We start from the raw sequence: 69,018 nt of genomic DNA, 5'->3' as shown, positions 1-69,018 counted from the left end.
CTCCAGTTTCTGGCAGCAGGCACTGGTCCGGGGAATCATCCTCAACTTCCTGGAGGAGAAACTGCTTCACTGCAGCAGAAGCCTGGCCTACAAAATCACTGTGGCCCAGCACAGAGGAGGGACCAGAGCCCCTCGCTCCCTGTCCCTCCAGGTCCAGTCCAGGAAGAACAGTCCAGTCGTCAAGGTGGACTTGCTCCTGGCTTTCAATGCTCTGGGTAAAGACAGCCATGGGGCGGGTCCAGAGAAACTAGGGGGGCCCCTTTACCATAGTGGCCTCCAAGGAGCTCTGGGGAAATGAAATCCAGTGAGGCGAGCGTGGAGGTTGCTCTTTTACAGGGAGATGAGACTAGAGCAATACCCCGAAGATTAAATCCTCCCATAAATGCATGGGCTGCCGAGTCCCACTGTGGCCCGAGGAAAGGGGACTTCTCCCAAATAATGGATTCCCACCCAACCCAAGAAGGCGATTCTTCTTTGAACTTCTGGGAAACGCCAGCTCAAACAAGTTCTTCAAGGTCTTTGGAGTCGGACATAACTGGATTGGAATCATCTTTAAGGCAGGGCTCTTGCCAGGCACAGTGGCATGCACCTGTCCCATGTCCCAGCTACGTGGGAGGTTGAAGCAAGGGGATCACTTGATTCCAAGAGTTTGAGGCTGTAGTGTACCACGACCATGCCTGTGAATAGCCACTGCACTCCAGCCTGGGCAACATAGTGAGACCCTGTCTCTAATCAAAGGCGAGAAAGGCCCTTAATGACTTCAAACGTGTGCTCTAAGACTTACTAGTTGCACGACCTTGGTCAAACTATTTAACCCCGCCAAGACTGAGCCTACCAACTTGTTGAATGGGACAATAATATTAAATTTGAGTGACCCATAGGCAACTGACAATATTTGAGCTCGTTTGACCCACAAAAATGGCAATTCCCTGTGGTTCCACTTACGTGTACCTGCTTCATGTAGCTGTGCTGATTCCATGAGCTTAGCCCAGTGCCTGACACACGGCGAGTCTTTGGTCAATGTGAGTTTTCCAAAATCGATGTGACTTTTTTTTTTTTTTTTAAGACAGAGTCTCACTCTGTTGCCCGGGCTAGAGTGCTGTGGCATCAGCCTTGCTCACAACAACCTCAAACTTTTGGGCTCAAGCAATCTTTCTGCCTCAGCCTCCTGAGAAGCCGGGACTACAGGCATGCGCCACCATGCCCAGCTAATTTTTTCTATATATTTTTAGTTGGCCAATTAATTTCTTTCTATTTTTAGTAGAGAAGGGGTCTCGCTCTTGCTCAGGCTGGTTTCGAACTCCTGATCTTGAGCGATCCTCCCGCCTCGGCCTCCCAGAGTGCTAGGATTACAGGTGTGAGCCACCACACCTGGCCTCCATGTGACTTTTGAGTGTACTACCAAACCATCTAGGCCTCTGCTTATTTAGCTGTAAAATGGGGGAAACGGTGCTACAGTGAGGATTGCATGGGATAATGTATGCATATTCTATGCTCAGCAGTTCTTTTCCCATATTCCCACCTGAAAGGGTACATCTTCCTAACCAGGTATTTTTCTCTTCCCAGGATCCTTTTGCCCGGACTCTAAACCAGCACCAGAAATCTATGAAAATCTAATCACCAGCGCCGGCCACCCCGGGGAGTTCTCATCAAGTTTCACAGAGCTGCAGAGGCACTTTGTGAAAAGCTGTCCTGCCAAGCTGAAGAGCCTCCTGCAGCTGGTAAAGCACTGGTTCCTGCAGGTGAGCGCGGGTGCCGGGCTAGTAGGCGCAGGGACGTGGGACCGGGGACAGTGGGTGCATCCCATCATTTTATTTTATTTTATTTTATTTTATTTTATTTTATTTTATTTTATTTTATTTTATTTTTTGAGACAGAGTCTCACTTTGTTGCCCAGGATAGAGTGAGTGCCATGGCGTCAGCCTAGCTCACAGCAACCTCAAACTCCTGGTCTCAAGCAATCCTCCTGCCTCAGCCTCCCGAGTAGCTGGGACTACAGGCATGTGCCACCATGCCCGGCTAATTTTTTCTATATATATTAGTTGGCCAATTAATTTCTTTCTATTTATAGTAGAGATGGGGTCTCGCTCTTGCTCAGGCTGGTCTCGAACTCCTGACCTTGAGCGATCCGCCCACCTCGGCCTCCCAGAGTGCTAGGATTACAGGCATGAGCCACCGTGCCCGGCCCATCATTTTATTTTAAGAGGGAAAAAAAATGGAAACAACCTGGTTGTCTAAGGATAGTAGGCAGGTAATGTAGCGTAGGTGAAATAGCATAACTGCAAGCTGTTTATAAACTATAGAACACCGGCCAATGTTAGGGATGGCCATTATTGTCGGTGGTGGTGTTGTAATTGCTCCGTTATTTTCTGAAGCGCAGTGTCCCACTAGGAGCCTCCTGGCTCCAATGACACAATCCTCAAGGGCAATGAAACGGTTCCTGATGAGCAGAAGCATAATTTTCAGCAGGCTTCAGGCCTCAGGCTTTTCCGATGATAATAAAAACAACACTAATAGTAATAAAGCTACCATTTATTGAGTGTTAATTATGTCCCACGATCTATGCTAAGCACTTCTGCCTATTTTTCCTCATCCAGTCTTTCCAACAACTCTATTAATGCATGTGTTATTCATTATCCCCATTTCTGAGATAAGAAAACTGAGACTCAAAAGCTAAAGCGGAGGCCGGGCGTGGTGGCTCACGCCTGTAATCCTAGCACTCTGGGAGGCCCAGGCGGGTGGATTGCTCAAGGTCAGGAGTTCGAAACCAGCCTGAGCAAGAGCAAGACCCCGTCTCTACTATAAATAGAAAGAAATTAATTGGCCAACTAATATATATATATATATAGAAAAAATTAGCCGTGCATGGTGGCGCATGCCTGTAGTCCCAGCTACTCGGGAGGCTGAGGCAGGAGGATGGCTTGAGCCCAGGAGTTTGAGGTTGCTGTGAGTTAGGCTGACGCCACGGCACTCACTCTAGCCTGGGCAACAAAGCAAGACTCTGTCTCAAAAAAAAAAAAAAAAAAAAAAGCTAAAGCGGAGCTGAGATCTGAACACAAAAGTGTCTGACGTCAGAACGTGTGCTCTTAACCAACAATGCGAAGTATTTTTCATAATAATAATAAATTGTTTATTCTGATTAGCTGAATATTACAATGGACTCATTATTAAAAAAAAAAAAATTAAAGCCAGTTGTGGTGGCTCATGCCTGCCTGTAATTCCAGCACTTTGGAAGGCTGAGGCAAGAGGATTGCTTGGGGCCAGGAGTTTGAGACCAGCCTGGGCAGCACAGGGAGCCCCCATCTCTACAAAAAATTTTTTAAAAACTAGTCAGGTGTGATGGTGTAAGCCTGTAGTCCCAGCTACTTGGGAGGCTGAGGCAGTAGGATCGCTTGAGCCCAGGAGTTTGGGGTTGCAGTGAGCTACGATTGGGCTGTTGCACTCTAGCCTGGGCAATAGAGTGAAACCCCATCTCAAACAAAAAAAAATTTAAACAATGCAAAAAGGTATAAGAAAGATGGTAAAATTTACATGAAATCCCTGAGACAATACCAATAACACTATTTTTTCATACCTCTCTTTACATTTATATTCATATAGCTCACACACAGAGCTTACATAAATAGAATCATGTCATGCATTGTGATTTTGTAGTCTACCCTTAAAAAATAAATTTGCTTATTGACCTTTGGACTTGAACTTTTGGAAATTATCTATTAATGTAATTTATGCATTTTCTCGTTGAGTTGTTTGTTTTTTTCAATTGTGAGACCTCTTGGTAAATTGTAAATATTTACTATTATTTCTCATATTTTTTTTTTTTTTTTTTTTTTTGAGACAGAGTCTCGCTTTGTTGCCCAGGCTAGAGTGAGTGCCGTGGCGTCAGCCTCGCTCACAGCAACCTCAAACTCCTGGGCACGAGTGATCCTTCTGCCTCAGCCTCCCGAGTAGCTGGGACTACAGGCATGCGCCACCATGCCCGGCTAATTTTTTATATATATATCAGTTGGCCAATTAATTTCTTTCTATTTTATAGTAGAGACGGGGTCTCGCTCTTGCTCAGGCTGGTTTTGAACTCCTGACCTTGAGCAATCCGCCCGCCTCGGCCTCCCAAGAGCTAGGATTACAGGCGTGAGCCACAGCGCCCGGCCTATTTCTCATATTTTTTGCAGACATTTTTACCAATATATCATACATCTATTGACGTTAATTATACTATCTTTGACAACATAATGATTTCTAATGTTTACAAAGAGGAATATGTCTGACTTTCTTTATAGGTTGTAAATTTCCTATCTGACCTGCTATATATATTATATAGATAGATAGTCTCTTAATTTTTTTCTAATGTGTTTACTAAATACTTTAATTCCATTTGTAATCTATTTTGGTATGTGGTATGACATTGTGATCACCTTTATTTACTTTATTTTCTTCCAAATGGCAAACAGGCTGTGCCACCATCATTCACTGAATTATGCATCCTTTTCCCACTAAACCGAAACACCACCTTTATCATTTATGAAGTTCTCCTTTCCACTGGGAACTAATTCTGGGCTATTGGTTCTGTTAATAAATGTTTTATACCGCTTATTCCTATGCCAAAAGCATAGTGTTTTGGTGACAACTGTTTTATACAATATATCTGAGAAGACAAATATCAACCTGTCTGTTTTTCTTTTTTCTCATTTTGTTGGCTGTCCTGGGCATGTATTCTTCTATATGAACCTTAAGATAATTTTATCCCATTAAAAAACATCACTGGGATTCTAACTGAGATTGCAATAAATTTCTAAACTAATATTGGAGGAAGTGAACATTGCACATTATCACTCTTTCTCCTTAATCTTTCAATTTGTCCTGATTTCGTTTTATATTTTCAATGTGCAGATGTGTTTTCGTTTTCTTCAGTTATTTCCTAGATTCGCTATATTATATTGCCCCCTCCATTCCAACTGAATGACATGGATTGATGATGCTCAGAAGGTTCCTCTTTTTTGAAATCTTGATGACCTTAGGATATAAGTCCATCTAGACCCCAGGCCATTTCATGGCTTGTGCTACGTAATGCAGCGGAGTGACCTGGAGAGTCCCAGGGTATCAGGCATCAATCTCAGTTTCTCTCTCTACCCTCCCCCCCTCCTTTCTCTAGTGCTTGAAACCTAAATATCCAAGAGTGGCATTACCTCCCAAATATGCCCTGGAGCTGCTGACCATCTATGCCTGGGAAATGGGTACAAACAAAAGTGAGAACTTTGAGATGGATGAAGGCTTTGTGGCTGTGATGGAACTCCTCACAGATTATCAAGACATCTGCATATACTGGACCAAGTACTATGATTTCCAAAATGACGTTGTCAGAAACTTTATCAAACAAAAGTTGAAGGAATGCAGGTGCGTGTGTTGGTTGCATTATCTTCAGCTTTAAGGAACAGAAAACCCAGCTCAAACAGCTTAAAATATTAAGGGAATTGATTGTAACTTTTGTAACTAAAAAAGTCCAAGGATAAAAGCAGCTACAGGTATGGTGAGATCCAGACGTCTGCTATGTCATCAGGGTCCCAGTCTGTGAATTGCTTAGCTCTGCCCTACTCAGGGTTTTATTTATTTATTTATTTATTTATTTATTTATTTATTTATTTATTTTTTATTTTTTCTTCATATGAATATATTCATATATAGACATCTGACCTACTCAGGGTTTTACCATAGGATTCAGGCTAATTCCTTCATGGCTGCATCAGTTCTAGGCTCCTCATCGGGACACATACTACAAAATGGAGCATTCCAAGCAAAATCTCTGCAATTCGCTCTGATCGTGCCTGCTTAGGTTACATCTCTTGTTATATAGCCGAGTTTTACAGGGCCTCGGGACAGAGAGACAGAGTTATCAAGGCTGTAATTATCAAAAGGAGTTTTACTGTCTAGCTCGAGCTAGGGTCTGAGTCCCCAGAGTGCCAGCGCAGTGGCCTCTTTTTTGGGCCCCCTTTGTGTGCTAGTGAGCCTTTTATATCCAAGCTGTTTACATACTGATCATGCATCTGCCCCCACAGTGATTTTTATTTTATCCTGCCCCTGATAGGCTCTAACCTGTTTTGGGTCTTAGCTGAGAGACTCTGGTTTTTGCCTTTTTTTTGTTTGTTTGTTTTTGTTTTTTGGTTTTGTTTTTTTTTTTTTGCATCTTATAATGTACTTATAATGCCTTGTGGTTAGCAAACAAGCAGCAAACAGAAGCTGGAAGGTGTCTATTGTTTTTATAGCCCAGTATCTTACACTCTGATCATGAACAAGAGCTCCATCTTGCAGGGAGGCCTCTCTACACAGAGACATGCACAGTCCCATAGGCTTGAGGGCCAGAGACCAGAGTCCTGAGTGTGACAGAGATCCACTCCCCTTCTCTCTCCAGGCCCATCATCCTGGACCCAGCTGACCCCACCAACAACCTGGGAAGGCAAAAGAGATGGGACCTGGTGGCCCAAGAGGCCGCTTACTGCCTGCGGCAGGCTTGCTGCAGGACTGTGGACCCCCACCAGGGCTGGGACGTGCAGGTATGAGCTCCTCCCCCCACCCACAGTACTGACTCAGTGCTGACCTCCTTTTAACATGAATCCCCCCAACTCTTGCCACCGCATCCATAGGTCCCTGGGACCAGAAACCCCTTCCACGTAGACATCCCAGCCCACCAGATGTGCAGTTCTTCCCCTTCTGCTGTAAATGTCTGGGCCTCAGTTCTTTCACCTGTAAAATAGGTAGGCAATTTTTGCCCTGCTCTGCAGCCATTTGAGGGATGTGGTAAAGCACATACTCACATACACATGAATTTTCCCACACAGATCACGGTTGCAAGGTCTGAGCACTAAGTGGGCACACAGGGACCAGGACTCTGCTTATGAGAACTCCCTGAAAGATCTAATTTCCCCAACCTGCTGCTCGTGGAGGAATCTTGTCACCAATCCTGCATTTCATATCCTGCATGGAAAGTCAGAGTCTGGCCTCAAAGGCTACCCTGGAGTAATTGAAGAAAGGCAGATAACTAAGACATCAGAGGGACCTACCACCTGGCCATGTCCCATTGGCTGGGAACATCCAGTGGATCACAAGGGTCCTGGGAAGGCAAAAAAAAAAAAAGCAAATCTAACTATTTAAAAGGATACACAATTAAAGTAAGTGTCCCTCCTATTCTGGGCCCCAGTCTCTCAGTTCAACCCCCTCCCAGACATCTGCTTGTTAATCACTCCTGTCCCCTCCTGTGGATATGCTGTACACACAAAAGCACGTGCTTGTATCTGAATATACACCCTGGGGGCTTTTTGCATTTTTATTTCATTCACTCAAATTATTATTCAATGAGTTATTCGATTACTAAATTAAATGATCTTAAAGACAATTCCATATCCACACATATAGACTTAATCAGCATAACCATATATATGAAGTCCAAATCAGGACACTTGTGAGCAGAAAACGGGGTGGTGTGAATTATGCCAGGACAAGGGACATGCACCAGGACTGCCCTGGACAAACTGGAACATAAAATCACCCTAGATCCCATCAATCTTCTCAACAGTATATGACAATTCAGTGAGAATGAAAGTACTTTAGTTTGTACAACCAGGATGCTTTCAGACTTTTGCCATTACAACGAACATCCTTAGACATAGAGCTGGAGCTTGAAATACATTACATCATCGGGCCTCCCAACAGCACTGTGATGCAGCTCTGGGCTAAGTGCAATGTCATCACCAGCTGACAGGCAAGGACTCTGAATAGGTCTATGCAGGAGGAGGAGTATTTGGAGAACTGTCGCCAGTTGTCACTCCGGTTGGGGTGAGTCAGAGGACAGTTTGACCCGATGATTCTATAAGCCTAGGGTGACCAAGTAGCCTCCTTTCCCTGGGGCAGTCCTGGTTTATGCCTGTCATCTCATGTATTGGTTTTGGAAGTATCTCAGTAGGCGATACATTATAGCAGCAGCAGCCAGAAGCAAGGCTTTGGGGACAACAGAGAGGACCACCCAGATAGATAACCTCGTCTGCTCCTCCCTCCCTTCCAGCGAGCAAGGGACGTCCTGGTGACAGTGAAACAGACAGGGGAGGAGGCCTGGACGCTGTCGGTGAACCCCTACAGCCCCATCTGGAAGATGAAGACAGAGATCAGGAGGAAGTGTGACTTCAGCGGGCAGCAGCGACTGTCTTTCCAGGAGCCGGGAGGGGAGCGACAGCTTCTCAGCAGTCAGCGGACCCTGGCGGATTATGGGATCTTCTCAAAAGTGAGCATCCGGGTGCTGAAGACCACCCCTCCTGAGATCCAGGTCTTCGTGAAGGACTCCAGCGGCTGGAGCAAGCCTTTCGCCATCCACCCCGACGACTCCATCGGTGACTTGAAAGAGAAGATCGAGGAGGCCGGAGGACCTCACGTGGAGGATCAGATACTGAAGTTCCAGGGTCGGAAACTGTGGGATCGCCGCAGCCTGGCAGACCTGCAGATCGAGGACTGTGACACCATCATGCTCATTAAGAGGAGCTGAGATTACGGGGACCGTGACAGGACAAGCAACCTGTATTGGGTGCCTGTGGTCAGGTTGCCCATGACGGTCCTATGGTCCTGTTCCCCGCCCCTGCCCCTCTCTGCCCAGACAACTGTGCTCTTTCTGAAGCATAAATGTGAACATACCCTCTCCCTTGCTTAAAGGCCTCTGATGGCTCCCCATTGCCCACAGAATAGAGTTCAAGTTCCTTTGCTTGGCATTCGGGATCTTTGACTGTCTAGCCCTTGTTCATCCCTCCGTCCGTTCCCTCCATGTTTTCATCTTTCAGTGCTCAACTTCCCAAGTCATTGACTCTCAAAGCATGGATGTCAGACAAGCAGAGTCAGCATTCCCTGGGAACTTCTTAGATAGGAAAATTCTCAGCAACATTCCCAGACTTAACCTGAGTCACATTCTCAGGTGGTGGGACCCAGACATTTATGTCTTACCAAGCCTCCCAGTAACTTCTGATGCATATTGAAAATCATATTAACATTCTGATGCACATTGAAGTTTAAGAACCACTGCTCTAAGCCTCATACAGCTGACCAAGTCACCTTCTGTCCCTACTCTCTCCCTACACCCACATCAGGCTTCTGTGCAACACCTGGGACCCTCACTGTGTTCCTTCGCTGGGTCATTTACCTCCCCAGCCTCATGAGACTTGACAAAAACTATGCCTTATTCTTTGTCCCTATGGTCCAGAATGGCAGCTGCCTGGTGCAAAAGCTTGGCACTTGCCTGTTAAATAAAGGAATGAGCCAATGAATGGCTTTGAATTCTTCACTCTTATCTTCACGAAGGTCTCAGTCCAATGCCATCTCGGAGTCCATGTTGTTTGGGGCGCCTCCGAGCCTATGTCTCATTCTCTGAAAATGCCCACTCTCGCCTGCATAAGCTCCGTGCTGGCGGAGGAGACCTGGTCCCCACACTCGTAGCAATGCCTTCACCCCTCCGTTCAAATGTTGTTAGACCCAAGGTAGCCAAGAACTGGTAGAATGGGTTTCAGGGCAGGGCGACAAGAGTGGACACTCACTCTAGAAGGCTATTGTAGTCATCCCAGGAGAAGCGATGACAGTTTGGGCTGGAGGTGGGAGTGGAGATGGGGAGAGTAGATGGATTCAAGGCCCAGAAGCCTTGATGGTGGATGGAATGTGGGATGAGAGGGAAAGTGTGACCTCAAACCTGTCTCCCAGTTGTTACCTTTAGGGGGTTGTTGATCAGGAGAGGGTTTTAGGAGCTGCTGGGATACTAGAAGTGTTCTGTTAATCTTGATCTGGACGGTGGTTACAGGGGTATATGCAAATGCAAACATTTAACCTGGCCATACATCCAGATGTCTCAGGTCGGACTCCCAGGGAAGCAGATTCTGAGATGGAGATCACGTCTTGGGAGCGTCATAGCAGCGTTAGTGTACAGGAACTATTATCAACCCTATTTTACAGGTGGGGAAACTGAGACACAGATGGTTTAAATAGCTTGTACATTCATACAGCTAAGTTTGGATTTGAACCCAGCACTCTGGCTCCAAAGTTTGTGCTCTGATCACTTTGCTGTTGTTAACTCAGCAAGGATGGAGGACTCTGTGCTATTCACCACTATCGCCCAGTGCTTGGCATAGGGGCTAACACATAATATGTGCTCAGTAAATATGTGCTGAATGAATGGACAATTCTAATAGGGATTAGGTGGAGTCTTGTACGAGGCCTGAAACAACCTAACACGTGTAATTCCTCACCCAGTGCCTGGCACGTAATAAGCGCTCAATAGCCAAATCAAGATTGCAGATGAGAAACACTACCAGACAGAGTGTCTTTAAAGAAAAGACAGATTCTAGCAGAAATTAGAAGAAAGAAGCAAGAAGACGAGCATACATCAGATGAGGGTCGGAAGGAGGGGTACCTGAGACCACGGGAGACTCCATGGGCGGGGGTTGTGGAGGAGAACTGGAAGCAGAGACCTCCAGAACAGCCGGAGACCAGTGGCAAGGGTAGGTAGAGCGATTAACTCTCCCCTCCCTTGCATCTCGGACTGCTGGTGGGCGCCCCAGCGGGTGGAGAGACCTGCGGACACCAGCCCAGAGATGGCCACCACCAGTGAGCAGTAAGCCTGTAGCGGACACGGCACCAGGCTCCCAACTCCCGCAGGGCACCTCCCTGTGCACAGACCCGAGCTTCTCGGCAGGCGCCATATTGCCTCCTTCTCCCCTCCCCCGACCCTATCCGCGCTGCCGAGACAGACAATACAGCCACCAGCTGGAGGCACCTCTGGGGAACGGGACCTTCCCTTTTGGGGCCCTACAGCTGACTGAGGGGAACTCAGACACCCCTCCTTGGCAGCCTTTCCTGGAAGCAGAAACCAGAACTTTGACCCCTGCTAACAGCATTGGTGTTGCCTGAGGGCAGGCTTACCCAACCCAGCTCCGCCCAGACTCACTCCCAGACCAGCCCTCACTGAGAGGGAGAAAAGGACACACCTGGAAGTCCCAGGGCCCCACCCACCACCTGAGGCACTAGAGTGCCTCTCTAGAGGAACAAGAGCTGGTTACAGGTCACAAAAACAACAACATAGCCTGTTCCTCCAAGCAAGCGCCACCTACTGACAAGGAGGACACCCTGCACACCCTTTTCACGGCACCTATTGACTCACTATACAGGGTGTGGTCAAATCTCACCCACAGACACCACCTACCGGCTCAGAAACTAAACAAGGCGTGTGAATACCCAAACGAAAACCTAAAGGAAAGAAGCAACAACTGATCGACATGGGAAGAAATCAGCGAAGGAACTCCGGAAATATGAAGAACCAAACAGAAAACACACCCCCAAAGAGGAGCACCAGCCCCTTAGAAACGGACACCAGCCAAAATCAGGCAACCAAAATGACAGAAGAGGAATTCTGAATGTGGATCATAAGAAAATTCAATGACTTGCAAGAACAACTCAATAACCAACACAAAGAAACCACAAAAAACCTCCAGGACCTGGAACAAAAATTCACTAAAGAAATCGATTCAATGAAGAAAAGTTTAACTGAACTCCTGGAAATGAAGAATCAATTTAGGGAACTACAAAATTCAGTGGAAAGTCTCAAGAACAGGGTAGATCAAACAGAAGAAAGAATCTCAGAGATTGAAGATAACACCTTCCAATTAAATAAATCAGTCACAGAGATAGAGCAGAGAAACAAGAGAAAAGAGCAAATCCTACAAGAGATGTGGGATTATGTGAAGAAACCTAATGTGAGGGTCATAGGGTTGCCAGAAGGGAAGAAGACAACACTCAAGGGTTGGACAAGCTATTTGAAGATATAATAGAGGAAAATTTCCCAGGCCTCGCTAAAAATCTCGATATACAAGTTCAAGAAGCTCAGAGGACCCCTGCGAGATTCAATGCAAAGAGGAAGACGTCACAACATGCAGTCATCAGACTAACCAAAATATCAACTAAAGAGGCCCTTCTAAGAGCTGTAAGATGAAAGAAGCAAGTAACATACAAGGGAAAGCCAATTCGAATAACACCAGACTTCTCTACTGAGACTTTACAAGCAAGGAGAGACTAGGGCCCCATTCTCACTCTTCTGAAACAGAACAATGCCCAGCCTAGAATCTTATTCCCTGCAAAACTAAGTTTTGTATATGAAGGAGAAATCAAGACATTCTCAGATAAGCAAAGACTGAGGGAATTCACCAAGACAAGACCAGCCCTTCAAGAAGTACTCAAAACAATCTTACCCACGGATCAGCACAATAAACACTCACGAATGTAAATCTACTCAAAGCTAAAGATTAACACCCAGACACTACAATGGCTCAAGAGAGAAAACAAAGCAACAAAGTTCAACCCAACATAATGAACAGAAATCTGCCCCACCTATCAGTTATCTCAATAAATGTGAATGGCTTGAACTCTCCACTCAAGAGACAGGCTGAGCCGGGCGTGGTGGCTCACGCCTGTAATCCTAGCACTTTGGGAGGCCGAGGCGGGCGGATTGCTCAAGGTCAGGAGTTCAAAACCACCCTGAGCGAGACCCTGTCTCTACCAAAAATAGAAATAAATTAATTGACCAACTAAAAATATATATACAAAAAATTAGCCGGGCATGGTGGCGCATGCCTGTAGTCCCAACTACTCGGGAGGCTGAGGCAGTAGGATCACTGAGCCCCGGAGATTGAGGTTGCTGTGAGCCAGGCTGACGCCACGGCACTCACTCTAGCCTGGGCAACAAAGTGAGACTCTGTCTCAAAAAAAAAAAAAAAAAAAGAGACAGGCTGGCCGAATGGATATAAAACCACAAGCCAAGTGTCTGCTGCCTTCAGGAAACACATCTAACCTGCAAGGATCCAATTAGACTAAAGGTAAAGGGGTGGAGAACGATATTTCAAGCAAACGGAAGCCAAAAAAAAAGCTGGCGTGGCGGTGCTGATTACAGATAACTTAGTTTTTAAATCAACAAAAGTAATGAAAGACAAAGAAGGTCACTATATAATGGTGAAGGGTACAGTTCAACAAGAAGACATAACAATTCTAAATATATATGCACCCAACCTTGGTGCACACAGATTCATAAATCAAACTCTACTTGATCTAAACAAATGGATAAACAATAACACCATAATAGTTGGAGACTTTAACACCCCATTCACAGAACAGGACAGATCCTCCAAACAGAAAATCAACAAAGAAACAATGGACTTAAACAGAAGAGAGAGGAACACTCCTGCACTGCTGGTGGGACTGCAAACTAGTTCAACCTCTGTGGAAAGCAATATGGAGATACCTCAAAGTGATACAAATAGATCTACCATTTGATCCAGCAATTCCACTACTGGGCATCTATCGAAAAGATCAAAAGTCACTTTATGAAAAAGACACCTGCACTCAAATGTTGATAGCAGCACAATCCACAATTGCAAAGCTGTGGAAACAACCCAAGTGCCCATCAATTCATGAGTGGATTAATAAAATGTGGTATATGTATACCATGGAGTACTACTCAGCTTTAAGAAACAATGGTGATATAGCACCTCTTGTATACTCCTGGATAGAGCTGGAACCCATTCTACTAAGTGAAGTATCTCAATAATGGAAAAACCAGCACCACATGTACTCACCAGCAAATTGGTATTAATGGATCAACACCTAAGTGGACATATAGGAGTAACATTTATCGGGTGTTGGGAGGGTGGGGGAGCAGGAGGGGATGGGGATATACAACCACAACGAGTAAGATGTGCAATGTTTGGGGGATGGACACACTTGAAGCTCTGACTTGAGGGGGGAGGGGGGTGTGGGCAATATAAGTAACCGTAACACTTGTACCCCCATAATACATTAAAATAAAAAGAAAATTAAAAAAAATAAGTGCTCAATAAATGTAGCAGCTACCAGATGTTACTAGCCCCTCCCCTGTCCTCTCCAAGTTCTCCTTTCATATCCTAGGGTCGGGACAGAGGGAATTCTAAAGAGCTGAATTCTTTCTGGCCCTGGCAGTTCCCTCACACCTATTCCTATGCTGGGGCCAAAATGACAGAAACAGAGAATGGACTTTATGGGAGGGATTGGATTCCCTGCCCCACCCCCAACATCCTTTCTCCCTGTCTTCCCTAAGAATGGAATTTTCAGCACATTGCCAAAGGCTGAAACTACATTTCCCAGCCTCCCTGGCAGCTGGTTGTGACCATGTGATTAAGTTCTGACCAATGGAGTTCATTGGCATTTAAGCATAAATTTGCATATTCATCCCCTACTAGCTCCGATTCTCTTTAGGTTCCAGAATCCCCAGGAGCTATTTCCCTCCAGCTTTATAGGCAGGAAAGAAGGACAAAATGTTTTGGATAGGCTTAAGACCGGATGCAGCTTTCTTCCATGGTGCCGTAGATAACACAAGGAGAAAATGTCTAAGATCCACAAGTCCAACTAGGCTGTGTTGCCTGAACACAAGGAGGTGATGATGATCAGGGAAGGGACTCCCTAGTTCGTCTACCTTTAAACAGGGGGGTGTTCACACCTTGGTGGACTCCTGGGGGCCCATAGGAATCAGGTTGATATTAGGTAGCACAAGCCCAGTTTCACTGAAGGAGACCAGGAGGAACCCAATGAATTCAATCCAGCTCCAAGAAGAGATTCAGGGAAGGAACCCTTGATTTTCAAGGAGGAAGGATATTGAACTGCTGGCTCTTCCATTCCCCCTACACTATGGGCTTACTTCCCATATAAGTGTTGATGAGTTAATACCAATTTGACAGTGAGTACATGTGGTGCTTGCTTTTCCATTCTTGTGATACTTCACTTAGTAGAATGGGCTCCAGCTCTATCCAGGATAACACAGGAGGTACTAGATCACCATGGTTTTTTTGTGGCTGAGTAGTACTTGATGGTATACATATGCCACACTTTATTAATCCACTCATGTATTGATGGGCACTTGGGTTGTTTCCACATTTTTGCAATTGTGAATTGTGCTGCTATAAACATTTGAGTGCATGTGTCTTTTTTATAGAATGTCTTCTTTTCCTTTGGGTAGATGCCCAGTAATTGGATTCCTGGATCAAATGATAGTTCTACCTGTAGCTCTTTGAGGTATCTCCATATTGCTTTCCACAGAGGTTGCACTAGTTTGCAGTCCCACCAGCAGTGTGTGAGTTTTCCTATCTGTCTGCATCCACACCAACATTCATTGTTTTGGGACTTTGATCCAGGCCATTCTCACTGGAGATAAGTGATATCTCATTGTGGTTTTGATTTGCATTCCCCTGATGATTAGAGAAGTTGTGCATTTTTTCATATGTTTCTTGGCCATAATAAATGGGACCTGATCAAATTAAAAAGCTTCTGAACAGCCAAGGAATCTATCATGAGAGCAAACAGACAACCTACAGAATGAAAGAAAATATTCTCATGTTATACATCCAATAAAGGGCTGATAACTAGAATCTACATAGAACTCAGGAAAATCAGCAAGAAAAAAATCAAACAACCCTATCGAAAAGTGGGCAAAGGACATGAACAGAAACTTTTCAAAAGAATATAGACTAATGGCCAAGAAACATATGAACAAAATGATCCTGTTAAAATGAAAGACAGACCATGCTATTCCTCTCCAGAACTTCCCATTTCATTCACAGTAAAGTCAAAGTCTTAACAGTCATCTTCAACATCCCATCCCTTTCCCTCCCCTTTACTATTCAAACTTCATTTCTTTCCTCTCCCCTGCTTCTATCATTCCACTCCAGGTACGCTGATGTTCCTCAAACCTGCCAAGCACACAACTACTACAGGACCTTTGCACTTGCTATTCCTTCTGCCATGAACGATCTTCTCCCCCCCCCACCCCACCCCCCGTTAGACACGTGGCTCACTCTTCATCTCTATGTCTTTGCTCAAAGGTCTCCTTTTCAGGTGGGTCATCTCTAGCTATGTCATATAAGACTGAACACCTGAACACACACACACACACACACACACACACACACACACACACACACACACACGGGACATCTTAACCTTTTTCTTGCATAATTTTCCTGCTTAGCACTTACCACCGCCTCAATTACTATAATTGTCCTCATTTATCCTGTTTATTGTCTGTCTCCACTACCAGAAGGTAAGCACTGAGCAAGCAGGGATTTCTGTCTGTTCACCAAAACATCCCCAGCACGTGTCTGGCAGAGTAGGTGCTCAATAAGTATTTGTGAAATGGAGGAATGAATGAATGAACGGCACTCCAAGATTCAACTCCTGGCCGGGCGTGGTGGCTCACACCTGTAATCCTAGCACTCTGGGAGGCCGAGGCAGGTGGATCGCTCAAGGTCAGGAGTTCGAAACCAGCCTGAGCAAAAGTGAGACCCCGTCTCTACTAAAAATAGAAAGAAATTAATTGGCCAACTGAAAATACATACAAAAAACATGAGCCGGGCATGGTGGCGCATGCCTGTAATCCTAGCACTCTGGGAGGCCGAGGCAGGTGGATCGCTCAAGGTCAGGAGTTCGAAACCAGCCTGAGCAAGAGCGAGACCTCCGTCTCTACTAAAAATAGAAACGAATTAATTGGCCAACTAAAAATATATAAAAAAAATTAGCCAGACGTGGTGGTGCATGCCTGTAGTCCCAGCTACTCGGGAGGCTGAGGCAGGAAGATCGCTTAAGCCCAGAAGTTTGAGGCTGCTGTGAGCTAGGCTGATGCTCTGGCACTCTAGCCCGGGCAACAGAGTGAGACTCTGTCTCAAAAAAAAAAAAAAAAAAAAAAGATTCAACTCCTGCCCACCTGTCCAGGTACACCTCTCCCCTCTCCCCTCTCCCCTCCTCACCTTCCAGGTTTACAGCATACCTCAGTCCCTGGCAGCACTAGCCTTTACCTGTGCTGTGCCCACTCCCTCCTCTAAGCAGGTGTCTGCTGGCACCAAGTGAAATGCTTCCACCCGGCTTCCAGTTTTCTGTGCCTGTTTTTCTACTGAGCACACATCACACCTGGCTCTCAGAGTCTCCTTTTTTTTTGAGACAGAGAGTCTCACTCTGTTGCCCGGGCTAGAGTGCCGTGGCGTCAGCCTAGCTCACAGCAACCTCCAACTTCTGGGCTCAAGCAATCCTCCTGCCTCAGCCTCCCGAACAGCTGGGACTACAGGCATGTGCCACCATGCCCGGCTAATTTTTATATATATGTGTGTGTGTGTTATATATATATATATATATATATATATATATATATATATATATATATATATATATATTTTTTAGTTGTCCAGCTAATTTCTTTCTATATTTTTTATTAGAGACGGGGTCTCACTCTTGCTCAGGCTGGTCTCCAACTCCTGAGCTCAAAGGATCCTCCCGCCTCGGCCTCCCAGACTGCTAGGATTACGGGCGTGAGCCGCTGCGCCCGGCCTAGAGTCTCCTTTTCTCCCCCACTGTTCTGGGAGCCCCTTGGGACAGGAACCTTGTCTTGCTTTGTCTCCCTTGCACAATGTCCAAGCACCCAGCAGGCCCTCAGTAAATGTTTAGCGAGTGAATCATACTTGTTGAACCCACTTTGCGAGTAGTGGATGCGGGGGCTCGGAGGGGTAGGGTCTGTCAGAGGGCAGGCTGGAATTCAAGGTCTGCTCCGTCCCTTCCCAGAGTTCTCCTCCTCACCCTCACTGCAAGCAAGTCCCTTCTCTTTCTGAGCCTCAGTTTCCCTACATGAGTTGGGATGACTCACACCATCCAACTCTAGCATACTGGGCGAGTTGCCCTCTCTAGGGTCAAACACGAGGCCATTTCAGTTTCCAAACGTCATGAAAGGGAAACTCTAAGAATTGAGAATCGAAACCAATAGCAAAAAGGTTGGCGAGATGCCAGGCGTGTTAAGGTGGCTCCGGACAGTCCAGCCTCAGCCCAGTGTCCGTCTGCGCCCCTGTCCCAGCAAGGGGTCCCCAAGAAGGGGAACCCCAGGTCAGCACAGTCACACCTGGTATCCTCTCCACTCTGGTCCTTTAACCTCCAGGGTGCTGGAGGACCGCCGAGGAGGAGCCCCCTTAAATAGGGGGTGTGTCCCGGGAGCTGGGTGGCTGCATGGCCATATATCTGTGGCAGTGGATGCTCTCCTGCCAGAGATGGCAGTGATGCAGGAGCTGTTTGACACGCCAGCCTCCAGGCTCAACTCCTTCGTGACTCAGTGGCTGCAGCCGTGCCGGGAGTGGAAGGAAGAGGTGCAGGAGGCAGTGAGGACCGTGGAGCAGTTCCTGAGGCAGGAGCACTTCCAGGGGGAGCACGGGCTGGACCAGGAGGTGCGGGTGCTCAAGGTGGTCAAGGTGAGCCTGGGTCCCTCCACCACCCCGGCCAGGGCAGGGCAAAACCCAGCGTTGCGTCCATGTCCCTGAGGATGCTGGGGACCAGGGGGGCTCATTACCCCTAGCGTGTGATGCTGACATCTCAGGACACCACGCGCCACCCCACCTAGCTCTCCACACCCCTCCGCACCACACCTTGAGCAGAACAAATCGAATAACAGCTCACATTTTGGGGCGCACTAACCTAATCCCTTAGCATGTAACATCTCTAATTCTTGCACCCCGTAAGGCAGGTACTGTTCTTTTCCCAGTCTACAGATGAGCAAAACGGAGACTCAGAGGGTTAAGATTTATATCAGACAAATGTAATGCAGGGACTTTGACTGGATCTCGGTAGAATAAACCACCTGTAAAATACAGTTTGGGGGCTACTGGGGAAATTTTAATATGACCTGGGTTTTAGATAATATATAAGGGAATCGTTGTTGATTTTTGTTAGGTAGAATAGTAATTTTGTGGTTATGGGAGAGAATGTTCTTCTTGTATGGACACAAACTCTAAAGTATTTAGGGACAAAGTTCCTTGGAGTCTGTAATTTACTTTCAAGTGGTTTAGATGAAGCAAATGTGCCCAGCAATTTAGACTTGTTGAATCTTCCTGGTTGGGTATATGCGTGTAATAGTGTCCATCATATTGTCTTTCTATTTTTCTATATGTTTAAAATGTTTGATAATAAAAAGAGGCTCAGAGAGGTGAGGTGACTGGCCCAAGGTCACACAGCTAGTGCTGGATCTGCGATTTGAACCTCACTCCACAGCCAGGGATCCAAGCTCCCCCTCTGAGATTTTTCTCCAAGCCCTTCCTGCCACCTCCTGTGCTAGACAGGATGGGAACTCACAAGGGTCAGAGCTAGAGAGTCCCTGGAGAATCAGACAGTCTCAGCCAACCCCTCTCTTAAATATTAAGAAAACTGGGGCACAGAGAGGGTGAGAGACGTTCCAAGGTCACACAGCAAGTTGGTAGCAAAGGCAAGACTAGAATTAGGACTCCTGACTCCCAGCCTAGTGCTCTATTTGTCTCTAGGGGCAACCAAGTCAGGAAGGAAAGCTCGGAAAGCCCCAGGCTCCCATCTCTTCTTCGCACCTAACCCCAGCATCTAGAGCCCCAGGCTGCATGATTTAGAAATGAGAAACCACAAACTTTGACATCAGTCTCCTGACTTCTCCCCTCACGAGCTCTGTGGCTCAAACCCTCAGTCTTCTCGTCTGTGGTTGGGGACAGATCACTGTCACCATCGTCATTTCTCCCTCGCCAAGCGAATGGGGTCCAACAGGCTACGTGACTGGTGCACGGTAAATGCTCAAACCCCAGAAGCATCCTTGCAATTCCTGCCCAAGCTTGATTCTGGGCCTGGGGCACCAGTCCGACGCAGGCAGACCCTCCCAGACCACCCTCCCCAGACCAAGCCTGAAAACAAAGTGGACATCATGGGGGTGTCTAAAAAGAGGAGAATGCTGCAAACAGAATGAGTTTTAATGGCAGGAAATGGTATTTACCCAAGCCTCCAAGCCTCCCTGGCGGCTGTAGTCACCTCTCCCCTGAAACCACTAATTGACTAACGAGGAATGATACTGACCCCCCTTCCTCCTCCCTCCCTGCTGGAAATCTAACAAGCTGAGCTAGCCGCCATCAGTGAGTGCTTGTCTTCAAATGCATTGGGCATATGTAGGTTCAAACTAAAGCAAGTCGGGCAGCCTGTTCTGGATTGTTCTTTCCTCTCTGCCTGGATCCGCCCCCTGGGAAAGGCAGAAAAGGCAGTCTAGACGCAGCCTCCATGGGGAATGTGCCCTTCATCCACACACACGGTGCCACTCCCGCCCCCCTCAGTGGGCTGGACGTGCGGGGTCTGAACGCTGGTAGGGAAGAGGATAGGAAAGGAAGGAAGAATGTCGGGGGGCTCCCCCTTCCTGGGAGCAGAGCCTGGCTCACAGCCTGGGGTCACGGGGTAGAAAGAGGCATAAGAACTGCCCACTATTTACATTCTGACTCTTCCTCAACTCTGGGACCCTGGCGAGCTGATTAACCCCTGACAGCCTCAGTTTTCTCATCTGTATATGGGGGATGATTGTCCCAGCACCCACTTCAATCGGTGGCTGTGAGGATTGGAGAGGATAATATGCATAAAGGGGCTTCCAGGGGTGGCAGACACTGGGAGTGCTCAACTTCTGATGGCTGGATTATAATTTATGTGCAGTGACTCCGCCCACCGGAAAAGGCCACCTAAGGTCTGATGCCTGCCCAGCGAGTGCACCTCCGGACACGGAGTGAGTTGTGGGGCTCGCTGTGTACCAGAGGCAGCAGGCATGGAGAGCAAGTCTAGGATCTCAGAACATCAAAAGGTCCCCTTCAGATCAGACCCATCCAGGCTCAGGCTCCTTCTGTTACAGATGGGGACGCTGGCACCCAGGCAGCAGAAGGGACTGCCTAAGTCAACAACATCAAGAGGAGGAAGAGAAATATATCGCCAAGTTTCCACGTGCCAGCTACCTCGCCAAACTCTTGGCATGTGTCGTTTTGTCTGACCCTCCCAGGAATCCGCTGACTCACGTCCCATCCTTACTTTTCATTTTACAGGACTTAGGGCTCAGCTAAGAAATGATTACTCAGGCCGGGCGTGGTGGCTCACGCCTGTAATCCTAACACTCTGGGAGGCCGAGGCAGGAAGGATTACTTGAGGTCAGGAGTTCGAAACCAGCCTGAGCAAGAGCAAGACCCACATCTCTACTAAAAATAGAAAGAAATTAATTGGACAACTAAAAATATATAGAAAAAATGAGCCGGGCATGGTGGCGCATGCCTGTAGTCCCAGCTACTCCGGAGGCTGAGGCAGGAGGATCGCTTGAGCCCAGGAGTTGGAGATTGCTGTGAGCTAGGCTGATGCCACGGCACTCTAGCCCGGGCAACAGAGTGAGACTCTGTCTAAAAAAAAAAAAGGAAAGAAAGAAAAGAAATGATGACTCAGCGAAAGAACAGGGCAAAGGGTCAAGATCAAAGTCAGGCTCCCCCATTCCACAGCCCATGGCTCTTGTCCACCGGGCAAACCTACTCCCTGCTTTCTAATGTCATGAAATTATTCAGACACCCGGGAGGCCTTAAACAGCCCCACGGAGCAGGCGTGACTGCCGCTGTGGCGGTGGCATGACGCCCTGCGTGAGCAGCCTGCCCGGTGGCAGTGCCATGTGGCAGACAGGAAGGAAGCCTGGGTTTAGAGTCGGGTTGCAAACGGTGGGACCACAGGCGAGTGACTCATCCTCTTGACGTCTCGGTTTTCTCACCTGTAAAATGGGGGTGTTATGTGATCCACCCATCTCTCGGGGTGGGTGAGCATTCAACGGGAGAATGCGTGGGAAGTGCCTGGGGGGGGTGCGCGGCTGGTGGCCCCAGGGTGACGAGGCTCTGCGTTCCGCAGGTGGGCTCCTTTGGGAACGGCACGACTCTCAGAGGCAGCCGGGAAGTGGAGCTGGTGGCGTTCCTGAGCTGTTTTCGTAGCTTCCAGGAGGAGGCCAAGCACCACAGAGACGTTCTGAGGCTACTATGGAAAAAAGTGTGTCGTTCCCAGGACCTGCTGGCCCTTGGGCTCACGGATCTAAGTGTGGTCCAGGGAGTCCCCGATGCCCTCGTCTTCACCATCTATACCAAGTGGACCATGGAGCCCATCACCGTCACCGTCTGGCCTGCCTACCGAGCCCTGGGTAAGGGGAAGGGACACACCCAATTCACATACCTGCCTTCCCCTGGAGATCTGGCACTCACCTGCACCCACCTGCATTCATGCATTCATTCTACCCATGTGCTGTGCTGAGGGCTGGGCTGGGGCAGTGCACAGGACTAATTCAACTCTGGCCATCGTGCCACTCAACTTGGAAAACTGAAATTTGTCAAGGAATCACGCAGATAAACACACCATTGCAAATGGCAGTAAGTACTCAGAGCAAAACAGTAGGGTCCCCCGGGTAACCACAGATGGGGTGCTCGGGAAGTGATTCAGTGCAGAGAACATTCAGAAGGAGACAAGTCCCAGTGAGGTGAAGGAGCTACGACTGTCACCACAAGTGCTTCTATTATGTGGCACTCACTGTGGACGGCGGGGGGTGAGGGGTGTCCATCACTATTTGGGTTTTCCTAGAAGACTCTGGGACGAGGATGCGAGGACAAACAGTTTACCTGGGAGGTGATCCCAGGAAACAAGAGTAGGGACGCAGGGAATGGAGACGGGGAAGGGAAGAATTCAGTGTGAGCCAGTCGGCACCCTGAGCAACCGGGCTTCGCGCCCCTGGAGAACTCCACGCGACAATATAGAGCACATGTCAACCTCACCCCAAGTGGGATGCCGGAGTGCTTAGTCTCCACCTTCCCAGCAGTCACTGGCTGCGGGCTGCTTCCTGGGGCATTTGTTGTTAGTCTTCGGGGAGAGTCCTAGGTGTTTGAAGTAAATCGTGTCTGCTGCAAGCCCAGACGACATAGGTTCCATCTCAGGTGCCAGCTGCTAAGAACTGCAGTGGCTGCGTGGAGTTCCTCTACGGGGAAGGCGTCTGGGGTGGGATCTGATCTTACTTAGCAAGAAAGAGAGAGCTGAGATGCTTGAGTGATGCCCACCATGCAACTGGTTCTCCCCTGTGAGCTTGGAGGGGTTCCAATAAATTACCCAGAAAGAGATCCAAAGCAGACATTGAGGAGAACCGTGGCCGTTGGGGACATCCAAGGAGGACAACAGTCCTGGAGTGGCCGGAGGCGTGGAAAGCCCAATGTCGGTTCTCCAGAGCAAGAATGTCACAGAACGGACAGACAAACAGATGTGAGGTCTCTGGTGTCCCTGGAGGGACAACTCCAGTGCATAAGCAGGCTGTCCCCCAAAGATCACTTATCCCCGCACCCTGCTTCCTCAATCCCCGATCTCTCTCGTTGCTTCCTCTCTCCTCAGGGCCGTCTGACGTCAGCTCTCAGCCACCCCCTGAGGTCTATGTGAGTCTGATCGAGGCCTGCGGTGACCCTGGAAATTTCTTCCCATCCTTCAGTGAGCTGCAGAAAAACTTCGTGAAATATAAGCCCACGAAACTGAAGAGCCTCCTGCGCCTGGTTAAACATTGGTACCAGGAGGTGAGCCGGCTGCTGAGACGGGGGCAGGAGGGAGGGACGGAGGAAGGTGGAGATGAAAAGCGGAGGCCAAGTTTACCATCGTAGGAAACTTGCTTCGTGGGGAAACAGAGGCAGAGGCAGAGTGAGAGAGAGAGAATGCTGGTCTTTTGAACTGTAAAGTGAAACAATCACCAAAGAAAATGGGAAAAGAGAAGACAGAGAGGAGAAAGAAAGAGAGAAGAAAGGAGAAAAATAGGTGACCTAGAGCATTTCAATAAACAGTGTTCCAATTACAGGCTAGCACCGGCTGATGTCAATTTCTGCACTGGCACTGTGCGGTTAATCGGGCAAGTTAAGGACTAACAGGAGGAAAGATTCATTTCATTCCACCCTAGGAGTGGAAAAGAGGGCGTAGTGCAGTGTAAACAGCCCATGAGGTGCATTTCTCAGGCAATACTTTATTCTGTTGGGGAAATAAGGTTTTCCCCTGGGGATAATCTCAGTGAAACCTCCAACTGCAAAACAAAAATCAGAGACAAAAATCATTTACTAAATAAAACTTACAGAGAAGTTACAAGGGAATAGGACTGCAGAAAGACTTTAATCTAATTAAAAAAATATATAGGGGGGAGGGAGGGAATGGGCATTTATTGAAACTTTAAAATCTGTACCCCATAATATGCCGAAATAAAGAAAAAAATATATAACAGGGATTTAAAGAAAAAACAATTACCCAGATGACTAGATTTATGGACAATCTCTGTTCTTGGTGGACAGACAGCAACTTCCCCACATGCTTATCTTATCTAAAAAGGTAAGGGATAAGGTTGTTTTTGTTTGAGTCAATGACTTATAGGAAAGGCTTGAGGTTTCATTTATTTGGGGGACTAGAATTAGACAAGATAACCCTGTTTTTGTTTGTTTGTTTGTTTTAAGGTGAAAAGGTTGTAGTTTTCTGACTGTCGGATGTGATATAAATATGTATTTTTTAATGGCCACAGGACAAGATATCCAGTCTGCTTCCACAAACTAAACAGCTAGATTTTTGAAAGAAATTTTCACTTTCTAGGTGAATATTAGAAAGATTCTTAAGACAGGAAGTGTATCAGTTAAGATCACTTAAAAGAGGCCGGGCGAGGTGGCTCACACCTGTAATCCTAGCACTCTGGGAGGCCCAGGCAGGCGGATTGCTGGAGGTCAGGAGTTCGAAACCAGCCTGAGCAAGAGCGAGACCCGTCTCTACTATAAATAGAAAGAAATTAATTGGCCAACTAATATACATAGAAAAAATTAGCCGGGCATGGTGGCGCATGCCTGTAGTCCCAGCTACTCAGGAGGCTGAGGCAGCAGGATTGCTTGAGCCCAGGAGTTTGAGGTTGCTCTGAGCTAGGCTGACGCCACGGCACTCACTCTAGCCTGGGCAACAAAGTGAGACTCTGTCTCAAAAAAAAAAAAATTACTTGAAATATTACTTTCTTTTATAAGTAACAGAAAAGCACAAAAACCAACTCAAACTAGCTTAAACAATAAAAAGAACTATCAGCTCATGTATGAAAATCTGTAACAGTGGGGAGGGAGCTTCAGGCACTGTTTAGTGAGGGTTCTAACTCCATTTCTTGATAATTCCCTGGGAGAGAGCTTGTTGGTACTCAGGCTCCTTTCCCTCATGGTGGCAAAATGACCACAGATGTTCCTGCCCTCACATCCACACATGAGAGGACTTCTCTTCTTTCAAACACTGAACAATAGAACTAGGCTTTACTCTAATTAAGCCAACTTAGATCACATGCCTTATCTTGAACCAATACTTGCAAGGGGGATAAGTTTATATTGATGGGCCTGTACCAGTTAGAGCCCACCCTGGAGCTTAGGATGGGATCAACCAATCCAAACATCATGTCTCCTATACAACAAAGAAGGAAAGAATGTCTGCTAGAGAGGCAGTCCCAATCTTCACTACAGAATTTCATTCATTACCATTCCCCCCCCCCTTAACTAAGAAGCCCTTTCTTTAAAAGAAACCTTTCTCAGAAGCTCAATAGATTAAACTGGGGCTGCTTAGGCTGGAATGATGGTGGCAGAGCCCAGTGTGATCGCTGCTTGGGCCACCTCTGCCTAACCACACTCAGGAGTTACGTCTGTCAAACACATAGTGAAGCCCAGTGGACTAACCCAGCCCCTTAACTCTAAAATGGGGAAACCTGCCGGGCGCGGTGGCTCACGCCTGTAATCCTAGCACTCTGGGAGGCCGAGGCGGGCGGATTGCTCGAGGTCAGGAGTTCGAAACCAGCCTGAGCAAGAGCGAGACCCCGTCTCTACTATAAATAGAAAGAAATTAATTGGCCAACTAATATATATATATAGAAAAATTAGCCGGGCATGGTGGCGCATGCCTGTAGTCCCAGCTACTTGGGAGGCTGAACTACTTGGGATTGCTTGAGCCCAGGAGTTTGAGGTTGCTGTGAGCTCGGCTGACGCCACGGCACTCACTCTAGCCTGGACAACAAAGCGAGACTCTGTCTCAAAAAAAAAAAATTAATAAATAAAATAAAATAGGGAAACCAAGGCCCAGAGAGGGAGAGTGGCATGGCCAGTGTCACACAGCCAGTAGGCGGCACGGCTGAGACCAGAACTTGGATTTCCCAGTTTCTGGTCCAACGCCATCCTTACCCTGAGTCTTGGAGTCTCCTTTTCCCTTCTCGTCTCTCTCAACAGTACGTGAAAGCCAGGTGCCCCAGGGCCAACCTTCCCCCTGTCTACGCCCTCGAGCTCCTGACGATCTATGCCTGGGAGATGGGGACGCAGAAGGATGAGAAGTTCCAGCTGGACGAGGGCCTCGTCACTGTGATGGAACTGCTCCAGGAGCACGAGCTCCTCTGCATCCACTGGACCACGTACTACACGCTCCAGAGCCCGGTCATCAGGAACTTTCTCAGAAAACAGTTCCAAAAAGACAGGTACTGGACCACTGCTCACCCACAGAGGAGGGAGCGACACGTGGCATAGAGGGTCACAGGCTGGCTGTATCAGGTCGTGAGGCCGCCACAGTGTCATACCGACAGGGGGCGACCTGCCAAGGCTCCCTGTCTCTGTAAGCCTTTTCCTACTTCCCCGAACCACCCCTCCACCCCACCTGCGCCCTCTTGCTCCCAGAAGACCATTTCAGAGCTTTGCAGAGATAGCGTGGGAAGATGGAAACCATCTCAGGGACCCAAGCTTCCATCCCAGCTCTGGCATTTCCTCACCGCCGTGAGCCTCGATTCTTCCTCTGTGAGACAGGAATGAACTGGTACCCGCAATGCAGGGCTGTTTTTTTTTTTTTTTTTTTTGGCACCACACTGTTTTATTTCAATCTGCAAACAACATAAAGAGGTGATGACTTCTGATGCCAAACCAGGCAAGTAACAGTAAAGGAACACAAAAAATATTAACAACGAAATCATTAAAGAAACAAATATTTCACATTTCACATCAGTGCTTTGGCAGTATTGGCAAGCATTTCTGGCCAACCGCTTACAACAGCAGGCATCTGGAGAACCCCTTAGCTCTTAGCAAAAGGACAACCACATTTTCTCCCTAAAAGCTAACATTCTAAGTCACTCCACACCACACTGTTCTACCCAGCAGACTTTTGTAAACCTGATCATAAGACGTAACTAGGTATTGTGCGTGCTTACAATGAAAACTAACTCAAAACAAAACAGAGAGTGGCAGACAAGTAAACAAAGTTTCCAGTAAGGCATCAGGAGATCACTGCTGGCTGGGCCCTTCATTTTACCAGCCCTTCATTTTACCATGTATCTCATGGATCCACAGAACTTAGCATACAGTAGGTGCCACATAAATGCTCGCTGCTCTGGCACACGCTGAGCACAGCCTCCACCTGATCCCTCAGGAGTTGGTGGACAAACACCCCGGCTCCCTCGCCCCTCTGGTGGAAGGACCCTGGGCCCCATCCACACTGCTTCCCGGAGATCCCCTCCGGCTGACCACGGTGGTCACGACCTTGACACTCACCCCTTATTGGCTGCCACCTGTCCCCTGTCCTGCTGTCCCACTCCCTCATTAGTGCCTCCCGGAATCTGCTTCCAAATAAAGCAAATCCTCACCTGGGGATCTGTCCCTGGGAGCCAGCCTGGACGTTACGTTAGAAGCTCTAGGCCAGTGCAATGTCACAAGGATGTTTACTGTTCCGTTATGTGATCATTGGGTCTTTTTTTTTTTTTTTTTTTGCAAGAGAGAAAAGACAGGTCTCCGTATGAAAAAAGGATTTATTATCACGATGCCCAAAACATTGAAGTTGGGAAATCATCGGCGCCTGAGACTCCCTCTCTCTCTGTTACTCTCTGTCATGGCCCACGAGCCCTTCTCTCTCCACACCTGTCCTGCCCCTCTGCCTCCCGGGGGATGAGAGACCTCCATCAGTCCCGTGTCCAAACCCCAGAGGAAACCAGTTTGATCACTGGGCACAAGTCCTGTTCATTGGGTCACCTGGTAGGTCACCTGCCTGCCAACAGAATAGAATGGGCCACTTTGGGCCAGGTAACCCCCACCCCATGGGACAGGCTGGCGCTGTCGCCTGACTCTTTCATGGCGGACTATTCCAGGGAGTAGGAGAAGTTGGGAGGAGCAAGCCTGGAGCCTGGTGTGGCCTGTTCACTCCAGTAGCCTGTATCATGTTCTATCACATAATAACGTCGCAGCTCCCTCCCAAGCCACAAGCTCCTGGAGTGCAAAAGCGGGGTCTCAATCGTGGGCTTGGCATCCAACACATGCGGTCATCCCAAGTGGCCCAAGCAGGTCATGCCACCCCCTTCCAGCCAATATCTTTTAAAATATTCATTCAACGTTTATCTAGAGGAGAGACACTTAGAGGCAGCCCAAACTCTTCTCCATTGTGGGTAAGAACTCCATTTACTGGCTGTGAGAACCTAGAGGGGTCTGTGCCTCAGTTTGCTCATCTGTTAAATGGGGATGATAACAGCAACAACAACAATAATAATAATAGTCCCGGCCAGGCAAGGTGGCCCACGCCTGTAATCCCAACACTTTGGGAGGACGAGGGCGGGAGGATCGCTTGAGCCCAGGAGTTTGAGACCAACCTGAGCAAGAGCGAGACTCCGTCTCTTAAAAAAATAGAAAAATTAGCCAGGTGCTGTGGCATGAGCCTGTAGTCCCAGCTACTCAAGAGGGTGAGACAAGAGGCTTGCTTGAGCCCAGGGGTTGGGGGCTGAGCTAGGCTGACACTACTGCACTCTAGCCAGGGCAACAGAGGAAGACCCTGTCTTAAAAAAAAAAAAAAAATATATATATATATATATATATATATATATATATATATATATATATATAATAGTCCCTACCTTATAGAATTGCTTAAGGATTAAAATCGATTAATTCACGAAGGGTTTGGCCCAGTGCTTCAATAAATGTCAGTAGTCGGTGGGTGGCGGGGTCTCACCACTATCCAAAGCAATTCTGCAGCTCTAAGCCCAAACTCATAGCCTGCTGGGAACTTAAAAGGCCCCCCGCCTGAGTGGGCATGTGTTATAGCTCCAGTTGCCTCTTAGGCCTCCTTCTCCCCAACCCCCCAAATTCCTTGCAAACACCTCTCGTGCTCTCTCTGAGACAAATTCTTGGAACTCTGATCGTCTCCATCCTGTTGCTCTGCAGCGGTGTTTTGGGGCCCTCCTGCGCTGACGCTGACGGCCCTGGGCTCTGGGCACAGCGGGAGCGCAGGGGCTGGAGTAGATGACGGCTGAGAAGGCTCCGTGGCGGCTTGCAAGCCTCCAAACCCCGGAGCCTGGGCACCCTCTCCCTGTGTTGCAGGCCCATCATCCTGGACCCAGCTGACCCCACCCACAACGTGGCGGAAGGGTACAGATGGGACATCGTTGCCCAGAGAGCCGCCCAGTGCCTGAAACAGGACTGTTGCTATGACGACAGTGAGGCGCCTGTCCGCAGCTGGAACGTGAAGGTGACCGGGTCCCCTCCAGGTGGTCAAGGGCTTGCAGCTAGGGAGGACAGGCCGTTAGGTCAGACAGGTTGAGGCTCGCCTGCAGCACCCACCCGCTCTGTGAGCTCGGGAAAGTTCTATGGCTCTCTGAGCCTCAGGTTCCTTATGTTTAAATTCTTGTTCTCGTTTTCTTTCTGTTTCCTGTAACCAGTGGGAGAATCAGTCCCGTGCTCCTGGCCGCCCTCCGCATGAGCTGAGTACGGTGGGGTCAACTCGGTCAGCTGTTTTGTGCTGGCACTGAGCTTGGGGCTGGTGGGGCTGGGGCCTAGGGACAACGCGGTGCAGAAATACTGGGACATGGCCCTGACCCTCAAGGAATTCACCCTAGGTTGTTAGGAAACAAGCCCCTGAAACAAAATTTGCACAAAACTGCTACAGAGAATTACCAGAGAAGACAAGATACTCAGATAACAAAAAGTGCCCAGTAACATTATGTGATGCCAAACCTACAGGATAGACAAAGATCATAATAATCTATTTTATTCACATGGCACTTTATAATCTGCAAAATGCTTGTCCAGGGACTGTCTCCATTGATCTTGATGGACAATTCTGCAAAGTACGAAAGTCAAATGTTATCATTATGTTTATTATTATTATTATTATTTTTACTGCCATTTTACAGAAGAGGAAACTGAGGTTCAGAGTGGTTAATTAACTAAGGTCACACAGCTAAGAGGCAGCAGGACCAGGATTCACACCCAGGTCTTTGTGGGGCTCTGGAAACAGAGAATAAATGTTTTCTGAAGTCACCAGAGAAGATTCCTTGAAGAAGTTAGAGGTTGAGGTGAGAGCCCTAAAGGCCAGGGAGTGGGATGCTCAAGACAGAAGGTGCTCCAGATCGAGGGCCGGGGTGGGGGCTCAGGGACACAGGATGGGAGGTGGAGATAAGCAAGGTGTGTGCAGGAACAAGAGATTGTGCTGCTTGGAGCACGAGGCAGAAGCAAAATCAGCTGTATGCTAAGGTATACAGATTACAAATGGGGGACCCACCAATGGGCTCTGTATTTTTCCCAAATACAAAAACCATTGCACAATGATTTTTACTTGGCAAATCAGAAGACTTGGCAATGCTGGGCGAGAGGCCCCGCCCTCCCCAGCATCCTCCAGGCGGTGCCCTCCAGCCACCTGGCAATCTCGGGCCCCAGGGAGCACCGCCTCTTGGAGGTGGCCAGAACACAGACTCCGGAGTGTCACCAAATCCGCTTCACACACCCACTGTGCTCCCCACTCCCTTTGGGACTGACTGCTTAGTAAGTTACTTAAACCTTGCTTGGCCACAATTTCCTCATCTGTAAAATGGGTATAGCAGTAGACCCGACCTCCCAGAGCTCCTGTGAGAATAAAATGTGTTAAGAGTACGCAGGGTGCCCAAGACAGGCCCTGGAAAGTGGGTGGCACTCCCAAAATGCTCACTGCTGCTGCTGCTGCTATTGAAAAGACAAGGACAGGGGAAGGGAACTTTTGCACGTGAGACAGAGAAGTGTGGACTGAACCCCTCTCCTTCTCCCTTCCAGATGGCACAAGACATCGAGGTGACAGTGGAGCGGTGGGGCTTCCCAGATTTGACCCTGTGGGTGAGCCCTTATGAGCCCATAAAGACGATTAAAGAGAAAATCCAGGGGAGCCGAGCCTTCTTCGGCCTGCAGCGTCTGTCCTTCCAGGAGCCCGGCGGCGACAGGCAGCTCCTCAAAAGTCGCAGCTGCTTGGCCGATTATGGGATCTTCTTCCCCATCCGCATCTACCGGCTGGAGACCACGGCCGCGGAGATGCAGGTGTTCGTGAAGAAGCCGGATGGCGGGAGCCACGCCTATGCCATCGAGCCCAGCAGTTCCGTCTGGCACCTGAAAAAGCAGGTTGAATACCGGCAGGCGCTGCCTCCCGCGCAGCAGCAGCTGCAGTTCCAAGGCGAGGTCCTGCAGGACGAGCGGTGTCTGGGCAGCTATGGCATCCAGGACAGCGACACGCTCGTCCTCTCCGCGAAGCCTCCGCTTCCAGCCAGCTAGTTTCCTCTGGGAAACGTCTCTGTGCGCGGCTACCCTCTAATGCAGAATCCATGCTATCAGCCACCCTTCCAGTCCTCTTCCGGGGAGGGCCCCGGGCTTCACCAGCGTTACAAATAGTTACCCTCGCCCTGCCGGTGGGGGAATAGGGAGGAGAGACGAAATGTGCAAACAGGCGATGGCCAGGCCACACGCAAAAATAGAATTCTGACCCACAATCTTCTGCAGCCACCAAGTCCTGCAAACCATCAGGACTTGGCCAAAAACTGCCCGCTTTGCTAATTCCCCACCCTAGCCCTACCCTGCTTCCAATTTAGGAACAACCAGAGAAAGCCAAATAAGCGCCACAAACTACCCAGGTGATTAGCCCAGCTCCTAGTAAGCAATGCTGACAGCTTCTCCACACCAACAACCTGGATCAGGAGATACCTGAAGCCTCCCCCATTTTCTGCTAGAAAAACTGCCCGTTCCCCTGCCTGCTGTTGAGCCTCTCTGTCCAAGGCAAGGGATGGTGGCTGGCTCCTTTGCAAACAGCAAGTTGGACATAAACAGCCTTTGTTGTGGCTCACACCTGTAATTCCAGCACTTCGAAGGAGGATCACTTGAGGCTGGGAATTTGAGATCAGCCTGGGCAACACAGCATGACCCCATCTCTAAAAAAAAATTTTTTTTTTTTTGCTTTTAATTAGCTGGGCTTGGTGGAACGTGCCTATAACAGCTACTCAGGAGACTGAGGCAAGAGGATCACTTGAACCTAGGAGTTCAAGGTTGCAGTAAACTATGATCACATCACTGTACTCCAGCCTGGGTGACAGAGGGAGACTCTGTCTGTAAGAAACAAAATAAAACCAAAAAAAAAAAAAAAAAAAGGACAGGCTTTCTTTGCTTGTTCTCATTTGGGTGCTCTCTTTGCTTATTTCCACAGGTGCTAATTCTGTCCTAGTGGTTCTTGCATAATCATTTGAGCTTCTGAACTCTGGGAAATGAGGACTAGGGGGAAACAGACCAAAAGGGCAATGTCTGGGAGACTGAGGATGATGCCATATAAAAATTCACCTCAACTCCGAAACCCACACACAAACAGTACATAATAGTCCAGAATCTTTAGGAAGATAATACCATCTTTATTATCAAAGGATGTCACGTAATCAGATTTATTCCAAACAACGAATAAAAAGTTTCTTTTTGCCCTGCTTTCTGGTGGACTACTATTGCAGTTCCCAAATAAACTCTTTTGTTTTTTAGAATAAATCTCTCTGTTATTTTACATTGATAATTTCAACATCTGATTTTTTTTTTTTTTTTACAAATGAGGCAATTTATTAACCCAGCATCATTTGTTCTAATGCTTTTTTTTTTTTTTTTTTTTCTGAGACAGAGTCTCACTTTGTTGCCCAGGCTAGAGTGAGTGCCGTGATATCAGCCTAGCTCACAGCAACCTCAAACTCCTGGGCTCAAGCGATCCTCCTGCCTCAGCCTCCCGAGTAGCTGGGACTACAGGCATGCACCACCATGCCATAAAAATATATATACAATTTTTTGTATATATATTTTTAGTTGGTCAATTAATTTCTTTCTATTTTTAGTAGAGATGGGGGGGGGTCTCGCTCAGGCTGGTTTCGAACTTCTGACCTCGAGCAATCCACCCGCCTCGGCCTCCCAGAGGTCTAGGATTACTGTTCTAATGCTTCTTGTTGGCAGCTGCCACCTGTCCAGCGATTCTGTCCAGAACATATGATTTTTGAAAGGACACAAACATTCAGACCATAGCAGTCAACTCCCTCTTTTTTGGAATAATAATAATTTTAAAAAGCCCAAGGCGAGAGAGTTTATTTTAATAAAGTTTTTTGTTAGTTTGTTTTTAGAGTTGGAGTCTGTGTTGCCCAGGCTGCAGAGCAGTAGCTATTCTCAGGTGCAATCATAGTGTACTACAGCCTCAAACTCCTGGCTCAGGTGATCCTCCTGCCTCAGGTTCCCAAGTAGCTGGGACCACAGGCACATACCTCCTCGCCTGACCTTAATAAAGTTTTTGACACACTCATCTTCAAAGACAAAGCATGAAACAAAGCATTGCAGAAACAAATAAAAGTACTTTTGTCCATTCTTCACTGTGGAGTATCTTAACCATAGATTCTAATGTTTTGGTCTTGGGTCCTAGGAGTCAGAAATTTTATTTTTTTTTATTTTTATTTTTTTTTTGAGACAGAGTCTCACTTTGTTGTCCAGGCTAGAGTGAGTGCCGTGGCGTCAGCCTAGCTCACAGCAACCTCAAACTCCTGGGCTCAAGCAATCCTCCTGCCTCAGCCTCCCGAGTAGCTGGGACTACAGGCATGCGCCACCATGCCCGGCTAATTTTTTATATATATCAGTTGGCCAATTAATTTCTTTCTATTTTATAGTAGAGACGGGGTCTCGCTCTTGCTCAGGCTGGTTTTGAACTCCTGACCTTGAGCAATCCGCCCGCCTCGGCCTCCCAAGAGCTAGGATTACAGGCGTGAGCCACAGCGCCCGGCCAGAAATTTTATTTTTTAAGTTCCCCAGATGTTTCCTATGTGTAGACAGAGTTGAGAAGTCCTGGGCCAGAAAACTAGAATCTTTCTCAGACCAAACTATGAATCTGAATCACCTAGGACAGTGCCTCTCAAACTTTAATATGCACACAAATCCCCACGAGATCTTGTCAAAATGCAGATTCGGATTCAGTAGTTGTGTGGCAGAGCCCAGCACTCTGCATTTCTAACAAGCTCCCAAGTGTTATAGATGCTGCTGGTTCATGGACTACTCTCTGAGTAGCAAGGCCCCCAGGGCTAGGCTATTCAAGCAAATACAGATTCCTGGGTCCCACCTGTCAGGGATTCTGATTTGGTTAGTCTTTTGTGAGACCCAAAAGTCTGCAGTTTAACAAACTCCCTAAGGTGTTTCTGATGCCCAGGTAGATTTGGGAATTACTAGACTAGATTAGATTAGACTAGACTAGATTTAGATTAATGTCTAAACTACATAGCATTAAAATCTGGAAACAAACTCTGGTTCTATTATTAACTCCTTGTGTGATCTCAGGGGATTTCCCTGCCCGTCTGTAGGTCTCTTTATCAAGAAAAGAGTGGGGAAATTGATCTCTTAGGCCCTTCTAGTCCTCATCTTTGAGAACCGCCTACCCCCCCCACAGGACAGTTCATGGCCTATGGTGGCACGAGTCTGCGAACTACAATGCCCACAATGCCCCGCGCTTCTCCGCTCTTACGTGAGGTCGTGCGGTAGGGGTCGATAATGGAGGCATTCCCCACAATCTCTTGCGGTGGCCCAAGATGGCGGCGCTCAATGGCGCCATGAGGGATTCGGATAACAGCAGTAGCAGCAGCGATGCGGAGGAGCTGGCTCGGTGTCGCGAGGCGGCGATGCCGGCCTGGGGCTTGGAGCAGCGCCCGCGGGGGCCGGAGGAACCAAGAGCCGGTAGGGGACTGTGTTCAGGGAAGGCGTAGGATCCTCTCCTGGGACCTGAGAGGATGGATGGTGCAGAGAGTCACTGGGACTCTTTTTTTTTTTTGAGACAGAGTCTCACTTTGTTGCCCAGGCTAGAGTGAGTGCCATGGCGTCAGCCTAGCTCACAGCAACCTCAAACTCCTGAGCTCATGCAGTCCTTCTGCCTCAGCCTCCCGTGTAGCTGGGACTACAGGCATGCGCCACCATGCCTGGCTAATTTTTTCTATGTATATTAGTTGGCCAATTAATTTCTTTCTATTTATAGTAGAGACGGGGTCTCGCTCTTGCTCAGGCTGGTTTCGAACTCCTGACCTGGAGCAATCCGCCTGCCTCGGCCTCCCAGAGTGCTAGGATTACAGGCATGAGCTACCACGCCTGCCTGGGACTCTACTTTCTTCCCCGAGAGAGCTCCAGGGACTGGGAGGGGTTCAGACAGGTGCAGCAAGGAGGGTTGTTTCATTATCTCAGTCGAGGAAACTGAGGCACCGAAATGTCTCTTGACTCTGCTTCCTTCTGTCTGTTCTCACTGCCACACCCTGGTAAGGCCGCCACCTCTTGGAGATGACTGTGACAGCTTGCTTGCATTATTCCAGCATCCAGCCTTTCCCTGCCTTCAACACATTCTCCTACCCTGAGGTTGCCAATGAGTTGTGTCCATTGCATAAGACTTGACTGTGGCTCCCTAGTACCCTGGGAATAAATCCAAAATCCTTCAACATAAGGATGCCTAATCATGGATGGAATCTGGTGGGTCCTTGAATTTGGAATGGAAAATTATTGCATCTTTACTTTTCATTCATTACCCTCCAACTGGACTTTAGCATCTCTTTCCATCATGCTTGTGAGCAACTAAGCCACAGTAGTTTTGGCAATACCTGTTACTTTATCCCAAACGGAAGTCACAGATTTTCATATCTCATTTACTATCTTTGCAGATATATCAGTATATCATTTTGTTGATAAAAAGACATTGAGAAAAAAGTCAATTTACACTTATTGCTACTTTAAAATTGCACTAATTTTAAGATCCGTCTTTAGATCTTATTGAATGCATTAATAAATAAGCACACATACTAATATCACAAATGTGGTTTACTATTATAATAACTAAATTTCAGTATCATTGGTTTTCTTTGTAATCCTATATGTTGCATTTTATGCACTTAAAACATTCTGAGAAAGGAACCAGGCTTCACTAGGCTGTTAGAGGTGAATATGGCAAAGAAAGGTTAAGAACCTCTGTGTTTCTTTAAAAGGACCTACAAGCCATTTGATGTTCCATTCACTGCCTGCCTCTCCCTTGCCACTCTCCTACCACAGTGCACTTCCAGTAAGTAGGCTCCAAGGCCAGGCGCGGTGGCTCACACTTGTAATCCTAGCATTCTGGGAGCTGAAGCGTGAGGATCACTCAAGGTCAGGAGTTCGAAACCAACCTGAGCAAGAGCGAGACCCTGTCTCTACTAAAAATAGAAATTAGCTGGACAACTGAAAACATATATAGAAAAAATTAGCCAGGCATGGTGGCGCATGCCTGTAGTCCCAGCTACTCGGGAGGCTGAGTAGAAGGATCGCTTGAGCCCAGAAGTTTGAGGTTGCTGTGAGCTCAGCTGATGCCATGGCACTCTAGCCCGGGCAACAGAGTAAGACTCTGTCTCAAAAAAAAAAAAAAAGTAGGCTCCAGACCATACTGTGCCTTCTCACCTTTGAGCATCATAACTGCAGTTTTCTCTGCAAGTTCTATATGGATCTGCCTTTCCATCTCCATTACTCACTGGCAGTGACAACTTAGGCAGAGTACTTAAATGTCGCTGTACCTAAATTTCCTCGTCTGTACAGTGGAGATAATGGTAGTGCTCCCCCCCCCATAATGTTGAGAGATGCATCTACAGTGCTTGATGTATATTACAGGCCCAATAAATTGTGGCCAATATGTGCTTGGCCTCTCTACATGTACTGCTTTCCCCTCCTGCCTCACTTTTGCTCATCCTTTAATCCAACTGAGGCACTACCTCTTTGAGAGTTATTTGCTTCACAAATATTTACTGAGTGAGAGGCTATGTGATGTGAACTTCATGAAGACTAGAACCTGGCCTATCTCTCCACCACAACATCCTCATGGCTTGACATGGTACCAAGAAAAAAGTTCTTAAATGAATGAACTTGCCCAAAAGTCACCTCTAATGAACGAGGGGACCAGGATTCCAGCAGACTCCCAGTCCAGTTGCTTCTGCCTTGACAGAATGGATTTCCTATGTGGCAGTGTTAAGACGACTTGATATTAAGTGCTGGTCTGGGACAAATAACATAATTTTGGGGAGTAGCAGTTTCCTCATCTGTAAAACTCCTAGGGTTGTTGTGAGTCTCAAACATGAACCAACATGTGCAAAGATATGCTCATGAGAAGTATCCAAGGTACTAGCTTTACAACTCATTGTTTTTGTGACATCATAAATCTCCTGCTGATCACAGTAGATGTAGCTGCCGATAATAAGTGCTGTTATTTATCAAGCACCTGTTGTGTGCCAGGCAAGATGTTGAGCATTTGGAGTATATTCTTGGGTGATTTGAATAATAGCCACCAGGAGTTGAGAATTCACTGTGTGCCCCCATTCTAAATATTGCATTTGTTATCTGGTTTAATCTTTCCAGCAGCACCACAAAGAGGGTAAAAAAGGAAGAAAAAAAGTTTACAATAAAAATTAGGTGTTGGCCAGGCGCGGTGGCTCACACCTGTAATCCTAGCTCTCTGGGAGGCCGAGGCGGGAGGATTGTTCGAGGTCAGGAGTTCGAAACCAGCCTGAGCAAGAGCGAGACCCCGTCTCTACTATAAATAGAAAGAAATTAATTGGCCAACTGATATATATATATATATATATATATAAAATTAGCCGGGCATGGTGGCGCATGCCTGTAGTCCCAGCTACTTGGGAGGCTGAGGCAGGAGAATCTCCTGGCATGAGCCCAGGAGATTGAGGTTGCTGTGAGCTAGGCTGATGCCACGGCACTCACTCTAGCCTGGGCAACAAAGCGAGACTCTGTCTCAAAAAAAAATGAAGAAAGCTGATGCTCATAAAGGTGAAGTAACTTGGCCAAGGTCATCCAGTTTGTAAGTGGTAGACCCAGACGTAAAGCCAGACCTGTCTGACTCCCGAGTCCACACTCTTCATTGCTGTCGCGGCACTCCCTGGCATGGAGAAGTGTCTGTTATAGGCAAAACTCCTTCCCCTTAGTCTATGACTATGTGCAAATATAGGTCATTATTTTATTTATAGTAGACCCTCTAGATACAGCTCTTAAATCCAGTGATGAGGAACTGGTCACTTTAATTTTAGGGTAGCATGTACTTTGATTTATTCGTCTAACATTTATTTCTAACTGAGGCACTTTTTCAGAAGTTGGGGATACAAAGAGAAAAAGAGGGAGACCATGTACCCAAGTAGCGTCCATATCCAGGGAGGAGGTGGACATGGAAACAAAGCATCCAAAACACTAAGTCTGGAAAGTTGGCAGTCTTAGCCCTATTTTATAGATGAGAAAACAAAGGCTCAGGGAGCTAACGTGCCATGCCCAGGGTCACACAGCTTGACGGTGGCAGAGCCAGGACTCAACTGAAGTGTTTCCTTCCAGGATCTAATACTGTTTCCGTTCCGTGACAGTTCTCGATTCATTGCTCAGTAGTCATGACGGCGGAGATACCCTTCCTGCTTGTGACTATGCGCTCAAGAAGAGAGACCAAGTCTTTAAAGAGTGTCTGTCCAGGCCCCCACGTTATGCAACTGCAAGAGCATCAGGTGCTTTTTGCATTCTGTATTGTGCTCCAGAGCACATTGACATGGACCACAAGGTTCTAGGACACAGACACAGTGTGTATATACAATGACACAGACCCAGCAGTGCCCCCTAGAGTTGTTTAATACACCTCGGCCCTCCACTGGGCCCAAGTTACCAGGTGTCTGTTTTGTTCAGTCAGCTCTTTAAATACACAGGCCCATTTTGTCCTGTTACTCAAGTCAGAAACTCAGAGGCATCGTTCCTCGTTTCTCACGCCTACCCTGCAGCCAGCCCGTCAGCGGATCCTGTTGACTCTGTCTTTAAAATGCATCTATCCAGAATCCAACCACTTCTTACCTCCTCAATGACTGCAGCCAACTCTCTGTTTTGCCCTTGGTCCCCAGGTGATCTTGCTTCACACCACAACCGGAGATGTGCTATGAAAACCTAAGTCAGTTCATGTCCTTCCTCTGCTCAGTCCTCCCGGGCTCCTCATCTTCCTTAAAGCCCAGGTCCTGCCATTGGCCCACACGTGGGGGCCGTCTGTGATCTGGCCCCCATCTCTGCTGCTCCCCAGTTGTAAATGCACCAGGCAGGCTCCTGCCTCAGGGCCTTTGCACATGCTCTTCCCTCCACCTGGAAGACTCCCCCAGATAGCAGCGGGGCTCACTCCCTCACCCAAATCTCTGTTCATCAGTGAAGCTCTCTCTACCCACCTTCATACAGGGATACCCCAGCACCCCCACCTTCCTCCCCTGCTTTTTTTTTTTCATGTATTTTCTGTTACCCAATTTTATATTTTGTGTGTGTGTGTGAGAGAGAGAAATATCTCTTTCTACCAACTAGAATGGAAGCTCCATGAAGATAGGGATATTTGATGAGGTTGTTCAGCATCTAGAGCACCTGGTTGCTAATGGGCATTCTGCATTTAGTTGAATGAATGTCCACCGGGCCGGGCATCCCCAGTGTTTTGGCTTAAGAAATGTGATCAGCATAAAGAGTCACCTTCTCTCTCTTTCACAGTATTTAGCTCACAGCTGGGCACACAGTAGTCACTCATTAAATTGTGCAATCAGATTACACTTAGACTTGCCTGTTCAGCATCGAGGGTAAGGTGGGGGGCCTGGAGCCAGCCAGACGCCTGAGTCCTTGTCCAACTCTGTGCTTAATAGCTATCTGACTCTGGCCAAGTTATTTTATCTTTCTTTGATGTTTCTTCTTCTATAAATGGGGATGATAGTGATCCCTCTAATGGGGTTGCTGGGAAGATTCACTGAGTTATACATGTAAATTGCTTAAGATAGTGCCTGGGGCACACCGGATGTTGTCATCGTTGTTTCCTCTGTAATGCCTCAATTTTCATCTTTCCACAGGAACTGCACGTAACCAGTTGGCAGCCTCCCACCCAAGCCTCAGGTGCGTACCCTGTGGGCTCAAGTTTTCTTTTCATTCATTTCAATACACGTGGCCCCCCTGCATGTGCCAGCTGCCAGGCTAGAGCCCTCGGACATCCAAGTGAACGGAGAGATACATGGTCCCTGCACATGTGGGGGCAGTCTGGGTGCTGGCAGGAAGTGAGGTCCTTTTGTGTGTGTTGTAGGCTTAAGGTGGACGAGCACGAACAAGACGGCAACGAGCTTCAGACCACCCCTGAATTCCGAGCCCACGTGGCCAAGAAACTGGGAGCCTTACTGGACAGGTAACCAAAAGCGTTCTTCCTCTTCTCCTGCCCTTGGTCATTCAAACAGCCACGGCCACGTCAGCCAGAAGGAGTTCAGTGTGTCCGAGCCAGTTCTCTGAACCCCCAAGAAGCAAGAGTTTATTCCTGCCACAAGAGGGCAAGGAAGGGCCAAGTTCTTCTTTCTTGGGTGCTGTCTGTGCCCCAGGCTTGGCGTCAGTTCTTTGTCTCACATTCTTAGCATAGGTTGGAAATACAGTCTGTAAAAGATTCAGGTCAGCATTCCTAAAGTAAGGGCCAGGGAACCCTACCTGTTTGAGTCCACTCGGGCTGCTATAACAAAATACCACAAACTGCCTACCTTATAAACAACAGAAATTTCTTTCTCACATTGCGAAGGCCAAGTCCAAGATCAAGGCATTGGCAGATTCGGAGTCTAGCGAGGGCCTCTTCCCAGTTCATAGGTGGCACCTTCTCACATCCATCCTCTGTATTCTCACATGGCAGAAGGGGTGAGAGGTCTCTCAAGCTTGAGGGTGTAGATGAGGGTGTAGATTCCCTCATCACCTCTCAAAGCCTCCCCCCAACCTTTTAATACCTTGAGGGTAAGGATTTCAATATAAGAATTTGAGGAAGACACAAACATTAAGAGTTAAGCACTAGCCCAAAGCGTGGCCCTAGGAAAAAAAGAGGATCCAGGCCAGGCGCGGTGGCTCACGCCTATTATCCTAGCACTCTGGGAGGCCGAGGCGGGCGGATTGCTCGAGGTCAGGAGTTCGAAACCAGCCTGAGCAAGAGCGAGACCCCGTCTCTACTATAAAATTAGAAAGAAATTAATTGGCTAACTAATATATATATAGAAAAAATTAGCCGGGCATAGTGGCGCATGCCTATAGTCCCAGCTACTCGGGGGGCTGAGGCAGGAGGATCGCTTGAGCCCAGGAAATTGAGGTTACTGTGAGCTAGGCTAGCGCCACGGCACTCACTCTAGCCTGGGCAACAAAGCGAGACTCTGTCTCCAAAAACAAAAGGGGAGGTATCGAACCAGCCAAGAAGTTTGAGAAACACTGCAATCTACACACTTCCATCCATGTGCCTTTGAGGATTGAGGTTCATAATAGTATATTCAAGACTCTAAGAATTATTGTGTTAGGCCGGGTGCGGTGGCTCACGCCTGTAACCCTAGCACTCTGGGAGGCCACGGCAGGCGGATTGCTCAAGGTCGGGAGTTCGAAACCAGCCTGAGCAAGAGCAAGACCCTGTCTCTACTATAAATAGAAAGAAATTAATTGGCCAACTAATATATATATAGAAAAAGTTAGCCAGCCATGGTGACACGTGCCTGTAGTCCCAGCTACTCAGGAGGCTGAGGCAGCAGGATTGCTTGAACCCAGGAGTGTAAGGTTGCTGTGAGTTAGGCTGACACCACAGCACTCACTCTAGCCTGGGCAACAAAGCGAGACTCGTATGTCTCAAAAAAAAAAAAATTGCTGTGGTTAAGAGACCCATGTAACTGTCTAGGCCAGCACTTTCCAAACTCATCTGGCCATAGTGCCTTTGTTTTGTGGAAGATCAGTCAGTTTACCCTGGAACATGTTTGGGGAAACACTGATCTAGATCCATGCCGGACTGGCAGAGCCCTAGCAGGTTTCGGAAGGGAGAGTAGGATTGGGGGCCATCATCCTTACATTTGAAGTAGATAACCAGAAAAGACTAATGAGTCTTCCCAAAGCGGGAACCCACTGCTCTTCTAAGAGACAGAATATCAGGCCAGGGCCCAGTAGCCTGACCGCCTGCAGCGTTAGGGCCAGGCCCCCAGCTCAAGACTGGGAGAAGGGTGGTTAGGAAGATTGGGTGCATTTCAGCCTGTGGGAGCACAGTTTTTCTTCCCGACTCTTTGGCTTCTGGGTGAACAGGGCCCACTGGGCACTGCGGTGAGCCACCAGGGGTGTTTGTGCAGTAGAAATGCAACCGGATGCCAGGCAGCCGGGGTCAGAGTATTCCCTGCAGTGCTTTCGCATTTCTCTGCAAGGACACTTCAGTGATACTGTAGTTGGTCCCTTGCCTTAAATCAGGGTCTCTCCATCTTGGCACTATTGACATCTTTGGCTGGGTAATTCTTTGTCATTGAGGTCTGTCTTTTCCCTCATAGGATGTTTAGCAACGTCCCTGGTCTCTACCCACTAGATGCTAGTAGCACATACCCCACCAGTTGTGACAACCAAACATGTCACCAGATATTGCTAAATGCCCCCGGTGGCCAACGTTGACCTGTGTTGGGTCAGAGACAGGTGCCTGGACAGCACCATCCTCACTTCCTCTCTCCGGGTTGCTCTTCCTAAACAGGGCTCTGGGGGACACCTTTGGAATTTATGGAGGGAAGTTAGGGACAGCACCCAGTGCATTGCTGTGTTTGCTGCGAGGACATTGTTGAGGGCAGATCACAGGGACTTCTCCACCAGCATTTACCAAAGACATGCTTCCTGGTCTCTCTGTGCCTCTAGAGAGATGTCAGAGGTCCTGGGAAGCTTGTTGCTCTTTTTGATGACAGTAATCATCTCTGTCATCATCATAGCTGCCACTTACTGAGCACTTGCTTGTGGCCAGGTTCTGTGCTGAGTGCTTGAGAGCCATTTCTCTCATTTAATCATTGTGACAACCCTAAGACATAGGGGCTATAATCATTCCTAGTGTACAAATGGGAAACAGAGGTTCTAAGAGGTAAAGTCACTTGCCAAAAGGGACAAAACCAGGATTCAAAACCCAGATCTCTGGCCGGGCGCGGTGGCTCACGCCTGTAATCCTAGCACTCTGGGAGGCCGAGGCGGGTGGATTGCTCGAGGTCAGGAGTTCAAAACCAGCCTGAGCAAGACCCCGTCTCTACCAAAATATAGAAAGAAATTAATTGACTAACTAAAAATATATATACAAAAAAAATTAGCCGGGCATGGTGGCGCATGCCTGTAGTCCCAGCTACTAGGGAGGCTGAGGCAGTAGGATCGCTGAGCCCAGGAGTTTGAGGTTGCTGTGAGCTAGGCTGACGCCACGGCACTCACTCTAGCCTGGGCAAGAAAGTGAGACTCTGTCTCAAAAAACAAAACAAAACAAACAAAAAAAAACAGATCTCTGAAGTCTGAATAAAGTCAATGAATTATATCAATTTCAATTTCCTGGTTATAATATTATACTATAGTTACACAGTTATCATTGGGAGAAAGTAGATAGAGAGTATATAGGATTTCTGTATTATTTCTTACAACTGCATGTCAATATACAATTGTCTCAGATTTTTTAAAAATTTAAAAACAAAACAGGTCTGCCCTGCTCTAGAAGCTGATCTCTGAATCAATTCTCTCAATGGATCATATTTCCCTTTTCGTGCTTGCTGCTAGGAAGAACAAAAAGTATGCCCTCTCTAGCAAGCATATAGGACTTCCTGGCCACACTTTCAGCTCTCTCTGTCCCTCCTGCTTTGATTTCTATTTGCCTTATTTGACATTGTATTGATTTTTTTGTACCATGAGTATCTTTAAAACTTCTTCACCACTTTCTGGAATAAAGTGGGCTGTAAGCAAATGAAACACTGCAGTTTGAGTTGTTGGGGGCTGCCTGTATGTACAAGCCCTCTTACCAGGCCAGCGTGCTGTCTGCTTTTGCATTTAAGATCACATGGCCCTACGCCCTCCACTTAAATTTTTTTTTAATTTTTTATAAAAATTATTCTCTAGAGTGTCATGCTAAATCAACCGTCTCCTCTCCACTTAGCATCATTACCATCTCAGAAGCAGTGAAGGAGCCAAGAAAAGCTGAGGTACAGAAAGTCACCTCGGAGGATGATGGTGAGTAGTTATACTATTAATAACAGCTTTCGTTTATTAAGCACCTACTGTGTGCTGTAGCTGGTCAATACAGTTTTGGTCTATTCTTTCATATGCTCAACCTCCGCCGTGAGGCAGGTGTTATGGTGAGATCCCCATTTACAGTCAAGGAAATTGAGGCTCTGAAAAACAATGTCACTTGCCTGGTGACCTCGTGTGTCTAGCCCTGAGCAGGAGCTCTTTATGGCCACACTCCACAGACTCGGCCCTGTGAGTCCGTCTGTCCCAGGCCAACTCATTTGCCACTGTGGAGCCTGCCTTAGGTAAGAGCTCAACTGCTGACTTCTATTTTCTTTTTTCTTTTTTTTTTTAAATTTTTTTTTTTTGAGACAGAGTCTTGCTTTGTTGTCCAGGCTAGAGTGAGTGCCGTGGCGTCAGTCAGCCTAGCTCACAGCAACCTCAAACTCCTGGCTCAAGCAATCCTCCTGCCTCAGCCTCCTGAGTAGCTGGGACTACAGGCATGCACCACCATGCCTGGCTAATTTTTTTAATATATATATCAGTTGGCCAATTAATTTCTTTCTATTTATAGTAGAGACGGGGTCTCGCTCTTGCTCAGGCTGGTTTTGAACTCCTGACCTTGAGCAATCCGCCCGCCTCGGCCTCCCAGAGATCTAGATTACAGGCGTGAGCCACAGCGCCCGGCCTTTTTTTTTAATAAACTACCTTCCAGTGCAATCAACTGCTGACTTCTAGAAGCCTCTGAGGGCTGGCCATGCTGATGTGGCAGCTGGCGTCCCCCCTAGCACCCCGCCCACTGTCACGATCGGGGCTCCAGCACGCCTCTCATCAGAGGGCATCATTTTGCACTTAGGCGACTGGTTCCCAAGTCTGCCTGTGGACTCGGAGGCCCTGGGGCAGGGCTGGCATTTGGCGGTGCTGACTCTGCCCCTTCGAACCTTAGGTTTCCGCCTTTTCTTCACATCCATCCCCGGAGGGCCTGGGAAGGAAGCTTCTCCCAAACCCCGCCGGAAGCGCCAGCCCTCCAGCTCCAGGTGAGAACTTGTCCCCTCCTTGTTGCTTCTCTCCTGTCCTGGCCGGTCACCTGGAATCGCTAGGCAGACTCCCGGCAGGTGCAGGCCACGGAAGGGGCCCTGGCAGGCAGCTCGACGAATGGTACACCCAGCAGGAGGTTGGGGGTGGTTTGGGATGTTCCCTGTTTTGGGGACACCCATCTTGGGCCAGGTGCCTCACTTTATCAGGGCTCTTGAGGGGATGCCAGCTGCCAAGTCGGGTCAGAGGCTTTTGGAAGGCAGCAGTTGAGCCTCCTGAGACATCTCTGTGAGGCCTGGGCTCCATTTAGATGCCCCGTTTTATAGATGACGATACTGAGGGTCAGAGAGGTTAAGGCACTTAACGAGGCCACAGGGCTGGCAAGCAGAGCAGCCGGGGTTGGAACCCAGGTCGGCCTCCCTCCCAAGCCTCAGCTCTCTCCCCACCTGCACCTGCGGCCTCTTTCCGGGGCCCTGAACCGAGGGAGGGGAGTGCGAGCCGCGCTGGGGTCCCGTCCCTGCACCAGCCAACCGGACTGCCCTCCCCTTGCAGCAGCGAGGACAGCGACGAGGAGTGGCGGCGCTGCCGGGAGGCAGCCGTGTCGGCATCCGACATCCTACAGGAGTCCGCCCTGCATGGCCCCGTCGTGGTGGAGGAGGCGGCGGGAAGGAAAAAGAAGAAAAAGAAAGCCAAGAAGGTGGCCGGTGTGGACTCCGCTGCAGCCACCTCGACCGGCGCCGCCAGCGGGGCCACGGGCAGGAAGCAGGAAAAGGAGCCAGGCGAGCTCAACGGGGACCACGTGTCACTTGGGACCAAAAAGAAGAAAAGGAAGAAAAAGGTGAGGAAGGCTGGTGAGCCTTCCCCAGTCCCACCAGCAAAGAGCGCCGCGGCTGAGCCCGCAAACTGACCCCGGCTGTGGGCGCAGGGCCCGGCTAGCTGCTCGGACAGGTGCCCGCCGGGCGCAAGGCGTTTCCACACCCCGCCTCTCTCCAAGTTCAAGGATTTGGCTGGCAAGTGCAGACTCTGCCCATGAGATCCTGGTCGAGATGGGGGCTTGCCCCAGAGTCAGGGCAAGATGTGGCTGTAGGGTGAGAAGCCTGAGCAAGGCCTGCCTCTCTCTGCTCCCACAAGGGCAGGGGCAGACATGTTTACCAGAACATTCCATGGGAATGTTCAGGAAGAAGGAGCCTTCCAGTTATTCAAGATTAGTGGCCAAGTGGTGCAGCTTCCATCTCCCCAGAACTGTCTGAGGTGGGCCAGCGAAGGGACACCTTTCTCCTCCACCCACCTCCTCAGCCTGGCGTGAGAAGCCATCTGTCGACAATGAGGGAACGGGTCCCCATGATGCCACAGCTCGGAGAAACTTTTGTTCCCTCCCCTCAACCCACACAGAGTTTATAGAATTGCCTGAAAGAGAAGAGAGATATTTCCACCCCCTCACCGGTTTTCCAGAATTTTCTTTCTCCACATTTGTGAATTTACTGGGCACAACGGTATCTCTGAGGCACCCAGATTATTGAAAATAAATTGTCAAGAGACCCACAACAAAACTTAGAGTGATCTGAGTGCCGCCTCCCTGTCAATGCCAAACCTTAATGAAACATTTGAAATAAACACCCTCCTCCTGCCTGTGTCCCCAGGACATGTTCCTTCACCCCAGTGTCAAGACCCCAGGAAGTGTGACACAGCACTTGCAGACTAGGTTTCATGAACAAGGGTCTTCTGCAAGGAGGAGTAGAAGAAGCTCAAGGTCAAGGTGAAAGTCTGGCTTCATCCTTCATCGTGAGACTTTCATCAGAGCAGGGACAGCAGGGACATGGGGTGTGTGGGCGTGTGGGTGGAGCCCGGCTGCCCTCCCTAGGCCCCAGGCCTGCCTCAGCCTCCCAGCCTGGCTGCCCAGGCCCCATTGGGGTGCTTTGTGGACAATTACAAAGTTTCCAGTACATTTCTTATGGACTTTACTAAAAGTTAAATAAATGTACAGGTTTGCCCTTTGCTGGTTGCAAGCAGTAGGGGGCGCTGGTTCTCCCCTCTCCGCATTCCCGGTGCAGCGGCCCACCGAGGGCCAGGTCCTCTGCAGCAGGCCCCAGGAGATGAGGTCCTGGGGTCACACAGCTGCTCTGTTCTTCCCGGTGGCACTCAGGACCTCAGACTGCTCGGAGTGGCTGCCAACAGCCCGGACCCCAGCCCTCAGTCTCGTCCAACTGGTCCACGCAGGTGTGGCTTCTCTGCATGGGGCTCACGTCTCTCTTCGCCTTCAGGGCCCTCAGCTCGGCCCTGGCTGCCTTCTGAGCTCAGCGGCTTCTCCCATAAACCAGGCAAGGACCTGCAGGACCCGGCTTCGGCACGAGTCACAAGGCTCCCACCGGAGCGAGGACAGCGTCCTGGCCCTGCGGCAGCCTTGCCGGTACAGGCGAGAGGCCAGGCTGGCGTCAGAAGGCGTGAGGCTCCCGCAAAAATGTCCAGGAAAACGAAGTCCTGGGGCCAGGGAGGGGATCTGAGGACGAGGGAGCCGGGAGAGCCCTGCGCCTCCCCGAGGGCGTCAGCTCGCCAGGGCTTGGGCATCAGAGCCCCGACGCTGGCACAGAGTGGCCACTCGGGAAATGCCTGTGCGCGTGGGTGACAGGATAAGTACAAATGGGCATGTGGGTCACCAGCGGGAAGGGACTGGGGCAGGGTGGAGTGGCCTGGTGGGTACACAGGTGGCAGAACGAGGCCACACCAATCTCGGGTCTCTTGGAGCTCAGCAAGTCACAGCCACCCGGGCCTGTGTCCTGAGAAGTGTGGCTGCCAGGGTGCCCCAGGGGTCGCAGGACTCTCCCCAGGGTCAGGCTGGGGTTCCTGAGTCAAAGGCTGCCCCCTTCTGCTCCAGGTAACAAGGTTTTATCCCAAGCAGCAGCGACAGTCCCTCCCACGTCCTGCCAGGCTGTGCTCCCCACCGCTGTGTGCCGGAAGCAGCCTGCCTTGGGTTGGGGCACCCCTGACTGTCCCTTCCTGATGCTTCAGAGCAGGGGCTCTGGAACAGTAGCCCCATGCAGCAGAAGTTTGGCAGGCTCAGATGTCCTGCAGGCGGCACTGGCTCCAGGGCCCGGGCGTTGGGAGGCGGTTGCCATAGTTACTGGGAGGAAGAGGCCATCTGCGTGGAGATGAAGGTCTCGATGACGCCGTGGTTGGACGGCAGCAGGTGGCTGTGGCCGTTGCTGGAATCGGAACTCTGGTACAGCACCAGGCTGCTGGAGGACACTGCAGAGGCAAACGAGGCTGCTGGCCACTTGCCAAGTCCCCTGACCCCAGCCCTGCTTGTCCTAGGGGAACTCAGGCCTCACCTCCTGAATCACAGCAGATAACAGGAACCCTAATGTCAAACCGCTACCTCGGTTCTTAGCAAGGGGACCCTCCCAGCCAGGCTCTGGGGCCACCCAGGGAGTGGCCTGCTCAGGACGTTTTGGTGGGAAGCTTGGAGAAGCCCCCGTGAGATGGGTGGCGGCTGGTTCTACAGGTCACAGTGGCTAGGCTGAACCGAACGCCAATCGAGGCGTTGCGGTGGAGGTGCTTTGCGGACGTGGTTAACAGCTGCAGTCAGTTGACTGCGAGTAAAGCTCCCCTGGCAAAGCAGGTGGCCCTCCTCCAATAGATTGAAGGCCTTAAGAGTGAAAATGGAAGCGTCCCAGGGAGGAAGGAATTCTGCCCCAAGGCTGGGGCGTCAGCCCCTGCCTGCTCCAGCCTGCCCTGCAGATTTCAGACGCGCCAGCCCCGCCTGCTCGAGCCAGTGCCTTAAGGTAAATCTCACTCATCTGTAAAATGGGATGATGTACATGCCTCATGGGGCAAAGCGTGGAGCTGGGACATGAAGTGCTCTCCGTGGCTGTCACTACAGCCACCAGGGCTGGGTCGAGGAACCTGAGGCCTACAGAGGGGGAGCAGCTTGTCTGAAGTCTCAGAGTTCTTGTCTGAAGTCTCTGAACCCGCAGCCTGATTCTCCAGACCTTGGTAGCGTGGAGTGCAAACGCGGGGCCTCCGGGGGTGGCTGGACCAGACCTGAGTCCCACCCAGGGGATGTGGGGGGCTGTTATGTGGGATTTTGAGTCCTTCCAATTTTCTAAAGCCAGAAATCTGGATTTCTATGGGAAAGCTGATTTGGAAATGTTGGCAACTAATTCGAAAGAACGTTAGGCGCTGAGCTGAGCCCCAGCCGACACCCACGGCTCGCTCCTGGCCCTCGTGCTCCCTGTTCTCGCCCTGCGCCACCTCTGCACGTGACTTCATCTCACGCCTCGAGTCAGTGAGGGGGTCCTTTAGGATGGCCTGGTTTCCTGCGGTTGTCGTGCTATGTGGCACTTCTGGGCGCACAGGCTGTGCCTAGGAGGCGGGAGTGCCCTCCCGTCTACAGGGACAAGAAAGGGCCAGGGCCACTCACCCGTGGGGCTGGCGCCAAGCCGGTGAGCAGGCTGCAGGTGCTGGATGCCAGCAGGGTCCTGGCTGGGGACGTGGAGGGTGGAGGCCTGGGAGGCCGGCGTATGAAGCCCGGACTCACTGGAGGCCTCCGTATCGGAGGTGAAGACCTAGGGGAGCAGAGCGGCCGCCTGAGCCCCCAGGTATGGCGGGGACTCTCGGGCGGGGCCCGGGGGGCACCCACAGGCCTGGGCCTTACCTGCTTGGTGGGCGTGAGGCTGGCCAGGGCGCTCAGGTTGGTGGTGTCGGTGATGAGCATGGTCTGCGGAAGCAGGCCCGTGTGAGTGTACTGGGCCACCTCCGGCTTGTGGCTGTAGAGGGCTGGCGGGGCAGGGAGGAGACAGACATGGCAGGCGTGCCGGCCCAGGCCCCTGCCTGGAGGCCTCCCAACTGGGGGAAGTGGGGCGTGGGGCAGTGGTTGGGGATCCCGGGCTGGTTCTAAAACTGGGGGCTCCAGAGAGGGGGGTAGACCTTCTCCCCCACTGCAGGGACCTGCTCAGCTGGGATTGAGGGGGAGGACCCTGGGGGAGGCCAGGAACCAACTCCAGCTCTCTTGTCGCCTGGAGACAACAGATGTGAGAGGAGTGGGAGGCACAGGTGCCACTGTAGGTAGCACACGTGCTACTGTACTCAGGACAGGTGCTATAGCAGTAAGCACGGAGCTCGGGAGGAAGGCAGGTGGCCCCTGTCAGTGAGCAAGGCAGAGGGCAGCAACCTCTCCAAGACGCGACCCAGTGTTTCACATACAGCACCCCCCTAAGAGGCACACAGACACCAGCAAAACACACATAAACCAGCCGGGTGCGGTGGCTCACGCTTGTAATCCTAGCACCCTGGGAGGCCAAGGCAGGAGGATCGCTCAAGGTCAGCAATTCGAAACCAGCCTGAGCAAGAGTGAGACCTGTCTCTACTAAAAATAGAAAGAAATTAATTGGCCAACTAAAAATATATAGAAAAAATTAGCTGGGTATGATGGCACATTCCTGTAGTCCCACCTACTAGGGAGGCTGAGGCAGGAGGCTCACTTGAGCCCAGGAGTTTGAGGTTGCTGTGAGCTAGGCTGACACCACAGCACTCTAGCCCGGGCAACAGAGTAAAACTCTTGTCTCAAAAAAAAAAAAAAAAAACCACACACACACAGAAACCACATATGTTCACAGTGACTCTGATAAAAAAGCAAAACACGCACAAACGTGTACACTTTCAATGTGTATAGGTCCGCAATCCCTTATCCCAAACCCAAATTCCATAAAAGATCTGAAACCAAAAGAGATTTGTAAGGCTGGCAGTAGAGCTCACTTGGTGGCAAAACCCGGCCAGAAGCTGACATGAGATCATGCGAATCTGTCACTGACCTGGTGGGCTCCCTATTTTTTGCTGCAGCAATAGTAGCGCTTGGGTCACAGGGGCTGCCCCCAACCCTGCTGGGAGTGTTACGTGACATGTGTTATATCCGGCAAATGACCTTTCTGAAATCTGGAGAAAATAGTGAATTCTGAAATAGGTACGGCCCCGAGAGTTTCGGAGAAAGGACTGTGACCTGTACTCCCACAAACGGGCACACGCACACGCAGCTGTGCCCGTGCGCAGAAACACACAGGCCCGCAGACACCCTCCGCCGCAGAGGCACTCACGCGTGTCCCGGACGCACACGCCCCTGCGCCCATGGACAGCCAAGTCCCAGCACCTTCCCAGCGTGGGGTGCGGGGCGCTCACCGTGGGGGCTCTGCAGCTGGGCCATGGTGGCCATGAAGGGGCTCTGGGCCACGTGGCTCTGCACGGGCGGCATGAGTGGCTGCTGGTAGGAAGGGTGCAGCGGCTGGGAGAACTGGACGGGCTGCAGGGTGGTCAGGCTGCTGCCCATGCTGTTGATGACGGGCACACTCTGGGCCTGCGTGGAGGCCAGGCCTGGAGCAGGAAGGGCGGGAGTCAGCCTGGCCTCCTCCCACCGCCACCGCTCCCCCGGGGTCCCACCCTTCTTCTCTCCGGAGCCCACAGGCTGGAGGAGGGTACGGGGTGATCAGGAAACAGCCCTGCATCAGGACCTGCCACTAACTTAAGTGGCCCTGCCAAGTCACTCCCTTCGAGCCTTTTAGGTCCTTGTCTGGGCTGCTGGGAGAGGTGGGCAGCAAATACATCAAGGGTTGTCAAACTGGATTCCCTGGAGCCCTGGTGTTCCAAAGTTGTGCAAAGGCCCTGGGGCTTAGCTCTCTGCTCCCCTCTCCCAGCAGCTCTGGATCTATCTTATGTCCTGAGCTTCTGCTTAATAGTTCCTGCAAATAAGGACTTTCTGGGCTTTTAAGACAATTTTTAAATAAAACCAAAAACCTAGAAAACATCAATCCGCCTTACCCTGCTCTATTGTGCCCATACTTTCCACCTTCTAGGATGCTACATGACTTGTGGATCATGCTTACTGTCTGCCTCCCCACGTAGGTCACTGAGAGTTTGGTCTGTTTGGTTCACTCTCATGTCACTGAGGTGGCACAGTGCCTGGCCCAGAGCAGGCACTCAGTAAATACGTGTTGTGTGAAGGAGTCCCAGTGGCTCTTCCAGCTCCTGGAGTCTGTGGGAGCCCCCACCCGGGTGGCCCACCCGTCCCCAGCGTACCGATGACCAGGGTGGAGGCGCCCGTGTTGGTGAACGTGGGGCCCAGGGAGGCAGGCTCTCCAGGCCCAATGGTCATGACCCCGGGGAGCGAGGCCATGATGAGGTTCTGGGGCTGCTGGTTGAGGCCTGGGGACGTCTGCTCCAAGCTGTGCAGTGCTGTCAGGGTGCTCACGGGGGGCAGGGGGCCCCCCGTTGCCGAGACCTGCCAGGGAAAGCCACGCTGAGTCGGGGTGAGACCCCACGGTGCTCCAGGGTCTCCCTGCCAAGCAAAGATGGGGTTGGAAGGGTTGTCCCCCCACCAGGCAGGGGACACTCACCAGCTTGGCTTCAGTGCTCAGCAGGCTGTGGCTGGGCTCCAGGCCTGTTGGGGACACTTGGTGCAGGGCTGCAGACACTGTCACCAAGGGACCGCCACTGCTCGAGGGTACCTCTGCCGACTCACTGGATGCAGGCTGTCCGTAGCGCACGCCTGGAGGGGGGAGCAGTGTCCAGCCACGGCACCCCACTTCCCTGTCCTCGCCTGCCTCTGTAGCCCTCATCACTCTAAACTGTGCCTGTTTCCTTAGGCCAGTGGTCTCACCCTTCTTTATGCAGCCAGCAAACCCTGCCTGAGCATCCGGCCCCTGCCAAGCCCTGGGCTGGTGGCTGCTCCCAGCTCCTCGAAGGCTACGGCGGCAGCTTATTAGCTCCATGTCCCCCGCTGCCCGGTACCGTGCCTGACATGCAGTAGGTGCTCAATAAAAGACAGTTGCACTGAGCTGAATTGAGCCCAAAGAGATTACACTGAAGTAAACTGCGCCGAATGGGATGGAATCTAGTTGAGTTGAACTTGAAATGAATTGAGCTTGATTGAGTTGAGCTGCGTGAACTCGAATTGTTTCAGTTGAACTGACCTATACAAAATCAACTGAATTTCACTGAATTACATTTAGTTGAACTGAATGGATTGAATGGGAATTGGTTGGATTAAACCGTACCAAAGTTAAATGAACTAAATTGGATTGTAAGGAGTTGAACACAATTGAATTGATATGATCTGAAATGAATGAAGTAACCCAAATCTAGTTAGGTTTAATTGAGCAGAGTGATGGGAGTGGAGTGGAATAACAATTGGGCAAAACGAGTGGGGTGGTGTAGAGTGAAGTGGGTGGAATGGTGTGGAAGAGTTTGCAGTGGATGGAATGGAGAAGAGAGAGGTGGGATGAATGGGGTCAATGGAATGGAATGGGTGGAGTAGTGTGAATAGAGTGGAATGGAATGACATGCAGTAAAGTAGATGGAGTTGAATGAGGAGTCAAGTGGATGGAGTAGAGTGGAGTAGCTGGGTGGAGTGGAGTAGCATTAGGAGGAGTGGAGTAGCTGGGTGGAGTGGAGTAGCTGGGTGGAGTGGAGTAGCTGGGTGGAGTGGAGTAGCATTAGGAGGAGTGGAGTAGCATTAGGAGGAGTGGAGTAGCATTAGGAGGAGTGGAGTAGCTGGGTGGAGTGGAGTAGCATTAGGAGGAGTGGAGTAGCTGGGTGGAGTGGAGTAGCATTAGGAGGAGTGGAGTAGCATTAGGAGGAGTGGAGTAGCTGGGTGGAGTGGAGTAGCTGGGTGGAGTGGAGTAGCATTAGGAGGAGTGGAGTAGCTGGGTGGAGTGGAGTAGCATTAGGAGGAGTGGAGTAGCTGGGTGGAGTGGAGTAGCATTAGGAGGAGTGGAGTAGCATTAGGAGGAGTGGAGTAGCTGGGTGGAGTGGAGTAGCATTAGGAGGAGTGGAGTAGCTGGGTGGAGTGGAGTAGCATTAGGAGGAGTGGAGTAGCTGGGTGGAGTGGAGTAGCATTAGGAGGAGTGGAGTAGCTGGGTGGAGTGGAGTAGCATTAGGAGGAGTGGAGTAGCTGGGTGGAGTGGAGTAGCATTAGGAGGAGTGGAGTAGCTGGGTGTAGTGGAGTAGCATTAGGAGGAGTGGAGTGAGTGTATGGAGTCTAGTGGTGAGAGGCAGAGTGGAGTGGAACCACACTGAAGTGCTAAGAGGTTTGGGTGGCTGCCACCACCGGGGCAGTCCTCAACCCTCCCACCTACCCGCATGTCCCCTCTCCTCACAAAGCACTCACCGTGGACCTTACCGGGGGAGAGGGCTGGTGGCGGCAGCCCAGGGGAGCTGTGGGCAGGCAGCACAGGTCCCGGGCCTGGCCCCGGTGGGGGCCCGCTGTACGTGTCCATGGCCAGCTTGTGCCGAAAGGCCTCTTCTTTGCGCCGGTTGGCAAACCAGTTGTACACACGCACCTCCGTGACGAGGTTGGAGCCCAGCCCCTGCGCCTGCGATGGCGACACCCCCCTCTGGATGCACTCCGCCCTGCAGAAATGGCCACCTGTGAGCCTCCAGGCCAGGCAGGGTCCGGGGAACCCTGTCCTGGGCGTGGCGGGGAGGGTGCTGAGACGTTGGGTTCTCCCTGAGAGTTTGAGGCTGGCAGATCTGGGTGCCAGTTCTGCTGTGTGACCTTGGGCAAGTGGCTGAGCCTCTCTGACCTCAGGCTCTCCATTCATAAAGTGAGCGAAATAGCCACAGGTGAGCAGCCACCGAAGGGGTTGCTTTGGTGGGTAGGGGTTGCTAGGAGTGGAGTGAGGCTCACGACACTGACCAGCAGTTGAGTGTTTTCAACTCTCCGGTCCAGACCAAGCCAGCACAGGAGCTCTCAAGGACCAAGGAGCCTCCCTCAAGACCCAGAGTCACCTCCCCCATCCCCACCTTTGCTCCAGCCCACACCAGACCAGCACTGCCACCTGCCAACCGTGCTACCTGTTGCATTCCTCCACCAACGTCTCCCGCTCCTCCTTGCTGGGGTTCTTCTGCCTCTCGTAGGCCTGGAACAGGATCTGCTGGGATGCCGGGCCCCACTTGAAACGGTTCCTCCGCCCCTTCTTGGTAGGCAGCTCATCACCTGTGGGCTCCTCGATCAGCCCACCCTGCCCTGCGTGGGTGAACTCTGTGGGCACAGAGAGCCGTGAGTGTGGCACCGGCCACTCCCACCTTCCTACATCAGTTCCCCTGACTGTGCCCCTGATACTTTCCCATTCCCAAGGTGCCGAACCAGAGGAGCTCTAGAAGGACAGACAGACAGCACATGAGCCACAATGTTCTTAACCTCCATCCAAGGCAGACATCACTAATCAACCCCTGCACGCTTTTCTACTCTGCTTTCTGTATACCAGGCATGTCTACAAATTTCATCTTCAGGACAGCCCCTCAAGGTAGATACTATTTTATCCCCATTATCTACACTGGGGAGCAGGGTCACAAGAAGGCCAAACAACTCACCTGAGCTCACACAGCTGACAAGTGGCAGAGCCAGCCCTTGAACCCAGCCAGGCTGGCTCTAGAACCTTCCATTTAGCCACTGTACCACACATTGCCTTTCATAATCTGGGCATGGTTTTTACACCTGCTGCTGCTCTGATCATGTTCCAGTCATTAAGTGAAACCTATTCATTCTCAGAATTCTCCTGTAGCAGGAATTCTGATTTTGTCTGCATAGTGTCATTTTTCTCTGCCTTCGGGAAACAGCACCCTGATTTCCCCTTGAGGGTCCTCCCTCCTGCTCCTCAGCCCATCTAGTTGAGGTGGGGTGACCATACTCTGGCCAAAAACAATAAACCACATCCCTCTGGCCATTGTGATTGGTTTATGGGTCATCTTTGAATGTGGTGGGGGTAGTTAATTACATAGGAGGAAAAAAAAAAATGAATTCTGAGCACCAGTAGCTCCATCTATAAGCTAAGAGGGATAATAAAGTTGGAAACAACTTGTAAAGAAAAAATGAATCCTGATTTTCCATGTCACACTACACTTAAACATCAGTTCCAGCTAGATTGTAGCTCTCAATATGGAAAGTAAAATAAAGCTATGAGAATATATAGGAGAAAGTATTTATGACCTTGAGTTAGACAAAGATGTCTTAAACAGGACACAAAAAGCACTAACCATAAGAAGAAAACTGGCCAGGCACAGTGGCTCACACCTGTAATCCTAGCACTCTGGGAGGCCGAGGCGGACGGATTGCTCAAGGTCAGGAGTTCGAAACCAGCCTGAGCAAGAGCGAGACGCCATCTCTACTAAAAATAGAAAGAAATTAATTGGCCAACTAAAAATATATAGAAAAAATTTAGCCGGGCATGGTGGCACATGCCTGTAGTCCCAGCTACTCGGGAGGCTGAGGCAGAAGGATCTCCTGAGCCCAGGAGATTGAGGTTGCTGTGAGCTAGGCTGATGCCACAGCATTCTAGCCTGGGCAACAGAGTTGTCTCAAAAAAAAAAAGAAAAAGAAAAATTTAAGATCTTCTGCTCATCAAAAGACATGATGTAGGTCAGGCACAGTGGCTCACGCCTATAATTCTAGCACTTTGGGGAGGCTGAGACGGGAGGCACTTGAGGCCAGGAATTTAAGACAAACCTGGGCAACATAGCAAGACTCCCATCTCTGCAAAAATTTTTAAAAACTAGCCCTCCATGGTGGCATGAGCCTGTTGTCCTAGCTACTTGGGCGGCTGATCTCGGAGGATCACTTAAGCCCAGTGAGACTGTGTCTTAAAAAAAAAAAAAAAAAAAAAGCACCCTTTAGAGAGTATAAAGGAAGCCACAGAGTGGGAGAATATTTTTGCAATATATATATTTGAAAAAGAACATATGGTCAAGGCATATATTTTTTAAAAATCTTAAAATTTTATAAGCAAAAAGCAGACAACCTTTTAAGAATGGGTGCTTCCTAAAGATCTCCAAATGTCCAATAATGAGAAGACACAATATACAAGTTATCAAGGAAATGAACGTTAAAACCACTGTACAATACCACTGCACACCAACCACGAGCAAAAAGAGAAAGTGACATTATCAAGTATCGCAAAGATTCCAAGAGCACTTAGAATGCTTAAACACTGCAGGTTGGGTTACAAAATGGTAACTATTCAGCAGTATCTACTAAAGCTGGACTTAAGTATGCTCTTTGACTTAGCAATTCCATACCCAGTAGAAATGTAATACACATTCAGCAAAAGACACATACTGAAATGTCACTAGCAGCGCTGTTGACATTAGCAAAACATCAGAAATAATCCAAATGTCTATCAAAGAAGAAAGAATAAATATACTGTATTCACACAATGGAATGTTCACACACAGTCGTGAGAATAGCCAATGTACAATGACATGGAACCACATGCATGGATCTCACAAACATAACGCGAAGAGAAAGAAGCCATTGTATCGTATGACTTAATTTATACAAACTTCAAAATCAGCCACGCTTAGCCTATTATGGTAGAAGTCAAGATCAGAGATTACTCTTTTTTTTTTTTTTTTTTTTTTTTTTTTTGAGACAGAGTCTCGCTTTGTTGCCCAGGCTAGAGTGAGTGCCGTGGCATCAGCCTAGCTCACAGCAACCTCAAACTCCTGGGCTCAAGCCATCCTCCTGCCTCAGCCTCCCGAGTAGCTGGGACTACAGGCATGCGCCACCATGCCCGGCTAATTTTTTCTATATATATCAGTTGGCCAATTAATTTCTTTCTATTTATAGTAGAGACGGGGTCTCGCTCTTGCTCAGGCTGGTTTTGAACTCCTGACCTTGAGCAATCCGCCCGCCTCGGCCTCCCAAGAGCTAGGATTACAGGCGTGAGCCACAGCGCCCGGCCTCAGAGATTACTCTTATCTCTAAGAGGATCGGGGGCTTCTGGGAGCTGGCAATATTCCATTTTCTATATGGTTGGTAGTTACATCGGTGGGTTCACTTTGTGAAAATTCATTGAACAGCTATGCTTAGAATTTGTGTACATTTTGTACGTTAAATTTAAAAGTATGTTAGATTTAAAAGTTTACATTATTGAAAATTAAAAGAATCATTCAACTGGAGGTAGTTGAAAGGAGGAGCTCTTTTCCCTCTGTGGTTGCTGAGCTTGGTAGGAAGGCAATCTAGAGCTTCCAGGACCCACCTCCGCCTGTATGGGGGGAGCCTGCCTGAGAATGAAACCAGCATAAAACAGAGCCAAGAAATGCCATGTGGACGTTATTTATTTATTTTTGAGACAGAGTCTCACTATGTTGCCCAGGCTAGAGTGCAGTGGCATCAGCCTAGCTCACAGCAACCTCAAACTCCTGGGCTCACGCGATCCTGCTGACTCAGCCTCCCGAGTAGCTGGGACTACAGGCATGTGCCACCATGCCCGGCTAATTTTTTCTATATATTTTTAGTTGGCCAATTTCTTTCTATTTTTAGTAGAGACGGGATCTCACTCTTGCTCAGGCTGGTCTCGAACTCCTGACCTTAAGCAATCCTCCCGCCTCAACCTCCCAGAGAGCTAGGATTATAGGCATGAGCCACCTCGCCCGGCCTATGTGAACATTATTTGAGCCCCTGGATCTAGCCATGCCTGAAGCAGGCATGGACTCCTGACCTCCATGAGCCAATAAATTCCTTTTTGCTTAGATCAGTTTAAATTGGGGTTCTGTCCCTGTTCCCGAAAGGGTCTCCTATCTTGAATGTTCTTGTCTCTCAAGTTCTCCAGTTTCTCCTTTAAAATTAAAAATCCTCAGGGGAAGGCATTTGAGTCACAGTTTGCTTCGTTTTTCTCAGCTCTGGGCTGAAATCCTTGATTTCATTTTTAACTGCTAGACTTACAACATGCATTTTGTTTAATATGGGAAAATTTCTTCCAGTGATGGTTTTGGGAGAAGACATGCAATTTCTCTCCAATGTTAAACCTAGTTCTAGCAGATTTTAAAATAACTCTTTATGGTTTCTTTTCATACCAATTAAAATAATACAAAGATGTGCTGTTTTGTACTGTTTTTCCAAGTGCATATTATGGTACAGTAGAGACAATTAGGATAAGAGCTAGGTGTAGCATAAGGATTACAGATGTCTAATATAATATATATATATTTTTTCAGCAGTGATTTTGACTGTTGGAAGTGTACATTGGTACAACCTCTTTTAAGGGAACTATGGCGGTATCCAGCAAAGTTTTTAAACTATCTACAGTCTGACCCAGCATTCTACTTCTAGGAATTTATTCTACAAACACACATGTGAACATGAACTTATATATATAGACACACACACACACAGATGTTCTTTGCAGTTGGTTGTATTTAGTATATTGGAAAATCCCTAAAAGTCCTTCAGTAAGCGGCCAGTTACATAAATAATAGTGCTTGCAACAATAGACAGCAGCCTTAAAAAGAATGAGATCAATCAATCTCTCAGTGCTGATGTGAAAAGATGTGCAGAATTTATTGCTAAGAGGGAAAAAGCAAGGTGCCAAATAGTATGTATATCGTATGTTCCCATTAACTAGAAAGGAAAACAACATATCTATAGCTAGTATATGCATAAAATATCTCTGGAAAGTTACAAAGGAGACTGGGAATACCAGTGGCTGCTTTAGGGAAAGAACACCTAATTTAATTGGTTTTTTTTTAGTGGGCCAATTAATTTATTTCTATTTTTTAGTAGAGACGGGGTCTCCGCTCTTGCTCAGGCTGGTTTCAAACTCCTGACCTTTAGTGATCCGCCCGCCTCGGCCTCCCAGAGTGCTAGGATTACAGGCGTGAGCCACCGCGCCCGGCCAACACCTAGTTTTTATTGTAAACTTTTTTTCTTCCTTTTTTTAACCAAGTATGTATTGCTTTTTTCAAAAACCTGGATAATTAATTTTTTTTTTTTTTTTTTTTTTTTTTTTTTTTTTTTTGAGACAGAGTCTCACTTTGTTGCCCAGGCTAGAGTGAGTGCCGTGGCATCAGCCTGGCTCACAGCAACCTCAATCTCCGGGGCTCAGCGATCCTACTGCCTCAGCCTCCCGAGTAGCTGGGACTACAGGCATGCGCCACCATTCCCGGCTAATTTTTTGTATATATATTTTTAGTTGGTCAATTAATTTATTTCTATTTTTGGTAGAGACGGGGTCTTGCTCAGGCTGGTTTCGAACTCCTGACCTTGAGCAATCCGCCCGCCTCAGCCTCCCAAAGTGCTAGGATTACAGGCGTGAGCCACCGCGCCCGGCCTTAGATAATTAATTTTTAAAGATTCAAAAAACATTTTACAAGAGGGTGGCAGTCCACTTAGGATTTGGTGGGTATGAAGCCTGGATGAGGAAAGCCACCATTTCCTGAGGGACAGGGTTCCCAGGTCTTCCTGGGTTCGTGGTGGAAGAGTCCCTGAGCATCCCCCTCACCTTTGGGCCTTGACTCATGCTGTTCCTTCTGCTGAAACACCCTTCCCTGCATCTCAGTGAGTCAAAAGTCAACTCACGCTTTAAAACCCAGTCTAGGCCAGGCCCGGTGGCTCACTCCTGTAATCCTAGCACTCTGGGAGGCCGAGGCGGGCAGATTGCCCGAGGTCAGGAGTTCAAAACCAGCCTGAGCAAGAGCGAGACCCCGTCTCTACTATAAATAGAAAGAAATTAATTGGCCAACTAATATATATAGAAAAAATTAGCTGGGCATGGTGGTGCATGCCTGTAGTCCCAGCTACTCGGGAGGCTGAGGCAGGAGGATTGCTTGAGCCCAGGAGTTTGAGGTTGCTGTGAGCTAGGCTGATGCCATGGCACTCACTCTAGCCCTGGCAACAAAGTGAGACTCTGTCTCGAAAAAAAAAAAAAAAAAAAAAAACTTAAAACCTAGTCTAAAGGTTACGCTTCCGGGGTGAGCCTTCCTGATCGCTCTGCCTCCCTGTGGAAGAATAGATCATTCCCTCCTCTGCAGTCAGCGCCACACGCTGAAATACTTGGTGCATACTCTGCACTGAGCAGACGAACGCCTGACAAACACGAGCTATTATGGTTGTCGCTATTGCTGTTATCACATTATGATACGTGTCTCACTGGATCGCAATGACCTTTTCTCCTGCTTTTGCACTTACCAGTGAGCTCTTGTGAAGCCAGGGACCCAGTGCACCCTCCTGCCCCAGAGCTTCCCCCGTCTTCGGTTGCCCGAGACCAGCCCCACTGCCCCCCAAGACTGCCTGGTACAGAATAGGAAACCAGCGTGGTTGAACCCCGTGACTTCCTCCCCGCTGTGTCTGTATAGTGGGGCCGGGGAAGCTTCCAGCCCCACCTAGGACTTGGGGAGAGTCCTGGAGCCCGCCGGGGGGACGTGGGCGGGGTGGTTACTTACGCTGGGCCACCTCTCGCTGCTTGCGGACGTACCAGGTGTACAGGGCGGCGCGCTTCTGCGTCTTCATGGGGGTGCCCTTGTTGAGGTGCTGGGACAGGTGGGACTGGTTGAGGCCGGTGGTGTCGACCACCTCCCGCTGGGGGATGTTGTGCTGCTGCAGGTAGGACTTGACCATTTTCGCCACGCGCCACGGGTCCTCCCTGGGGGGAGGCACCGATGAGGACGGGGTTGCCCGGGTGTCCCCCTGTAGGTGGGGCTGGGGTCCTGGGCGTCAGAACGCTTGTCAGCCCTGGGGGTGGGGGTTGTGGCTTAAAGCAGTTATGGAGCCCAGGGGCCTCCTGTACCCGGACTGTCACACAGGGAGGTGTGGCCATCCATGCCAGGATGCAGGGACAGAGACACAGGGATGTGGGGGCAGGGGCTTGTAGACACAAACACGCGAGAGACATGTGGCCATAGGCCCGTGGCCAGGCATGGGAACAGGTGAAGGTTTGGAAATCTGGACACAGGCAGATTCCCCCAAGAAGCTGCGCAAGCCAGATAGGGAGAGTCCCCACCTCTGCGCCTCCTTTAACGCTCCCCCCCTCATCCTACCTGGAAATGTTATTTGTGCCTGTGTCTTATCCACTGTGAGAGACCACAAACACCTTGAGTGCAGGACCTGTCAGATTCTCAGCACCCAAAGTGGGCCTGATGCAGAGTATGCCATCGATGAATAAAGGAGTGAATGAGCGCATGGATGGATAGTAGGGGAGATGGATATGTGGATGGATGGATGGACAGATGGCAGTGTGGATGGATATGTAGGTAGGTAGGTGGGTGGATGGACAGATGGGCAGTAGGGTGGATATGTGGATGGATGGATGATAGGGTAGATGGATATGTAGGTGGGTGGGTGGACTGATGGATGGATGGTAGGGGGCTGGATAGATAGATGGGCATTAGGGTGGATGGATGTGGAGGTGGGTGGATGGATGGGTGGATAGATGGATGGACAGATAGATGGATAGATGGGCATTAGGGTGGATGGATATATAGGTGGATGGATGGATGGGTAGATGGATTGATGGACAGATGGATAGATGGGCATTAGGGTAAATGGATATGGAGGTGGGTGGATGGATATGTAGGTGGGTGGATAGATGGATGGGAGGGTAGATGGATGGATAGATGGGCATTAGGGTAGATGGATATGTAGGTGGGTGGATGGATGGATGGTTGAGGGAGACCTACTGGAAAAAGAAAAACATTAAATCTGAAAACAGGGACTGGCGACGCGGGTCGCCTCCCGAGGGGCATGGGCTGCTGGGGGTAGGGCGAAGGGCACAGCTTGCTCTGTTGTCCTTGTGTCCCTTTTAAAGTATGTGACATGTGATATAATATACTATATATGCTTATATAACATTTAAAATGGAATCGCAAACGGCTCAGATCAGCCCCCTGCACTCTGAAGCCCACCCACGCTGCCTTCCCCAGAGAACCAGCCCTGCTTTGCCCCTCCACGCCCCACCCCGGCAGCCCCCTTCTCCGATGGGAGGGCACAGCGCCCTCCATCAGCCCGGGCCCTCTGACCCCCTCCCCTTTTATCAGTGCATGGAATGGCGGGGGTGCAAAGAAGGTAGGGCCAGATAAAGTGAAACCCGTCAGCACCAGAGATGGCAAAGTCCCATCTGAGTAAAGACCCGAGCGTTCCTGTTTCTCGAGGCTTCGCTGGAAGCCAGGAGCTGTGCTGAGTGCTGGCCATTCAGATCTTACGATATCCCCGGGGAAGTAGGTACTACTTGTGTGCCCATTTCACAGATGAGAAAACTGAGACTCGGAAAGGACCTCTCCCTGGCTCTCTTTCTCCACCTGCTCTCAGGAGTTCCTTGGATTCACTCTTCTCCACTGTCCTCACTTCCCTGGCTGCAAGGCAGGGTTGGGAGGGCAAGGCAGGGCAGGGCAGGGCAGTACAAAGTCCAGCCTTGTGCTTCAGCGGCAAACATGTTTATCTGATCCCAGACCTGGGCTGCCCGCTGGCCTGCCCTCCCCCACCTGCGGCCATCACCCTCCTCTCTCCCCCGGAGAACGGTCAGCCTTCCTCTGGACAGGGCCCCTCCTGGGCTCAAGCTGAAGATCTGGCATCTGCCGCTACCCACCTGATTCCCTGCCTCTCCCCCTTGCCCCCCTTCCTCCCCAGTTCTCCCCACCCCCAGGTCAAGTTTAAAGTGAACTTGAAAATAAAACAAAGGCCAGCCACCCTTTGCACGTGCGCGTGCAGCACACAGAAACGGGCAGGAATTTGAACGTGAAAATGGACAGCAAACGGGTTAAGGCAAGCTCGTGTGAACTCTCCGTTTTTAAACAATTCCTGGTAGAGTTGGGCACGACAAAAAAAGTGAATTTAAAATGCTAGTCGGGAGACAGCTGAGAGGGGCTGGCTTTCCCTTTTGGAGGGGAAGGTGCCTGTGCCACTTTTTTCTAGAACCCACTGAATCTCCCTCTCTCACTCACTGTGTCCGTCTGTCTGGGTGTCACACACACTCTCAGTGTCTACGGACCTGCCTTTTGCCAGGACAGCTGCCCCAACTCTCCCAACTCAGAACTAAGAGACCGAATCTCCAGGCGTCTCCTACTTTGGGAGTTTCTAACGGCTTTGGGAGTCAACCAACCCGGGTTCAAATCCCACACCTGTGACTTAGCCCCGTGTCGTCTTTTGTGATCTGCAGCTGCCCTGTGGCGGGGGGTAGATCCACACCCACGTCACTCTGCTGTTGGGGAAGTTGAAGGAGCTTCAAAGAGGGGGGAGTACTTAGAGCAGGGCCTGGCACATAGCAAGTGCTCAATAAATGGAGCAATAGTGTCATCACCGTCATCGTGAACAACATAGTCATGGGGACTCCTGGACCCACGGCAGAGCCCAGGGTGGGTGAAGGTCCGCCCACGTCTCCCTCCTCCCCATTCCTCCCCATTGCAGGGGCGATCAGACAGCCAAGGCCTTGGGCCTCCATTCTCTGGCGCCCAGGGTTTCGGGATATCCCAGGTTGTGGAACGGGGTGGCCAGCTGGAAGCGCCACTCATCTGGAGGGGGAGCTGACTTCTCTGGGGGGGGGGCTTTAGATCCGAGTCTGAATCCCAGCTATGCCACGCACTGTCCAACTGGCCTTGGGTAGTTGCTTAACCTCCGTGTGCCTCAGTTTCCTCACCTGTAAAATGGGACTGATGATATTTCATACTCCAGAGATCGTAAGGAGGAAAAATGAGTTTAGTGCATTTCATGAGCTCGGAAACACTGCGTGGAAGTGAGTTGGTCAAGTTGAACAGCAAGAGCAACCAGGGAGGGGAAGGCAGGAGGTAAAGGTTGCCCCTCAAGGTCGCTGTGCAGAGTGTGGGGTAGGAGGACTGAGGTTCAAGTCCTGGCCTTACTACAGAACGGTGGAAGAGTTACCTTGGGTAAGTCACTGCCTCTCTGAGCCTTAATTTGCTCATCTGTAAAATGGGACCACTACTAATTTGCTCATCTGTAAAATGGGACCACTACTAATACAGATAGCAAAGTCAGCTTTGCACTTCCTATGTGTGCGTGCCAAAAGTATCATGTGGGTGTTACCATCTCTGCCTTGCAGGGGAAACTGAGGCTCAGAAAAATGAAATCTCCTTCCTGAGCTAGAAAGGGGCAGAGCTGGGTTTCGGAAGCAGGCAGGCTGGCTTCAGGCAGGGGTGACAGACCCTTTGTCCTACTTGGCTGCTGTCCTCCTGGGTCTCAGTGCCCTGGTGCCACCTGATTGGGAAGACCTGAGAGCTTCAAGGCTAGGGTTTGAGCTATTTGGGGACAGAGAGTACCTGGGAGGACATCCAGGAAGGAGCCCTGGGTCCCAGTTCCTCCCCGGGCCTCAGTCTGCTGGGTCCTGGCCAAGGGACAGCAGGTATCCTCAGAGCCCCAGAGAATGAGAGTTGCTTGTTCATTCCTGCTGTGTGTCTGCCCTGGGCTGGATGGGGGGGGGGACAAGTGTCGAGTAAGGCAAGGCAGGACGCAGGCCTTGAAGAGCTTCTACTTTTATGGCAGGAGATAGAAAACAAACAGATGAATAAGATAAAAGTAATGACAAGGGACAGGAAAAGGTAAATGAAAGTAGTAGAAGGACGCGTGACTAGGGGTGGGGCCCACCTTGGAGAAGGCCATCAGGGAACTGAAGCAGAAGAAATCGGCCCTGGGAAGATCTGGGAAGAGGCTTTGCAGCATGTGCAAAGGCCCTGTGGTGGGAGTCTGCTCGGTGCGTCAAGAGATAGCAAAGTCAGCGTGAGGTCAGGGAAGTTGGTGGGGTGGAAGAAGGGCAACTGATTTTATTCCTTGTCCAGGTAGGGAAACTGAGGCAGAAGGAGAGGAAGACATTCACCCAAGGTCACACAGTGAACTAAGGGTGGAGATTTGAGGCAAGAGCTCAGGATCCTGCTGTGGCCCCAAACACGGGGCACCCCAGTGGGGCCTGGGACCCGGGACCCACCCCAGCCTCTTCCCAGACACTGTCCTCTCCAGAGAAAGCTTCCTTTGCCCCTCCAGCCTCAACCTCCCCCATGGCCTTGGCCTCCATCGGGGGTCCCCCGCCTTTCTCCCCCAGGCTCCTTGCCCCCAGACCCTGAGGCTAGAGGCCCCACTTTTTTTCCCTCAGGGCGTTTTCAGGTCCCTTTTGTTCCCTGAACAATAAGTAACCCAGGTAGTTAGTTATAAACTCTGCAGGAACAAGGAGCTGGTTGATAATTTATAGCAACATCTCAAATTTAAATGGAAAGTAAATAGCATGCTGTTAGCATTAAAGAAAACCCAATCCAGGCAGGAGCGAAGCACTCCAGCCCGCTCACAGCTTGGGGCGCCTCACTCTCTCCCCGGCCCCTTCCGCCAGCTGGGTCCCAGCCCCCCACCCTCCCGACCCCTCTGCTCCTGGGTCTGCGGGGCGTCTCTCCCCATCTCTCTCCCTCCCTCCCCATCTCCTGTCTCTCCCTCCCCGTCTCCTGTCTCTCCCTCAGCCTCCAGGTCTCTGCTGGTCCCCAGGGAGTACTTTGACCTCCGCATCCCCCTCCAAGCCTGCGGATCCAGCTCCCCCACCCTGCCACCCCGCCAAAGGGGCTGCCAACCAAGAGACCCCACCCTGCCAGGTAAGAAAAGCCCTTGGCACCCCCTGCCCCGCACCCTCACCCCAGAGCCCCCAGTCCCATCTGGGGCCCTGGGCATGTCAGGCTGGGCCCCACCCCGTCCGCTTGCCCTCGCCCTGGGTCCCGGAGGCCTGACTCTTTGCCCCTCCCCTGCGGCCCTGCAGCCCTTTGCCCTACTCTCCCTGCCAAGCCAGGGGGCCCTGGCTGCTCCCCTGCCCCCAGAACGGGCCCTCAGGAGGCTCCCTGAGGCCTCTGGGAAGGCTGGGACCCACCAGCCCTCCCCCGCCCCATGCTGGGATCAGGACCTTGGACAGAAAAGGGATGGCCCCCTGCGGAGAGCCTGGGGGGGGTGGCTCTCAGCCACCCCTAGCTGGCCCCGGCCCCCAGTTGTAGCAATGGAGAGCACAAACAGCTGGTGTGACCTTAGCCAAGCCCCTTCCCCACTGTAAGCCTCAGTTTCCCCATTTGTAAAGCAGAATGATCAGCAGCTGCTTCGTAGGGTTCATCTCAACATGAAGGGAAATGACACCGTGAAACCTTAGCACAGCGCCCTGCGGGCAGTAGCCCTCTGTGAGCAGGCAGCTGTTAGGATGGGGGTCATGGAGCCTTTGGGGAGGGGTGGCCCCCGCAGACCCCAGGCGACCCTTCCCTCACCCCCACACCCCCATCCCCCACCCCCACTGGGTGGGAGGTGGGTTGGCCCAGGCCTCTCCAGGCCACCTATCCCTACAAGTTAATGATCACAGGCCTTATCAGAGCCTTTTGCCATTTATAAATTTATAAAACAAAAGAGAAATAATAAAGCGTGTGGGTAATTAGTAACCAGGTCAGCACTGCTGAGGAGAGGGGAGGCATCGAGCTCGGGACCCACCCAGTTCTCCAGGAGATGGGGAGCCGGCTGGCGGAGGGGGCGCAACAGAGAGGCCTCTAATGGCACCTGCTGGCGACATGGGGCGCCTGTGGCTGCCCACGAAAGGGGAGCAACTCCCACCCCGGGGGGTTCCTCCTGCCTCAGGTAAGAAAGACCGGGGCTTCCCCAACTGAACACCTGGGTACCCAGCTGGCCAGAGAAGCCCCCCAAGCCCCAGCCTTGGCCCCTGTCCCCGCCAGGAGCGCTTTCTGGGCTGGGGAGCCCACAGCCCGGGGACTTGGTGTACAAGTTAGGGTCTGCGGGTGCAAATGGTCGTGGTGGCTAGAACCTTCCGCCAGCCAGCCCCTGGTTCCCCAGGCCTTCGGACTGTGGGTTCTCCTGCCGGCCCGTGGCAGGGGACAGGGCCACGTCTCCCGTCCCAAGGGCTGGGCTGAGGCCAGGCTCGGAAACCCATGCTCTGCAGGAGGGCAGGTCGGGCCAGGGGGACGCCAACCCCCAGGCAAGGAAGGACCCCTCCCGGGGCTCTCGTGGGCCCCGTGCCCCTTCCCGACGGCTCCGCTAAAGGCCACCGCTCCACCAGTCCAGGGGACTGTGGACACAGAGGCGGCGCCGGGCCCTTCCGGGGGCTGGGGACGGGGACGGGGTCTTACTGCAGAAGGGTCTCCACCACCGCTTTCTGGTGGGCCGCCTCCTCGGGGCTGAGGTTCTCCAGCTCTTTGAGGATGGGTGGCATGAAGTCGTCCCCATCGTCGTCCGTCTCGTCCTCGGAGCCCCGAGCCTCCCCGAGCCCGTTGGGCAGCTCGGCCAGCTCCCCGCGGCCGCCGCCCGGCTCGCCCTTGTCCAGCGGGCCGTCGTTGGCCAGCAGGTAGGGCCCCTGCTCCTCCAGCGCCCGCAGCAGCGCCTCCTTGCTCAGGCCCGACTCGAGCAGCGCGGCCAGGAGCTCCGTCTGCAGCTGGCTCAGCTTAGAGACCATGGCTGCGCCACCGCGGGCCACGCGGCCCGGGGCCACCAGGCCGGCCGCCTCCCGCGCCGCGCGGGCCGACGCAGGCCAGGCTCCTCGCGGCCACTGTCCCCCCGAACCCCACGAGCCAAGCCCTGTGGGCACCCCCAACCCCCAACCCTGGCCCAGCAGCCAGTGAATCAGGGCCCCTGCCTGCTCTGTTTACATTGGAGCCGGGGAAATTCTCCAAGGTTCATATTTATCCGTGTGCTTAGCGCAGGGACTGAACTTTGGACTTCAGCCCTGCGAGGTGCAGGGCTCATGGCAGCGCGGAGGGCCGGGGAGCCGCAGCCTTCGGCGGGAGTGGGCAGAGGGGAAGGTGGGGGAGGCGCAGGTGGGGGCCCCTGGGCAGCCAGGATGGAAGGTGCTGGAAGCCAGGGAGGCCAAGGGGTAAGCGGCAGTGCGTCCCACCCCCAAGGCGGGAAAGCAAAAAAAAAAAAAAATGCATGTTTCATTTGGGAACGGAAGCAGCAGGGAGCTCTAGGCAGCTGGGCCAGCTCTCCTCAAGGGCAGAGCTAGGTCACGTCCATCTTGGGACCCTCCACAGCCAGGCCCAGCACCTGTAG

The 69,018-nt window shown here is 50.2% G+C and overlaps 4 protein-coding genes and 1 long non-coding RNA gene across 9 annotated transcripts in view; 3 read left to right on the top strand and 2 right to left on the bottom strand.

Annotated features, from left to right (window-relative positions):
- Nucleotides 1-9,292, top strand: part of LOC105866844 (2'-5'-oligoadenylate synthase-like protein 2) — a 13,593-nt gene extending 4,301 nt beyond the window's left edge. The window contains exons 2-6 of the mRNA XM_075996623.1: nt 1-215; nt 1,567-1,742; nt 5,153-5,394; nt 6,407-6,548; nt 8,054-9,292. The exon at nt 1-215 is cut by the window's left edge and continues 74 nt beyond it. Coding sequence (XP_075852738.1) covers nt 1-215; nt 1,567-1,742; nt 5,153-5,394; nt 6,407-6,548; nt 8,054-8,527 — 1,249 coding nt within the window. The 3' untranslated portion in view covers nt 8,528-9,292. The remainder of the gene's footprint in view (nt 216-1,566; nt 1,743-5,152; nt 5,395-6,406; nt 6,549-8,053) is intronic.
- An 8,822-nt stretch (nt 9,293-18,114) lies between these two features.
- Nucleotides 18,115-32,317, top strand: OASL (2'-5'-oligoadenylate synthetase like). Of its 2 annotated transcripts, none has more exons than XM_012756644.2 (6): nt 18,115-18,314; nt 21,763-22,045; nt 23,275-23,450; nt 26,145-26,386; nt 29,259-29,406; nt 30,963-32,317. In XM_012756644.2, the coding sequence occupies exons 1-6, from the start codon at nt 18,117-18,119 to the stop codon at nt 31,449-31,451; spliced, it is 1,536 nt and encodes a 511-aa protein (XP_012612098.2). In that variant the 5' UTR covers nt 18,115-18,116; the 3' UTR covers nt 31,452-32,317. The 2 variants fall into 2 exon arrangements, with proteins under 2 accessions (XP_012612098.2, XP_075852736.1); XM_075996621.1 differs by lacking the exon at nt 30,963-32,317 and adding an exon at nt 30,071-30,195.
- LOC142863476 (uncharacterized) lies at nt 23,784-34,780 on the bottom strand. Its single transcript, XR_012914257.1, has 3 exons — nt 34,693-34,780; nt 24,163-24,235; nt 23,784-23,944 (listed from the first exon to the last, which is right to left on the bottom strand). It is a non-coding gene; the product is annotated as an uncharacterized LOC142863476 (long non-coding RNA).
- C22H12orf43 (chromosome 22 C12orf43 homolog) lies at nt 34,693-46,801 on the top strand. 3 transcript variants are annotated; one of them, XM_012756646.3, is made up of 6 exons: nt 34,693-34,901; nt 40,076-40,118; nt 40,303-40,401; nt 44,146-44,219; nt 45,163-45,253; nt 45,807-46,801. In XM_012756646.3, exons 1-6 carry the CDS (start codon nt 34,757-34,759, stop codon nt 46,156-46,158), a joined length of 804 nt encoding a protein of 267 aa, XP_012612100.2. In that variant the 5' UTR covers nt 34,693-34,756; the 3' UTR covers nt 46,159-46,801. The 3 variants fall into 3 exon arrangements, with proteins under 3 accessions (XP_012612100.2, XP_012612099.2, XP_075852737.1); XM_012756645.3 differs by having other exon boundaries at nt 45,804-46,801; XM_075996622.1 differs by lacking the exon at nt 45,163-45,253 and having other exon boundaries at nt 45,804-46,801.
- A 391-nt stretch (nt 46,802-47,192) lies between these two features.
- On the bottom strand, nt 47,193-68,626 carry HNF1A (HNF1 homeobox A). Of its 2 annotated transcripts, none has more exons than XM_012756641.3 (10): nt 68,103-68,626; nt 61,452-61,651; nt 55,089-55,275; nt 54,403-54,644; nt 52,631-52,782; nt 52,314-52,515; nt 51,420-51,611; nt 49,903-50,024; nt 49,669-49,813; nt 47,193-48,494 (listed from the first exon to the last, which is right to left on the bottom strand). In XM_012756641.3, the coding sequence occupies exons 1-10, from the start codon at nt 68,423-68,425 to the stop codon at nt 48,367-48,369; spliced, it is 1,893 nt and encodes a 630-aa protein (XP_012612095.2). In that variant the 5' UTR covers nt 68,426-68,626; the 3' UTR covers nt 47,193-48,366. The 2 variants fall into 2 exon arrangements, with proteins under 2 accessions (XP_012612095.2, XP_012612097.2); XM_012756643.3 differs by having other exon boundaries at nt 54,415-54,644; nt 68,103-68,500.
- Nucleotides 68,627-69,018: the final 392 nt, after the last annotated feature.

Source organism: Microcebus murinus, chromosome 22, assembly GCF_040939455.1.
Source record: "Microcebus murinus isolate Inina chromosome 22, M.murinus_Inina_mat1.0, whole genome shotgun sequence".
Lineage (NCBI taxonomy): Eukaryota > Metazoa > Chordata > Mammalia > Primates > Cheirogaleidae > Microcebus > Microcebus murinus.
Note: the sequence above shows the minus strand (reverse complement) of the source record. Positions and strands in the feature narration are given on the sequence as shown.

Coding starts and splice junctions, on each gene's coding strand:
- OASL (XM_012756644.2), top strand. CDS start 18,117: ATGGCAGTGATGCAGGAGCTGTTTGACACGCCAGCCTCCAGGCTCAAC. Junction 18,315..21,762: donor GGGTGCTCAAGGTGGTCAAG/GTGAGCCTGGGT, acceptor TGCGTTCCGCAG/GTGGGCTCCTTTGGGAACGG. Junction 22,046..23,274: donor GCCTGCCTACCGAGCCCTGG/GTAAGGGGAAGG, acceptor CTCTCTCCTCAG/GGCCGTCTGACGTCAGCTCT.
- C22H12orf43 (XM_012756645.3), top strand. CDS start 34,757: ATGGCGGCGCTCAATGGCGCCATGAGGGATTCGGATAACAGCAGTAGC. Junction 40,402..44,145: donor CTGGGAGCCTTACTGGACAG/GTAACCAAAAGC, acceptor CTCTCCACTTAG/CATCATTACCATCTCAGAAG. Junction 44,220..45,162: donor AGTCACCTCGGAGGATGATG/GTGAGTAGTTAT, acceptor TTCGAACCTTAG/GTTTCCGCCTTTTCTTCACA.
- HNF1A (XM_012756641.3), bottom strand. CDS start 68,425: ATGGTCTCTAAGCTGAGCCAGCTGCAGACGGAGCTCCTGGCCGCGCTG. Junction 61,652..68,102: donor GTGGTGGAGACCCTTCTGCA/GTAAGACCCCGT, acceptor GCCTCCCCCCAG/GGAGGACCCGTGGCGCGTGG. Junction 55,276..61,451: donor GCAGCGAGAGGTGGCCCAGC/GTAAGTAACCAC, acceptor CTGTGCCCACAG/AGTTCACCCACGCAGGGCAG.